The following is a 72,089-nucleotide window of genomic DNA, read 5'->3' on the forward strand; positions in this document are numbered from 1 at the left end:
TGCTAGCTAAATTGGGCTTAAATCCCCTCATGTTTGGTTTTTTACTTTTCTTCTTCTTTTTCAATGAAAGTCTCAAATCTTTCTTCCCTTAATGCTTGAAAACTTGATTAGTTTTGACATTTGTTTGAAAACTTTTAATTTTGATGATGCATGGTCATGTGCATGATTGGACATGTATGCATGATTGAATGATGGACAAATGATGCATTGCTTCTCTTTGTTTTGCACCACATATTCCTTACTTAGAAGACCATTTTTCTTGACTTTGCATCTTTTGACGATGTTCTTGTGCAGTTGCCAATTTCCTTGTCAACAAAAGATCACCAATTCAAATTGGGTTTCAATGCTTCCATGCCTTTTGATCATGAAAGCTCTTCCTTGCATTGTTTTTTTTCAATTTTTTTTTTTTGAAAAATGAATTTGTCTTTTTCAAAAATGCTTGTCTTATCTCACAATGATTGAAGGATTTTCCTCACAAAGATCGTAAGAGCTCTTCTTCTTCTTCTTCTTTTTCTTTTGCTTTCAAAAACATCTTAATTTTGAAAAAATCACAACAAAATTGCCCCACACAATTATTTTCATGACCAAAGATAGATGAATCTTGGAGCAGGAATTTATCAATTCCACACTTTTCTTGTTGAAGTGATAAAATATTGAAGTTTGGAAAAATATGTGATATTTGAATCTCTTAAAGAATTAGTGATTACTATTTTAAATGACTCGAGTGGGTCAAATCACAATTTGACCTTTATGGATTGAAAGGTTCAACAAATTAAAGTCTTGCATAACAAAAAGGTCTTGCCATTTTATAGGAAAAGGAAGGATCGATGTTTCTTCATCTAAGCTCACAAATGTTGCATGATTGTCTCAAATTTATACTCTTTGAAAATCAAATTCTTCACAAAAAGACTCATTTCAAATTGCAATCAATTTTGATATTCTCCTAGTCTCATGTGTGTGGCATTTTGATAGATGTCAAGACCAGCTTTAGAGACTTAAGATTTGCAAGGTTATTTTGGAAGAGAATGGTTCAAAGTTCAGCATTGATTTTATGACAGACCTTGAATTTTACATTTTTGGACATTTTGAGGGCCTCTAATACATTTTGGTTGCTTTGAAATGATCTCTCCATCTTGCTTCTTATCAGTCAAAATCACAAGTGGTTTCGTAAGTTCCCATTTTTGCTCTAGGTTGCCTTTTCAGGTTTTCACCCTAAAGCTAATTTTTCTCTCTTTTTCTTCTTTTTTCATTGATCATTCCACCATTCACTTGAGAAAAATTCAAACTTTATCCAAAATAGATTGATGCATTAACATGGATAATCTTGGCAAAGAAAAAGAGGACAAGGCCTCTTTGATTTAATGTTGCGATCTTCTATAAGAAAGCTCTTCAATTTAAACATCCACACTTGATCAAAATGAACTTTTTAAAGCACGTAATGTAGGTTAAGGTTAGGAGCTTTGACAGAATGGATAAAAAGACTCAAAACATGTATTTAAGGGTGATCAACCAATGATCATTCATGTGAAAATCTTCTGAGACATTTGTCTTTTTGATTTTTCAAAGCATGTCTTTCCATCAATTTTTCTTTTTTTTTTCATCACTTTTTTATCATATTTTTTCATTTTTCTTTTTGATGGGTTTAAAACTCGAATTCTTTTGCATTCACCTCTTCATATAAGGTGTTTTCTTCCTTCAAAATGAGATCTTATTCTCCATGTTCCTAGAAGAGATTCTCATACATATTTGCCCTTCCAATACGAGAAGTGATCCTTGGTTAAGGTGCATTTAGAAAAAATTTGATAAGCACAAAGGGGTAGCAAGCGGATAATTTCTCATTTGCGAATGGGAGAATGAAACATGGCCATTTCTTATCTCAAATGTGGTTACTTGCCTTGAAAAGCAATCCCTAGAATGGATGAATTTTGAAGTAAAAATTGATTTTTTTTGTTTTTTCTTTTTCTTTTCTTTCTTTGGCATTGTTTGAATGTCTCAACTACATGATGTTACTATCAACTTTTCTCACTATACTCTTATTTTTTCTTCTTTTTCTTTTTTTCTCTTTTTTTTTCTCTTTTTTCACACCTTCACAACTTAAATCTTGACTCAAATTTTCTAAAATGAAAAATTTACTAAGGAGGCCCTTTCTCGATCAACCACTCAAACGAAGGCTTAAGCAAACTTTAAGCAATTATGACCCTTTCAAAACATTTAGAGATCTCACTTCAAACCTCAATTTCACAAACTGCTCATGTTAGCATTTCCAGATAAGGGAGAAACAAATGTTTGTCGCAAGTCGGATGTCTTGGAGGTATTGAGAAATTTTTCTTCTTCTAATCATCTTGTGTCACGACCCGGAACTCCCATCAAGCTCGTGACAACCGCCTCGAAGCCTCGACAGACATTCTTCCCCCGAATGCCCTTCGAGACCTCGCAAGGCTTTTGTATCAGTTTTTCCACTCCTCTCTTTTTTTTTTGAATAATAAAATAAAATAAAAATATTAATTAAAATAATATATTTTAATGCAAAACAATATATATATATATATATATATATTTGAAACATCAAAAATTAATTATCTGCACATAAAAACAAAATAAATTTATATATACTGTAATATAGAAAACTAGAGTATGCAATTTAAATTACAATGACACGTGGGCCCCCAAATAACTGAGAAGGTTTAAGTCTATAGCCTTGCTTTCTAGGATGCAACTCTGAAATTTACTTCTCGATGCAATTGACAGTTTACTGCCTATTTTGAGCCTGAAAAATGTATAGGAAAAGGGGGTGAGATTATAAAATCACTGTGAGTAGATAGACATCATCAAAATAATCTAAAGCCGAGTAATAGGAGACAATATAAAAACATTGTATCTCAATAATGTTCATAACGCAAAATTTGTTCAATCTATACCAAACAATTTCTTTTCATCAAATTTCTCGGCTTATGAATTTCACAAAATTGGCCCCTACCATAATCATTCTCGTGGGTACCTTCGTCAAGGTATCCCACTAAGGCCGCCAAGGCTATTTATTGTTACACACACAAACACATTTCATCTCTGACAACACAGTCGTTCCTTGGCGTTGGCTGAGTTTCACTTTCATGTGGTGGCTAGCGTGAAGTGTACTCAAACCTTACCTCGAGAGTTATCTTACGCGCCTCTCCAATCGAAGTAAGCTCAATAATTGAGAACCGTGCCCCTCTAATTAGGCTAGCCCATGGAACCCCCATCACTGCAGTGCCCACTATATAATCCACCAACCAATAAAATCACAATAGTATGACATGGCTCACTTAACACATTTAAGGCAAATCCAAGCAGTTCACATATTCTTTAAATCATAAAAATAACCAGTCATACCCACATTTATCATAAGCCATTTAATGTAAAATCATGGATAAACAACACAATCATAGTATAGGTCTCCAATTACTCTATTTTTGAAATCATTATTAAATTTTCAAAAATTTTATAAAATTATTTTATAAAATCCCATTTTCCCATAAAACACAATAATTTTCCAATTAAATCATTTTTTCATAAAATCACACAATTAAATAAATCTACTCTAGATAATTAAGATGATAGTAAGTTTACTCACTGTACTAGGAGTAGATATACTCCTATTCTCGGTCCTCGGATGTAGTCTTTTACCCGTATCAGATAGCTCACCACCTATCCACAATACATGACACAAAAAATTCAATAATTTGTGTCAAATCAATATATATTATTTTAGGCTCTTATCCATGCGTATGCACTAGATAGGGTGTGAAATGTTTGGACAATCGCTTAATCACAGTGTCCGACCTAACTCGCCTATACACGGTGTAAATTTCTAAAATCTCCAATTCAACTCCAATTCCATCAATTTCAATTTCAATTATCCAATTATATCCACAATACCTCAATGACTGTGAATGTGGTCCAATTTATCAGTTCGGACCACAAATTACGCTTTTACCCCTAGTGGGTAAAAATTTCAATTTTTTTGCACCAAAAATTCCCATTTAATTTCCAACCTCATAATTCATCATTTTTCCATCTAATTCTCTTAAAACAAAGTCAACCTCATCCTCACACACCATTGGCTAGATTCGGCCTAGAGAAATTCATGGAGAAAATGAATATTTTTCTTGTTGTTTTACTCATAAATATGCTAAACTAACACTAAACACTAACATAGTTCAAAATCAAATTAATCTAACAACTTTCTCTCTCTAAACCCATATGATCAGATTTGAATCCATCATCAAAACATATAATTTAACCATGAAAAATAAGGAGAAATGCATGAAAATGATAAATCTTAAGCTAAGCTTGAAAAATCATACCTTTAAACACTTGATTCCTTGAAAATCTCACTTTTTCTTTGAATTTTCTCACTCTAGGGTTTGTTCTTATTTCTCTCTCTCTCCTGCTGGTTTTGGCTGACCCTCCCAATGAAGAATTCTGGAATTTTCAAGCCTTTTAATAGGCTTAATAAAATATTATTATTTTATTTACCTTTTGAATATTTTATTATTTTATTTTTTTTCTAGCCATCTATTTTACTTTCTTTTTCTACCACTCAATCCTCTTCACTTATCCATATCTTTCATGAAATTTCTAGACTTTTTCAAAGTTTTGGTGGAGTAAATTTTTTAAAAATTACACTTTTGCCCTTGTAAAGTGAAAAATTACATTTTTTCCCCAAAAACTAAAAAATTGCCCATAGACATATTTTTCATCCCTTATACTCATACCATTCTTCAATTTGTCAAATGTGATCTAAATTCTCTCAAAATCTCAAATTTTATCCGCGGGTGAAAAAATTACGATTTTGCCCTTAGATAGTGCAAAATTCCAGTTTGACTCCGAATTGATCCTCGAACTCCGAATTACCATTTTGAGTCATCCCTGAACTGTGAAACTCTTAATTTCACCTTAAAATTCCTATTTGAACTAGTTCGAGGCTTAATCGACTCAATGGTACCATTAAGGGCAATATCGTCTTTTAATGATTTCTCGAACTTCCTAAATATACAAATATTCTATCGAGCATGTAAATGACATTATAATTATTTTACAAAGCAGGGTTTGACATCTTGCCCCTAAGTATGGATGAAGGAGAACTTTAGGCAATGGGTCGAAAAGCTCACATTTTGGATCCAATTGAAAGAAGTTGAGTGGCTTTAATGTATTTGAAACTTTGGCTAGTCTTAACACTTATCAAATTACCAAATTCATATTCTTTCCAAGAGTGCAAGATTTTCTTTATTTTTGAAAAAGATGAATTTTACCTTGTGACAACATTGATCATTACTTAGCCGAAGATAATTGTCAAATGATAAGATTGATGAAATTTTAGAGCTTTTGCTTCCTTTTGGATTTAGGCCCTTGAATGGCCTTTATTCACTTGGTTAAGGCATTCAAAGTGTTTGAAGATGAGTTCATTTGCAAATAGCAACCACCAATTCTTTCGAGATTTTTTTCATCATTTATTTTATAAATACCTTTTCCTTTTCTTTTTTTTTCATGTATGATTTTGGAAACAAGTAGTATCGGGCTTTATTCTTAGAATTGCTAACATTCAAAGAACTCCTTTCTTTTTTTTCTTTTAGAAAAAAAATAAATAAACAAGAACCAAAAGAAATTTGAGTAATTTTCAAACTCGATTCAACTCATGACAGCATGTGATGATGAAAACTAAACAATCACTCATCTCAAATTACATGATCATGCATTAAAGACAAAAGTCCATATTCCCAAGAGTTTCTTCCCTCAAAACATGTACACGACTAGAAAGTGATCAAGGATTGCCCTCGAATTGGCATAGTTTACCTTCGTGTGGACGATTGGCTTAATCCTTGAAAACTTGAAGATTCTTCGACAGTCCCCCTACTTTCATTGGCATTCACTCTCCCCATTAGCTTTGCCAACTATTTTCTCATCTCTTCTTGAGTCTTTTCCATCTTGTCTATCAAACTTGATTGTTCATCTCCCAAGATTCTAGCTTGAGCCCCTGTATTGTGCGAATTGTAAATGGGCTCCCTCGAGTTTTTCTCTTTTCACAAGATGGAAACAAATTATACCAAAGATCTTTCTAGGTATCTTGCTCTTTCAATATATAATTAAAAAAGATCTTTTATTCGTGAAAATCAACAATAATCTTGCTTCTTCTTTCATGGAATGTAGTAAGGTCAGATGATGCTACTTGTAACAAAGGAAGATGAATGATGCATGCATGTGTGTCAAAATCGAAAGATGTTTGAATGCATGATGGGATGATTAAATGTATGACGAGTGATTTGAAACACAAAGACACTTGATTATGAATAGTGCACCAACATGATCACATTTCAAACAAACTTTCTTTTTTAATTTTTTATGGTTTTTTTTATAAAACAACATTTAGAAAAATGTTGAACAAGATGTCAAAAGTCAACATAATTCTTCACAAACATGAACCCATTCTTACAAGATTCAAAAGAAGTCAAAGATTAAAATGTCCTAAGGTCTTAACGAAAACTTTTATAAAAAAAATCAACACAATCAATCCTTCTTTCATCTTGACACTTAATTGTACTCCCCACAACCATATCCCATCATCTTTGTTGAATCGAACCATTTGGCATCTATTAATGTCTGCACTCGATACTTAAAGGCGTCACAATCTTTGAATGGAATGTCCCATAGCTCCACCATGATAATCACATCTTGCGTCTGAATTGAACCACTTTAGGTATGGAGGTCGTAAGGGTTCTAAAGGCACCGGGACTATAAGATTATCATGAACTAATAGATAAAAGAGTTCTTTATAGGTAACAGGTATAAGGTCAAATTGTTTTTTTTTTGGATTGTTTTTGAGGGGTGCCTAGGCTAGGAATGAGGGTGAATGATAATTGTTCCCGTGGTTGGCTTTGAAAGGCCTGCTGAGAGGGAGGTCAAAAAGTGCTTAGACAAGAGTATGAATTTGGCTGCAAATTGATTTTTGTGGATTGAAAAATGGTGGGTGGAGAATATGCCATTGGTTGTAACCCATTGTTCGGGGGTTGTGTAGCATCTGGAGATCCCATCTTGGTCATGAAACTTTTCAACCCAATCATTTGCATATTCAACTCATCCAACCCTTGTACAACTTTTTCTATACCTTGATTCTTACTTGAGCCACTTACAAATGTGTTAGGTTTATCAAGGACAAATTGATTTTTATTCAGTGATTGCTTTTGGTGTGATTCAATTTGAAGCGATGGGGATTCTAGAGGGTGTTTTCCTTTGGCTTCATTGAGACGTTCAACCATTTCCATCAATTTGGCCATCTGTCCTTTCATCTCTCGAAGGTTATGTCCAAATTCTTCTTAATTGTGTTCCAATGCATTTATCCCTACTTCTAAATGATGTTCCATATTGTTCAATCCTTTTAACCCAAACCAAAGTAAATTAGAGAAAGGAAAGAGAAAGAAAACTTTACTAAATTTTTTTTCAAAAAGGGGAATTATTATCTTTCCTACAAAGCTAACAACACTATAGAGTTTTTCTTTATTAGAACAAACATGAAATGATTGCATGTAGATGAAAATATGATATTTTCATGTATGCATGAAATGCTATGATGCCTTGATGCATGAATGGTATGAAATGAAATGGAAGACCATATTATTGAAAATCATGTATAGTAGAAGGTAAAAAATTTTATTTAAAACTAAAATCCCTCTCTTTTTGTGGTTTATGAAAAAAATGGAAGAAATAAAAAAAAAACCTTTTTATGTTCTCTTTTCTTGCTACTTAAATGGAGAACCATTTTCTTTCTATTTTTTGTTTTGCAAGAAACATCATTTTCTCTTTTTACCTTCCTCATTTATTTTTGTAAGAGAAGAAGCTTTTCTCTCTTTTTCTTTTCCCTCATTTTTATGGATAAAAGGAACTAACGATCTTCTTTTTTTTTTTTAGAAAACCTTACTCGAAGGAAATACCTCTCTTTTTTGTTTCCTTTCTTTATATTTTTTTTTATGAAAGAAGAAAAAAAATCCTCCCTCTTTTTCATATTTATCTTTTATTTTTAGAAGAAAATTAGAGAAAGCTATTCTTCTGAGATGTTTAAAGTAAAAGTAGGGAGAAAAGTCTTCCAAAAATAATAAATGTAAAAAATCTTGTTCCTTTCCCTTTTTTTTTTAATATGGAAAAGGAAAGAAATTTTTTCTTTTGTTTTTGTTTAAATTTTTATTTTTTAAATTACTCTAACATATGTTATTTTTATTTTATCAAAAAAGGCTATTAGGATAGATTTGTTCCTTCACGTGTCCTAAATTAGGGTGTAATCTTCATGACAAGTTCGGTATGGTTCCACCTATGGGAAAGGGCACTTACGACACTCTATATGTTGGGTTTGGTTTTGAATGAGGCTAAAAGTTCCCAAATTGTTCCTCACTGTCATCCACTCGGACTAGTAAGGCACCTTGGTCCTCACCCATTACAACCTTTGAATGGACTAGGTTCAATTTTAGTGGAAGTGTTCACTAGCCCATGTGGAGGTTATCATCTTACGATAGCGTAGCTACTAAACTCCCTCCTAATAAAGGACACAGCCCAAGTCGAAGGTTATCACCTTTGATTTTCAACCAAAATTTCTCAAGCAATAATAAATAACAAGTCAAGAGTTGTCTCTCTCTCAATCAAAATTCAAACTTCAGGTGCTTCCTTTTTTTGTCAAAACAAGTAGCCTTTACATTATATTAAAACAATACATAAAACCCAGAAAGATGATTCGTTCATCTCTATGAAATAGATGCTCTACCATTCTTTCCATATCAATAACAATAATATTAAACCTCCATCTTCCTAGTTTTTCTCTCTTAATCTTCGGTAAATGAATATCCATTTCTTCTTTTCACCTCTACCAAGTTCTATCTCCATCATCTTCATCTTCATCTTGATTGTTCTCCCCATAGCTTATTTCAATGGCAATGGGCAGTTCCTGGAATGCAATGAAACATTCAATTGTGGAATCATCCAAGGCTTGGAATACCCTTTATGGGGCAGTGTATGGCCAAGATACTGCGGTCATGGAGAGTTCGAGCTCATTCATGAAGAAAATCAGTTCCCGATCATAAATATTAATGCTCAAAGATTTTATGCATTAAACGTAAGTATACCTTGCACGATGAGCATTGCTTCTGTAGATATCTAAGAAGATTCTTGTCCTGACCAACTCCATAACATTACTTTAGCCTAGCGCATTGGATTGGCCCTTTTTATTGAAAATGGGGTGGGTTGGGTCATAAATATTTAGGCCCATATTAAAATCGAGCCTAGATGGGCTAGCCTGTTTGATTAAGGGCCTGACCCGGGTTGTTGCGGGCCAGCCCTGTGGGCCAAAAGAAAAAAATTTAAATTTAAATTAAACTTAACTACCTAAGGCGAAGTGGTGGGCTGGTGGGGGGTGGTTAAGTCCTAAGTCCCTAAAGTAGTAAAGTCACCTTACCATGTAAGGAGCAGCCAACTAGCTAAGGCCCAACTACTCAAGGACACTAAGTCCCTAACCAGCTAACTTAGCTAGGATAAGTGCTAACCCCTTCTGAGTTCACGGTTTATCGATTTCATCCTAACTCCCTAAGCAATTGGTTTCTCAATTCTCAATTTCTCACTCTTAATTCTCAGCTTCTCGACTTCTCACCTTCTCGGTTTCACTTTTCACTCGGTCACTCCCCATCAGGCCATCGGCATCAGCATATCGCACATTCTTTTTTTCTGGAGCTCCGATCGCACCTTCTACCTCCTTTGATTTGCTGGAGGGTGGAGGCTTTACGGCTTTCAATCGATTCCTCCTTACCTTCGCTAGCAACATATATCCTCACGTCTGTCGGCGACATAGATCTTCACCTCTATCGACGACATATCTCCTCAAATATGAGTCAGATTTGCTTCTCTCATCAGGGTTAGGTTGGCATCTCTCCTCCGACAGCCCAGGTAAACCTTTAATATGCTTTTCTATCCTTTTCTCGATTGTTTCATTTTATTGCTTTTATGATGTGTTGCTGGACATATGGAAGTCTTATGATAAAGAATATATCGGCATTTGTAGTGGTTATTTTATTGAACTAAGATGTTCTATGCAAGAGTTCTTAACTTTATTATTGTCGCTGCGTGAAGTCATGCTCAATGTAGAACTCAAGTTATTTATTTCATTCATGTTTTCACCCAATGTTTCACTAACACAATTGATGGAAAAGGTAGCCCATAGTAGTTTTGAAATCTTGATATATCTCCCTTATCATAAATGGTTTAATCCTCTTGCTAAGCAAGATGACAGAAAAGGTAAAAGAAAAAATATATCTTTTTTCCTTTAAATGAATTGCAAATTTTGGTCATTTCAAGATGAACAATATATTAGCACTAGAGAATGGATAAAATTAAATCTACAAGATGAATATGATAGTCTTAATTTCAACAATTTTTTTCCTTTATAAATGAGTTCACCCTTACCTGCAATCCAACTGACAAAAGCAATATAATTACCTCATCAAACTTTCTCGTGGGGTGAAATCAAGCACACTTACACCATAATTACTTTGAAGTAAAACCCTAAAGTATTCTGTTCCCAATCCTGATCATCAGGAAAGGTAATAGTATAAAAGAATGCTTAACCCTTTTTTTATCCATCTTTCGAATTTTTCTTCTTTGTTATCAAATATTTTTTTAAAAATTAAATGTGCTAATTAGAGGAAAAACCTAACGTTGCAAATTTTGTTCTCTTTTCTTTAGGAATCTATTTTAAATCATATATTACATATATAAAAATGTATTCATAATAGATATAATCAATAAATATTGTTATTTATTTGTGTAAATTTTTAATATTTTTTATTCATGTTTATGTTATTTGAAGGTAACGGTGATGGATCAATTAGTTGAAAATTGTATAAATTTAGATGATGATATGAACATTTTGAATGAGGATGAAATTCCCTCATAATCTCATATATCTGAATTTGAACAATTGAGTAAGAGGGCCAAAAAAGAAACTTCAAATGTTTGAAATTATTTCACTAAAATAGGCAAAAAGCATGATGGAGTAGAAAGGGCAACTTGTAACAGTTGTAAAACGGAGTATAAGGTTGGCTCTAAACCTAATGGCTCTAATTATGGCATTTCACATTTGCATCATCACATTGACATTTGTAAATTCATTTCATATTTTAATCGACATCAAATACTTATGGATTATGAAGGGAAAGTAAAGGCTAGAAAATTTGATCTTAGGATTTTACATGACATGCTTGCTGAAGCCATAATTAAGCATGACTTGCCTTATGCTTTTGTTGAATATAATAAGATTAGAGCTTAGGCTAAGTATGTAAATCCATATGTGATGATGCCTTATAGAAACACTATTGTATCTGATGTCCAGAGAATTCATTTGAGAGAGAAAGAGAAACTTAAACAAGCCATGGCCAAGGTACCTAATAGAATTTGTTTACCTTCTGATGTATGGACAACATCTACTTCTGAGAGCTATATTTGTTACTGCTCACTTTGTCGATGAAAATTGGAAGTTATGTAACAAGTTACTCAGCTTTTGTCGTATGCCTCCTTCACACACTGGAGTGGAATTAGTTGCTACTGTATTTGATTGTTTGAAAGAATGGGGAATAGATAAAAAAAGCTTTCTCTCGTACTTTAGATAATGCTTCTACTAATGATAACATGCAAGTTATCTTGAAAGGCCATCTTCATTTGCAAAGTAGCTTGATTTGTGATGGTGAATTTTTTCATGTGCGTTGTTGTGCTCATACATTAAATCTTATTGTTCAAGAGGGCTTGAAAGTAGTCAATGAAGCATTGTTTAAAATTAGAGAGAGTGTGAAATATGTAAAGGCATCGGATGGGAGAGTGTCAATGAAGCATTGTTTAAAGTTTCAAGAATGTGTTCAACACGTTGGTATTGATGCAGGTGTTGGGTTGCGTTTAGATGTGTCAACTAGATGGAATTCAACATATTTGATGCTTGAAAGTGCAATCAAATATCAAAAAGCTTTTGCTAGCCTCCAATTTGTTGATAGAACTTATAAATATAATCCATCCGATGAGAAATGGAGGAAAGCAATGATAATTTTTGAATTCTTGGAGCCCTTTTATGAGACTACAAACTTGATATCTAGTTCATCTTATCCAACTTCCAACTTGTATTTCATGCAAGTTTGGAAAATTGAATCGCTTTTAAATGAGAATTTGCATAATGAAGATGAGGTTATCAAGGATATGTCTCAAAAGATGAAAATGAAATTCGATAAACATTGGAAAGATTATAGTGTAGTGCTTGCATTTGGAGCTATTCTTGACCCAAGGATGAAACTTGATTTCTTAAAATTTTGCTATTCTAAGATTGATGCTTCTACATGTCATGAAAAGTTAGAAAATGTGAAGACAAAGTTGTACGAGCTCTTTGAAGAATATGCAAGCAACACTCGTGCATCAAGTACATTTGCTCACTCAATGAGTAATTTGCCTAAGTAAGTTGGAGGGAGAACTAAATCCAAGGGATCAAAGATCTTTAGTATAAGTTTTGTGTCTTTCCTTCATCTTATTACATGAGAATTTATGTTACTTTATTTATGTTTTGATAATTATTTTATTTTTGTCTATGTATTTAAAAATTGTAGGAGTTCAAAAAGTTTCAAAATAAAACAATTTCTATTGTTGGAAAGTCTGAGTTGGATGTTTATTTAGATGAGACAAAGCTTGATTATGAAGTGTTTGAAGACTTGGATGTACTTAATTATTGAAAGGATAATGCTAAGTGCTTTCCTAATCTTTCTATTATGGCACGAGATGTATTGAGCATTCCGATTACTAAGGTAGCATCAGAGTCTACTTTTAGTATTGGTGGTCATGTTCTCACTAAGTTTAGAAGTTCCCTCCGCCATGAAAATATTCAAATGCTTGTTTGGACGAAAAATTGGTTACTTGGCTTTTCTTTAGCTGTCGATGGTATTGTTTATTTTATATATTTCAATGTCTTTAATCTTTACTTGTTAAATTAATAATTTTAGTTAAATTGAAATTCACAATATCTTTTTCTTTTATGGTAATGAATATTAGATGATAATGATTCAAACCTGGAGACATCATTGCTATCCAAACAAAACTCAAATGTTTTGATTGAGGATGAAGATTGAGAAAACCATAAATTAGTCCTGAAGTTTAAAAATATTTGATTATGTAATTATGTAGTTATGTTGATGGGATTGTAGTTTGTGTAATTGTGTTAAAAATTGAAATTTTATTTATGTTTGATGTAATGTATTTGCTTATTTATGTTTGGTGTAATTTATTTATTTGTAACATGTTTTTATTATTCAATTTATGGATTAAATCATGGCATAATTTTATTGATAAGAAGTAAAAATTAATTTTTGTTGAAAAAAAATGAACTGGCCCAACCCGACTCATGAGCTAGTAAAGGGTGGGTTAGGTTGAGAATTTGATAACTCATATTAAAAATGGGTTGACCTGACCCAACTTATATTTTTTCAATCTACAAGAGCCTAGATCCGGCTGGGCCGGACCGATCCATATTGATAGGTCTACTTTAAACCACAACCTCTTTGATTTTGCTGCAACCTGTCGAAATCTCAGTATATTCTATGGTTGCCCTCTTGACGATGATATACCTTCCCAAAATAGATTTAGTTGCACCGCTTTCAATGGCAACAACTATGCCTATTACCTGGATGAGTCATTGTTGAGAATTCACCGGTCAGAACTCACAGAATGTAACATCAGTATAAGAGTTCCGGTTAATGGAAACGAATTCGATGAGCTGTGGTCCGGAAATGACACTATAGAGGGTGCGTGGAAAAAAGGGTTCGATGTGACGTATCACAAGGACATCATGGAATGTGTGGCATGCAGGAATTCTGGTGGAGTATGTGGATATGACAATGCAACGCTTGAGTTCTTGTGCTTTTGCCGCGACCAGCCTTACCCTCAATTCTGTCTGGCTTCTGGTATGTATGCTTGTTCTTATAACATCTTAAGATTTCTCTCTAAGAATTTTTCTCTATTATATCTAGTCAACCATATTGAGGTAAGCATAGGTAAGTTAATTTATTTAGAGAATAATAGAAAAACATTCAGATAACGAAAATCACTTTATTGACCGAGAGAAAAAGTCATTCAGATAATGTGTTCACTATTAGTTATAAAGATTCTCTCTTTATTAAACCCTGCCAATTTGGTAGTTTGAGGCTAGAAGTAGGATCATGATCAATACAAGCATGTTGCACATGATAATGTGTTCATTGCTTGTGAAGGAGACATCCTTCTCTGACCTTAGCGCGTACAATTTCATTGAAATTTCTGCAGGACTGCTTCGGTATAGTGTAGATAAATCCTCCCTCATTCCAAACCTTTTAGAATCGTATACCCATTTGAAAGCTCTTATCCTCTGTTCTTTAAGTTGATTAAGACATGGTATAGAATAGAGGAAATCTCAATTATTCAAATTTTCTCAATACATGACATTTCTGAGCAGCTTCTAATTTCCCATATAAGAAAAGAAGCCAAAGGGAATGGTGCTTTTGTATGAATTCTATGTTAACTCTGTTTATTACAGTGCTTGCTTCTGTCGACCACCATCGTGCAGGTCAAAGTCAACAACAATTGCTATCTCTCCCTCTCTTTCCTAGAAAATTCTAACAAGCTTATCTTCCTTTCTTGGTCAAAGAGAATAGTCGTTTTGTTTACATTTTAATATTAGAAAGATTACATAACATTCCAGTTTAATAATCAGTTTTAACATATATCTCTTACACCAATTCTTCTCCCTTCAGAACTTCAAAAATGCATTCCCAATTGACTCTTTCAATCCCTTCCATCTCCATGTTCATCTTCTTCTTCATCAGCTTATTCTTCCTCCCAATATCATACTGCAAATCTGATCAATGTAAATGTGGAGAGCCGTTTCTATTGTTATATTCAACAACATAATGCCATGAATCATCATTTTCATGACAATGAAAGCTATACACATAGAAAATATGAAAAGTAAACATATAGAAAGCTAAACAAATTATTAACTCTCAAATCTAAACCCTAAATGTAAACCTTAAACATATAAAAAATCCCATGGTAGGAAGCTTACTCTCTTAGCATCCAAACTACCACCGGTCAAAAGAAAATGGGCAGCAAAACTGGTGAAATCGAACTGCCAAAGCTTCACCAAAATCGAACAGCAATAGCTCTGAGGAGATGGAAATCAATTGGTAGCAGCTTCACCAGAGCAACAGGCGGAGGAGTTGGGTTGAACGGTAAATGGTCGGAGGGGCTAGGTCAAACGGGCAAAGGGACAATGTAACAAAGTGATAGGCACGAGGGATGAATGGATAAAGAGTTGAAGGAGAGGATAAAAGAGCTGGGAGAAATGGGGGGAAAGAAGAGTGTCTGAGTTTTTAATTTAACTCACTAACGAAATTACAGACTAAAATTTCTGTCAATAATTTAAAAATAATTACAGACGAAAATTTCATCAATATATCAATTGGTAATTTTATAAACTTTTTAAATTGACTCACAGAACAAAATTTTGTTGGTAATTCGATCCATAATCTAACCAAATTATTAACCAGATTTTCCATCGACAACTTGGTTGGTAAATTTCGTTAGCAAAAACATTATTGATGAAACTTTTTTGTCGATAAACTTCATGCCATCTGCTAGTATTTCGCATCATTGTTTTACTGACGGAATCGATTTCGTTGGTGTTCTGTTAGTAAGTTTGGCAGTATGATTCTGTCGGTGTTTCGTTAGTACTTATTGATGGAACATTACCAATGTAATCGATTATGTTGTTAACTGTCTATTTTTTTATAGCTGTCGTAACATGCGGGTTTGAAAACTCAACCGCTAGACAGGAGAATTACTAGAAGTCGCCACCAATCTTTTTTATTTAAGTGCGATTGGCTACCTATTAACTCGATTTTAGTCGACGAAATCCTAAATTAATTTTAGATCCATCGAAAGAATGAGTAACTGGTCTATAATTTTCTTTAAAGTCAGGTTCAGGAGTGCGGTTACGCACAAGGAAGGATTGACAACCCTATAGCGCCCGTTCCACGAATGGTACCATTTAATTTTATGTTATCCTATTGAAACCTAAATAATTGATGTTTCCTTAATCCTTATTTATTAGTTAATTCTTTATTATATTAGTAGATTAAATCTTTTTATTCGATTTTACTGGTGCAAATGATACAGTCGTAAAATGATGTCATGATTTGCCAATTTTAAATAATGAGAGTGACAACCTTGTATTGAAAAATCATTCGTAGACCATCCCAATGATTTGGTGAAGTCTTGAAATTTTTCTCACCTAAGGATATCTCTGGAAGAATTCGTCTCTACAAGCTCTTCGAGGAAATCCCATCGTCGAAATTCTCGTCTCATTGACAAAATATAAGTGTCATGTTATGACAAGATAAAAATTATAAATGATGTCTACATGAATGCGTTTATAAATTTAATTGATGCAATAATATGTTTAATAGTTTAGAGTAATTTACTACCTTATTTATTTATTTTTTATTGTATACATTTTTTAGAACTTTCTATTTAAATCTATAACCTTTAATTAATATTATGGATTAATATATTTTATTTAGGTATATGATTTATCAAATAATCAATTAATTAATTTTTAATATTTAAATTTTAATTAAATCAATTTTATTTAGTGATAGTTGCTTAGGCTAATTAACTAAATATATCAATCTAGATTTAAATATAACATTATATAAAGTTATTTCTTTTACATTTAAAATGATTATTTGAGTTAATAGGTATTAGAATATATAGAGTTTGGATTTATCCCGACGTTTCAATGAAAATCTCCTTGAATCCCGCACCTAAGAAATTCATCCCGAAAGGGACAACTCTTTGCCCCTTTCGGGTGAAATTCCATCATCAGATTAACTCAAATTAACCATTTTATGTTAACATTTATAATTTTGTATTATATTGTATGCTTCTATATTTATAAATACCTAGACAAATTTTGTAGTATAAGTATTTCATTTCTTTTGCCTATATAACCTATTTATGTTTCATCTTCTCTCCCTATATATACTCATTCTTATAACCACATAAAATCTATCAATTTCACCCAATTTAGTATCATTTTATTTCTTTTTAATATATTTTTAATTTAATATTTTTTTTATAATTAGGAGAGAGGAGATTCGAACCTTACTCTTTAAGTAGGGGGATTATGCACCAATCAATGAAACAAATGCTCGGGTATAATTTAATTTAATTTAATGTTTCCTTGCACCCTTATAGTTTCATAAATTTACAATACCAAGTATTTTATAATTATGTGTAACATTTCACTATTTACTACATTGTATATTTCATTATTGACATTTTATAGTTTATGTGTAACATTTCACTATTTACTACATTTTATATTTCATTATAGACATTTTATAATTTGAGTGGGGTTCCTCATCTATATGGGCTTTAATCTAGATGAATTTATTCCTAACACTAACTTTTTATTTTCACTATATCTAACTTCCACCAAAATCTACTTTTGTAATTAAACGCTTATTTATTTATCTATATTTTTTACTATTGAATATATCTTTAATTTTCCTCATACATATATATATATATATATATATATATATATATATATATATATATTAGCCTAAATTTATCACCATCATTTCTTAGCCATTTGTCCTTTATTTATTTTTTATATATGCATATCTTTTAACTCACTAAGTCTACTATCTATTATGTTAAAGATTTTCATTTTTAGCCTTCATATATTTTACTTTTCATGTGCATAAATTTCAAACAACACCAAAAAAATAATAAAACTACTATAACACTATTATATAACTAGCAAACAAGAAATTAATAAATCACAACTTCAACAGCTCAAACCCAACCCACTATTCAATGAACAGATCCATTACCTACTGGGTTGAAACTAACCCAATGTTCCAAATGGGTTTAAGCTCCACTAGGCTTCAAGGATTGCCTCCGGTCCGGCCTGCTTTGGTTTTTTTTTTATTTTATTTCATTAATTTTTGGCTTCCCGAATACTCTTGGGTTTGTTTAATTTTAATTTTGATTTGCTGTCTAAGTTCCTTTTAATCTGTTTGATTCACTTTAATCTCAAATCCATTGCTTGGGCCTCTTTTTATTAATGGATTCAACATTTAATCTGGTAAACCCAATGAAGCCCAAATTAATTAACAGCCATGGAAGCCCAATTTCAAATTTGGACTTAATAATCCAAAACAAATCAAATACATTAATAAAAATATCAATAGTGAAAAATATAATGTCCACAATAGTGAAATTAATTTTTTATTAATTAATTTATCAATTAAATAATATTTCAATTAATTAATAAATTTTCATAATTGTAAGAGCATTTATTTATAAAAGTTTTACTATAAACTTTTATTTTTCATACCGTTCAATTAAACTCTCATACTTTTATTTTGAACCAAATAAGACGTTAATTAATTATTGTTAGTCAAAATATCATTTATCATTTTATATTACGTGGTACTAACTTGACATATTAATATATTATAATGAATGATAACGTAACATGATAATATGGTCATATAGTATTTTTACCCTTAACATTAATATCACATCAATGTCACTTTATATAAAAAATAATAAGTGATATTTTAACTAATAATATTTAATTAATTATTAATTATACGAGTTTATTTAATAAAAATAAAATATAAAATTTTAATTAAATACAATAAAAAAATTTTTAAAAATCTTTTTAAATAATTCAAAATATTTTTCAAATATTATATTTTTATTTTTCTTTCTTCTTCTTGATTAGCGTGATTACTCGTTTTCCGGAAAGCGATCCCCGATGAAAACCATGGGCCATATCTTCACAAGTGGGAAGCTCTGCAGTAGAAAGTATTGAATATTGAATATTAAACGAGGACAACTATCTTAGTGATGGCGGGGAAGACCATGCATGCACTTTGAGGGCTTGGTCAATTGACTCCAATCCTATTTTTCCATCCACCACCACCTTCAGAGAAGATACATTCACAAAGAAAAGGCAGGAGCCATTTCGAATTGTAATCGAGCTTGAAGATTAAAATAATTGAGGGAACGTGGAGACCACGAGTCTCTCTCTATATTATATTTCAACTTGTTTATTGATTATATATTACGTACAATTTGAGCTTCAAAGCAAACAAATATTATTCTACTAATATAGCACTGTTTGCTTTCTTCTGGTGTGGACTCCGACAGGTTTTGACGCGGTTTTACTTGGAAACTTTACCTATTTCCTCTTCTTCAGAGAAACTTAATTTGAATAAGTCGGACAAGTTGATACGAAAAAGTACAAGAATTTAAAACTCACGGAGTACAAGCTACTGCTGTAATATTTGAGAGTTTTATGTTAGAAGATAATTATTTAAAATGTGATTGGCTAGATTAAAACATAATTTTTTGAATAAATAGAAGTTTTTTCAACAAACATAATTATTAAAATACAATAGATACATTTGTTGAAATATAATAGATACATTTGTTGAAACACAACAACATAGATTTTCAATATCTATAAAAAGATTGTACCTCCAAGACATACTTTAATATTCAAAAGCATTCTATAATAGGTTTATTGTATTTTAAAGAGTCCTTATTTGCAAATCCCTATAATAAATAACAACTCTTTAAAGATAGTATGTTACAGCATATTTCAAGCCTTCGTATTTCTTTTCTTATATAATTTTTCTAACAATTTTAAAGAGTTGTTGATGCAAAAGATGTATGAAAAAAGGCTATTAATGAAAATGTTAACTTATATGAATATTGAATTGATGTCGTTTCAAATAAAAGTTAAAAGGGTTTACTTTTGTAAATATTCATGAAACCAAAATTAGTACAAAGCCATATAAGTACTAAAGCAGTTGACAGAATCTTAAAAGCAATTAAATAATGTTGTGTGTGTAATATTTTAAATTATGACATAAGGAGTTGTTGTTCAATCTTTGTGATATCAATAACTTCATCTTAACTTAAAAATTTTTTACAATAATAGAAAGTTCAAATCTTTAAGATAATTTTTATTATGCATAGCATTATTAATATTACAAAATAGTAAGAGATTGTTAGATACTTAGTAATATTTGAGAGTCTCACATTAGAAAATAATTATTCAATATATAACTGCTCAAATTAAAACATAACTTTTTGAATAAATCGAAATGTTTTCAACAAACATAACTATTAAAACACAATAAACATCTATTGAAATATAACAGATATATCTGTTGAAACACAACAGATACAACTTTTCAATATTTATAAAAAGAACGTACTTTCAAAACAAACTTTAACTTTTAAAAATATTTTTCGATAGGCTTCTTGTATCATAAAGAGTCATTGTCTACAAATTTATATAATAGGCAATAATTCTATAAAAATTGTATTACAACACGTCTCAAGTCTTCCAACTTATTTTCTGATACTATTTTTCTAACACAAACAAGCGTGTTGATATTACAATTGATGGCAAACTCGACATATCTTAGACACTAGAAGTGGAAGAGGAATACATAAAATGAAACAAGTAATTACACCAATGATGATGATTATTATATAGCCTAGTTGGTACTTATACTTTGCTTTCTTTCTTATTTATTTCAAAAGAAAGCTTACCAATTAACAATTCCTTTTTTAAAATGAGTGAAAATGTTATGATTACAGTTTTGATGTTATAACCACTAAGAGTAGTATACCCTCACATGTTATAAATAAGAAAATAGAAGGGGAAAAGAAACCTTGTTATATAATATCCATACCCAACATATCTCCAAAATGATTCTATTCATATTTCAAGTTATAAAAAGATTCGTTTTTCAATATATATATATATATATATTAAACAAGTACTGCAACATGAGTGTATGTATATATATACATAAACGCATGTATCAAAATACTATAAAGGACGAAGACTCGTGACTTTTTCTATATAAGCACAGCAAGAACAAGCTCCAAACACAGATGACCAACTTTCTCATTCAAATTTCAAACAATTTGTCACCATGCTACTTCCTCTATTCTTCCTCATCTTTCTCTCCCTCTTCTTCATGAACACTCATGGAAACAACACCTTCTTGCCATCGACATGCCCCTCTCACGATTGTGGTAACGGCCTTGAGATTAGATACCCTTTCTGGCACAATGATAGCGACACCCCTAATAACCATTATTGTGGTTACCCTCATTTTGGTCTTAGATGTGCAGACAACGGCCAGCCAATTTTTAGCCTACCGAACGACAATTTCTACGTGAAGAACATCAATTATGATGATTATACGTTCACCCTTGTCGATATTGACGTCCTTGACCAAACATGCCCTAGGGCGCGTCACAACCTTACTCTAGGCACCCTGCCGTTGTATCACTCCGATTTAAACTTGAACCTTAGTTTTTATTTCAACTGCTCTTCACATCCCTCTAATTTGACACCCGTAAAGTGTTTAGGATCTAACGATCTGAGGTCCTATGTCGTGACGGAGGAGAATGATGATGGCGTTGATAAGTCTGATTTGGTCATTAGTTGCGAGGAGAAAGTAGAGGCCACGGTGATGAAGAGGGAGATTAACATGAATGACTTGATCAGTGGATTCGGTGCGGCCATGAATAAGGGATTTGTGTTAGATTGGCGGAGGATGGGGGAGTGTGGTGCTTGCGAGGCTTCCCAAGGCTTTTGCGGGTACAGTAACGCAGCCCATGAGTTTTTGTGCTTTTGCAAGAATGGCCAAATCGGCAAGGACCACTGCCTAGGTATGTACTCAATCACTCTTGTTCTTGTATATTTTAATGTAGTGGCCCCTTGCTTTTTCAATTGTTTGCCTAAGATTCCTTGTCCTTCTTTACATCTTATCTTTATTTTGTTTGAAAATGATATTAATTCAAGATATATCTAATTAAAGGGGAAAAATATGGATATTGTTAGATCATTCACTCCACTAAATTTCTCTCCCCACTAGCACAAAGAAAGTTAGAGGGACCATGGCTTCACTAAATTCAAGATATATCCCATCTTGCTTCCCTCTCTTAAGTTGTCAGGTTCTTGCTCTTCTTGGATTGTTTATGCTATTGTTCATCACGGTTCTCCTTGTGATCTCCATGTCTCTTGATTGTGTGTTCTTTTGCGAATGGCTGTGATTCTGTTCGGCTCTGTTCTGTCATGTTCACGTTCTTGGCTCTGACTTGTTCTGTGGGGTCTTCTCTGAGCTTCAGCTGTCCTCTGTTTCTATTCTCCTTTGTCTGTTGGTTTGATGTTGCTCTCTGCCGTTGCTGATCCTGACTTCCTGTTTCTTCTCCAATCTTGCCTTTGTATCAGAATGCTTGTTTGTTGTTCCTTTGATGTTGTTTTGTTTCCGAGTTCGGTTCTTCTTTTTGTATGACTTTTTTTTTTCCAAGGATATCTTTCCTACTTCTCAAAAAAAGTTAAAAGAGTGACCATGGCAGCTATATTGGTCACTTTTTCTTCGCCCAAGTTGGAGAAATTTTTATTAAAACCAATAGAAAAAACAGTGTGAAGTTCATACTTAGAACCAATTCTTACATAAGACTTGGTAGATCGTAGAAGTTTTGATGTCGTTACTTCAAATGTCTTTGCAAGGTTATGATAGTAATACCCATGAATCATGATGCAAATCGTGTTAATCTGATTCTAATTGCTACATCCACATCAGATTTCCTAAGAAGCCCATTGTAAGCAGCCCAAATATACCTTGCGCCACTAGGCTGTATGGTTTTATATTGCTGTGTGCCGAAAGACCTTTTCCGCCAACTGAAAGCCCATTGTTTAGTTTCTTGGGTGATCTTCAAGCCAGGTCTTATCCTCGGCCTTTCCCTTCATCTAGATAAGTGTCACATTGCTTTTACCTCTGAAGTGAAAAACTGTCTATTGATATTAAATTTGAGAAATTTTATTTTTTTTATTATAAATTAAGGACTTGTGGGGTGTAATAGAAATTTTTTTTTGGATACACATAAGAGGATAAGGGATTGTGGAGATATAACAAAAGTATTAAGACTTAATTGCACAAACTGATATAATTCATGAATTTTTTGTTATTTAAATCATAATTAATTTATAAATCCTTGATCATTTCAAAACATCTGAGTTGGGCCAAAGAGGCTCTGGGTCTTCGGTCTAGAATTCATGAAGGCAACTGACAAATTGATTAACCTTTAGTCCACTCCCTGTGGCCTGTTGGCGCATTTTATTTACTTCACTAAATATATGCCCTCAAAGTTTTTTTAATTATTCAACTATATATTTCTCCTCTCCTGCAACACAAAGTCTCATGTTTTGACTCATTTCGTGATACTTGATAAAAATCTTCAAATTTGAATATGGAAGACACTTGGGTGAACCAGGCTGGTGGCTTCTATAGTTGAACTTTGTATTAATAAACCTGGAATTGTCGGGTGATTGGTTGAACAAATTAATAACCCTTTCATTTGCTAGGGTGACAGAAGCCTCCCTTGTCATGGATTGAATTATTTACTGCCCGATAGAGATGGCTCATTGAACTGAATATATTTCTTTAGTCTAATCCAACATCCAAGTAATTGAGCTTTAAATTATACTTCTTAGACCTTTCAAGCACCATCTAATTTAATTCATGAAATTTATCTTTGGTGACTTAGCTAAGAGCCTTAAAAAGGCACACCTATGACCAGTTAATTTTCCTGTTCTTTTTTATATATAGAAGGGTATTGTGAGCTGCTAGTTCAGGTTCTGTTTTCAGATTTGGATGTAGTAGCAGTGCTCGTTGAGATCCAAATTTGTGAACAGCTTTGTTAAACATATAGGCCGTTAGGATTGATATCTCCCAAATCCAACAGCCAAGTCACTTCATCCAATTTTTGAGTTCAACATGTCCAAACTTACACCAAAAGAATCTCATACTGGCAACTGACGTGCTAATTATCTAGGAGTCTCCCTACAGGGCTGCTCCCTCAACGGAAATTGTTTTTTTTTCCCTCTGGGAAGTGAAACATAGCTGTCAAATGCACTGAAGAGTGTCTGTAGGCCCATCATGCATAGAATTAAATAATAGCTGCAAAAACCTCTCCAATTGGACTGCTGCACACAGTTTAGAATATGGAAAATATCTGGGAGGCAGTGGTCCTTGCCTGGCTCTTATTATGTGAACCGTAATCTCTTAACATTTTACTATTTCTTGTCCCTTATTGATGATGATATCCCTTCCCAAAATAGATTTAGTTGTCCCATGCTCAATGGCAACATCTATGCCTATCACCTGGATGAGTCATTGTTGAGAATTCACCGCTCAGAACTCGCAGATTGCAACGTCAGTATTAGACTTCCGGTTAATGGAAACGAATTCGATGAACTGCGGTCCGGAAATGACACTGTAATGGATGCTTGGAATAAAGGGTTCGATGTGATGTATCACAAGGACATCATGGAATGTATGGCATGCAGGAATTCTGGTGGAGTATGTGGATCTGACAATACAACGCTTGAGTTCTTATGCTTTTGCCGCGACCAGCCTCACCCTCAATTCTGTCTGGCTTCTGGTATGCATGCTTGTTCTTTTAACATCTTCTTAAGATTTCTCTCTAAGACTTTTTCTCTATTATATCTAGTCAACCATCTTGAGATAAGCATAGGTAAGTTAATTTATTTAGAGAATAATAGACAAAGTCATTGAAGATAATGACTGTTAGACATAAAGGTACTCTCTTTATTATACCCTGCCAATTTGGTAGTTTGAGGCTAGAAGTAGGATTATGATCAATTTAAGCATGTTGCACATGATCATGTGTTCACTGCTTGCGGATGAGACATCCTTCTCCGACCTCAGCGCGTACAAGTTCATTGAAATTTCTGTTTGACTGCTTCGGTATAGTGTAGATAAATCCACCCTCATTCCAAACCTTTTAGAATCGTATACCCATTTGAAAGCTCTTACCCTCTATTCTTTTAGTTGATTAAGACATGGTATAGAATAGAGGAAATCTCAATTATTCAAATTTTCTCAATACATGACATTTCTGAGTAGCTTTTAATTTCCTACATAAGAAAAGGAGCCAGAGGGAGCGGTGGCTTCGTATGAATTCCATGTTAACTCTGTTTATTTTAGTGCTTGCGTCTGTCAACCCACCATCGCGCAGGTCAAAGTCAACAACCATTGCTATCTCTCCCTCTCTTTCCTAGAAAATTCTAACAGCTTATCTTCCTTTCTTGGTCAAAGAGAATAGTCTGCTTGTTTACATTTTAATATTGGAAAGATGACATAGTAATCCTACATAATATTCCAGTTTAATAATCAGTTTTAACATATATCTGTTATACCAATTCTTCTCTCTTGAGAACTTCAAAATGAATTCCCAATTGATGCTTTCAACCCCTTCTATCTTCATTTTCACCTTCTTCTTGATCGGTTTATTCTCCCTCCCAATATCATTCTGCCAAGATGATGAAAACTTTGAGCAGTGTTTTAGTCGTTTTGATTGTGGAGACATAAAAAACCTCACGTATCCTTATTGGACGGACGATCGCCCTCAGCTCTGTAAGCAAGAAGGGTTCAGGTTGACGAAATGTGAAGATGAGAAGCCTGTCATACACATTGGTCGATATGAATTCCGAATGATTTATTTAAACCACTTCACTTATGCAATGACTATTTCTCGAAACGATTTGTGGGAAAAGATTTGTCCTGAAAATCCGATCAATGTTACTCTGGAGAACCCTTTCTTGCGCTATTCTCCAACAAATCGACACCTTACTTTCTTTTACAATTGCAACCTATCAATACAACCAAGTCCAAATCCATTTCGATGTACCGAAGATTTATATTCTTTCTATGCGGATGATTTAGTTGAGAGGGCTAGGTATGGAGATTTAAGTGATTCTTGTGATACTGCTATCCAAGTTCAGGTTAATCAGAGCGCTTTTGCTGAACTCCAGAATCAAACGCCGCAAAGGCTTGAAGCTTGGAAACTAGGATTTGATGTGGTGTATAATCTTGCTGAAATTTTGTGTTCAGCATGCAACAACAGCCGGAGAGGGAAATGCGAGATTTTGAGTTCTCAATATCCTATTTGCAATAATCCTGGTATGCACAATCTTTTAACCCCCACTCTTCATCACGCTTATATGCAACATATACATTTTTCTTCATGTCTTGATCCCAGGTTCCAACTCCCAATTAAACCCCACGCCCCCAACCCCTCTTCATTCCCCTCTTTTCAATCGTCAATTAGATCTCCCTTTTGTTCTCTACAGGGACTCCCCTGTTCCGATGAATTACAGATAACTTTAAAAAAAAAAAAAAAGATTGCTATAATTTTTTAACTTCGCGCAACCGTATGAGCCTTAATGGCGCTGTTCAATGATATAGGATAGGACAAAATGCTAATTATTTCTTGTGATACCTGAATCTATCTAGTCCACGGTCAATTCTAGGGGGAGCCTTCCAGAAGCTGCCTTTAGAGTTCTCGTGTTCAATTTCATGTCTACTTTGAACGAGTCCACTAGAGTAGGGGCTGGAAATTTGCCATTAGACATACTCATTCCAGCCTTAGGGTCAAAGCGTGCATCTTTCTTTCTTGTGTTATACATTTTTAACGTAGAACCAAAAACTTTAATCAAGATTAGGAAACCCGATAAGGTGATCCTAATAAGTCCTAGGCATAGCATAAATTAATGATATACTTTTGCTTACTTGAGCAAGTTGATCACATGCTAGTACTCAAATTACTCCATAGTCCTAGGTCGGAGTGAAGTTAACTCAGGAGAACTTGAGAGTTATTCAACGCAATCTGTTTCCTGTATGAACAAAAGAGAAGTTAGTTGAATTGAGAAAGAATATTATCCTGAGGTTGGATTTGGAAGGATGAGATACCCTGGGGATGATCAGGTCAGTTTCTTGATGAAGTAGATAGAATAATGGATAAGACTTAAGAGAGATAGAGGGAGAGAGTGTGAATGTGAGTGATCTTAGCCGAAGCTCCTTGGTTGCCCCCCATGTATACGAGGAGCTGGGTCTTCTTCTAGCCGTTGCTAATGTCTTCCCCTTCCCCATCCCCTCCCATTTTTTCTCCTATTTATCTCCTATATGTACAGGTCATTTGCCTTCTCGTGTGGCCGTGCTTCTTGGTTCGGCCTCTTGGGCTTGTCTTCTTTGGCCCATAGGGCTAGTGGCAACAACAATCAAAGCAAAAGTGACTCTGAGAATGGAATAAATTAGAAAATAGGGTAGCGGTCAGAATTCATTAGTGGTTATGATCATTGATTCACAGCCATGGTAAACCATTAGACCAATAAATAGACAATTTGGAGAACGAGTACTTCTCCCCAGTTTTGTTTGTTTCTTTCTCACTTACTTGGGTTTGTACGGTATATGTTTTTTCTATTTTTTATTTTTGTGAATTTTTTTTAGAATGAGACTAAAAGAAAAGGGATTGACCTTGTACCCTCCTACCCTAGTATTGTTATCTAGCTGTCGATGGTCAGAATCGCTTGTCTTATTGTTTGTCATCAATGGGATAGACTTAACGGTGAAGGGTGAATAAATTCTGATAGAAAGGGTGGTCGCAAGTTCGAGGAAAATTAAAGTTACTAGGGTAGAGAGTGGTTGTTAATAGTAAAAATTAAAGACAAAAGAACTTACGTGAAACTGAACCAACTAGTTTAAAGTAAGACCTGGTCGTCGAGATTTCTTATTTGCAGATGGAGGATCAACCAACAAATAAAGAATTAATTAGCTTTTTGATTTAGATAATTAGATCTGTTTCTGCTAGTATACATTAATTAATTTCTCTTTGCAAATTTTAGAATAGGTTCAAACTGTTGAAATAGGCAGTGTTTGGGACGAAAACCAGTTTAGACCTCAAAAGCATCTCTTTGAACAAGTCAGACTATTTTATAGCTCCTCATTCAAAACCAAGTAACGTGTTGTTTTAGGTTTGGTTGTTCTCAATGGCCAAACATTTCAGTAATATTTTGACAATACTGTGTTCCCTTAAAGTCATTCAAGCTGTGGAAAACCAAATGGGAAATGTAGTGAAATTCGTGCATTCTCTCGTTGGATTGATGATGATGTGTCGCTTACAATCAAATGGTCCAAAGCTTGAAAACCAAGCGTTAGGCTCTCGTAGCCTCGGACAAGACCACTGCGTTGCATTACGTCGGTTACCCGTCATTGCCATTTGAATCATCACATCCAAAAAATCTTTCTGCCAGTCAAGGTCAGCACAGCCAAGATGGTCTTTTCGTTCTTCCCATCTTATGGAGAATTCCAAGTGTTATAACTTTCTTGTTAACTCCAAGCCAATGGTCTGTTTCTTTGAAAATGATAGCACTCGCAATTAGTTATCTCCTTTAGCTTCGCATCACTAAATAGGAACCTTTCAACTAAAACAATTCACTTTCTTCATGAAATTCTACTACGCATGGATACCCTCGTCTTCCTTACACCCACTTTCTTCTCAATCATCTCCATCTTCTTCCTCCTAAATTTTTTCCAAGTATCTTACTCCAAAGATGATGTCCACTTTACTTCATGCCCCCATCCATTTGACTGTGGAAACCTTGGAAATCTTTCATATCCTTTCTGGACCGATGATCGACCTGCATATTGCGGCTATGATCATGAAGTGTACAAGCTCAAGTGCATACCGAATCAGCCCCCTTATATAACTATCAGCTCCCAAGAATTCCAAGTGGTGCACCTCAATCAGACTCATGGTTTGATGACAATCCAACGAGTGGAATCCGAAGAAAATACCTGTCCTGAGGAGATTTTTACATATAATGTTTTTAATTATTCCGACACCGCCGCAAACATTACTCTTTTATACGGCTGCCCGAGCAGGGGATTTGCGGATAATAGTTTCACTTGCAAAAAGGATCAAAGTGAAACTTTTGCTGTGTTCGGTAACAATGATGAATATCATTGTAGGGGAAAAGTTGTTGAAGTTCCGGTTGGGAAGAAGGCTCGGGATGAACTGATTCGTGGAACCAGGGCTCTCGATAAAACTTTATTTGAACCGTTTGAAACGAGATACTTTGCATTCGATGACTATTGCCGGCCATGCAAGAATTCCGGTGGCAGATGTGGTAGCAACAAGAATTTAACGAAAGTATTTGTCTGCTATTGTCGTGATCGTCCACATCTAATTAAATGCGAACCTGGTATGCCTGCTTCTTAATTATTTCTATTCCAATTTAACTCATTTGCAGCATTTTCCTAACCCTCCTTAGTTTTGATGTCAAGCCTAGTAACTAGTCCATTTAACTAAAAAGATGCTATTGAATCCTTTTTCTTCATAATCAGAAATACGGAGTCCACGAAATTTGTTGATATCTTGATATACGGTCGGTCCCAAGTGCAGATCACAATTAAAATTCAAAGAAAAACGAAGAAAGAGAAAAACTTAAGTTTAAAAGCTAGTCAGTACACTTCATTTTAATTTGATCTCTAAAATTAGGTCATTCAGACCTTTTGAGCATTAGTAATCAAATGATAACATCGCTTTTTTGTTTTTTTTTTTTTTAAAAATAGAAAATAAAACGTGAAATTGGAGATCACAAAATAACCTTATCTCTAGTCCACGCTTATTATTCTTTAGAAAAGCCTCCGCGAAGCTGCACCTTGAATTAGGTGGGACACACTTTATACCATTTTCCATAAATATATTGTTTGGTTTATATTAGTGTGAGCTAATTTCTTTTCTTTTCCTCTTATTCTGTAATACTGTGTTTGGTAAGAAAGAAAAATACGATGAAATTAATTACACGGTGCCACTTCATTAACACCATTCACCATGTAAAGAAAAATAAAATGACGTGGACCAATGGAAGTCACTTATACTTTACAATGACGAACAAAATACAAATATATACAGATGAACTAGCCAAAATGTAAAATGCTCCGTTGGCGAGGTTGCTTCTTTGAGATCTAACGAATTTCAAGAAAAAAAATATATATAAATGTGGCTGCATGCCTTTACATAACTAGCTGATGGTTCGATAAACGGTGAAAACTTTTCAAAAGTTACTGAGGAGAAATCTAAATTTCTTAAATTATAGGATGAAAATAATAAATTTATAAGAGATCACATATCTCCACTTATACTAGTAAAATAGTTTGATGTGATTTGCAATTAATTAATTTATTAAAGAATCCTTTTCTTTTTTTGGTTGCAGGAGGCAAAGGTTTCAGTCTTGGAGTAAAGCTTGCCATAGGTATCATACCATTAACTAATTTTCTGCCCTTTCCTTTTTCTTTGCTTTCTTGATAATTGATAGTATTTTTTAGACATTTAGTTAAATTTTGGTAAACTGTTTAATAAATTAAGTTCAAAATGGTTATAAATTTTGGATAAAGAAAGAGGCATTACCAAAATTTCAATTTCGTTTTATACATTTAGTTACCAAAAATTACTATTATATATTAATCCTTTGTTTATGAAATTCTTTTCTTGTATCTTTTAACGATTTTTTTTTTTTTTTACAAATACTATTTCAATACAATTAAGTAGTTTTACAAAGATTATGTTTGATTGTTACTTTTACTTTTACTATTTCAATATATAATTGATAAAAGAATGAGTTAGTAACCAAAGTGTAACGCAACTTCTTGCATATAAATATAAAATATAAAATATATTTTTTATAAAAGATCAACTGTTAGTTTTTATTATTCAAAATATCCTTTGCTTTTATATCTCAATAAAAGATCATTCTTGATATAGTCATATTTATTTATTGATTATTACATCAATGGGAGAACATTAATTCTACAAGCATATTCTAAATTTTATTATGTAATTTGAAAAAAGATTATTAGTATTTTATACATTGATGGTCAAATGATATTTTAATACTTTGTCTTGGTAGATATTTATTATTTGGGATGGTAATCCTACATCTTTATTAAAATTTTCACATGTACAGCACAAATTGAGTTTTATTTAAAAAAAAAAAAAGCGAATTTTCAATTGATGATCTCTGTACATAAGAATTTAAGGTGTTTTGCAAAGGAAACTTCTCTCCCCTTTGTAGAAAGTTTCGGGAAAACAAAAAACAAACTACATCCACTGAGAAAAAAAAAAACATAACCCTTTTTACGAACAATTCCCAACCAAACAACTCAAGGTCAGTAAACCCTGTCACAGCTCAAAACAACCAAAAACATTCCAACATAAACTATCATTCAACACATCCCAGAAAAATCATCCACTTTTCATCAAGAGAATCAGAATTTTACCATAAACAGGAAAGAGATCCATAATCCCTAACACAAAACATACTTAGATCCCCAATAGTGGCCTCCCTACCTTAGAAAAATTTTGTCACTCAGTAGCACATTCCTCACGTGACATCCATAGCAAATCTTGAGTCCGTAACAACCTCGACTTAGTCAAGCTGTTTGCCATATTATTTGTTGTTCTGAGTATATATTTCACCACGCAATTGACCATACAATAACAAAGAAGTTCATTCTCCACACACACAATCTTTTCACGGGTAAGTCCATGGAATTCCAACTTTTGAAATAGGCTTTAAGATCACTATGCCCCACCCCTTTCATAATCCACCCAAAAGCAGTTTATATCTTCTACCACTTTCAAGAACGTATCATCCCAAACGCTTAAAAGTCCCCATGAAGCTCCTTCAACTTGGACATATTGCCATTTAAAATGGCTTTTGTCTTATGACCTGTCCACCATCATGTTATCAATAGTTTGAAGCTTGGTTTCTTGCAACAACATCATACTCGATTTCAATATGGCAATTAAATTCCTTACTGTCTTTCTTTTTTTAGGTTCCCCTATGACTTTAACATTCCAAGTCACAATTATTAGTAACAAAAATAACCTAGTCGTAGAGAAACATTAGAAACATACCTCACTGGACTTAATTGGCTCTCTTAGCCTGGTTTTCTTTCTCCAGCTCCATGAACCTCTCCACCATCTCCTTTCAATCTTACTAAAATTTGAGTCTCACTTTCTGATGGAGCCTTCAAGTCTCCTTAACCTCTAATACTATGAGCTTGTTCCTGTGTGCTATATCCCTCTTCCTTATGAATTCCTCAAAGAGGCTTTGCCAAGTATTTTTTATCCCATCCAAGATATCTCTTATTTCTTTTCAAAGTTTCCTTTTCATTCTTCTTGGCTATGTCTCTACATCTATACGATGATCATCTCCATTTGGTTCTTCAATGTCACCTTCACCTACCATACTTTCTCTTAAATTAGCATAGTTAAGTTTTCATTCAATGGGTACCACCAACATGACACGACTTACTTGAACTATTGCTACCTCATGCCTTTACTACTATGCATTTCCCTTACATTTTATGTACACTTTTTATTGCCATCCTCCCTCTCTCTTTCTTCTTTTTACTATCCCCCCCTTTTGCATGCATTTCCCTTACATATGCCAACTTCTCGACACCACCTCTTCTGAGAAGAGTTAACCTCTACCACTTTCTAATTCCAATCCCAAATCTTCGTTCGTAGCTTGACCTTTTTTGATTTTTCAAAATCCCCCTCCATTGAGAAGCCCCTAATTCCTTCTTTTTCTTTCCCCAGGCTTTGGTTACTTATTAGTGGACTCATTTCCAGTTCTTCCGGTGTAGGCCTTTGTTGAGTGTTTGCCTGAGCCTTGGGCTTTGAATCTATAATCATCAGATCACAGCCCAAATTGCACCTTTATACCTTTCCAGTCTTAAGCCTGATCTCTCTCGATTGTAGCCCAAGCATGTTAGGCCTCAATGGAGCCAATCTTGTCCGAGTATTATTTAAGCCCAACTCTGATTCTCGTTGCCCTCTTAATTGCTTTTATTTAAAAACAATGGTAAGACTTCTAACATTATTGTCCTTTGTCTCCTCACAGGACAGTCATGTCTCTCACACACCAATAGTTGTCATTTTGGTCTTTTTGTCTGTTTGACTCTTCATTCACCTTTTGGCTACTCTTTTCCATTTCATCAAAGCTACACTTAGTCGTATTAATATCATCACTGTTCCATCCCATTGGGCTTGACACCTTCGATGAGTCACTCTCTTTTCTTTCCTATTTGTCATCCTCCATAGATGTAAACATCTACACTTTGTTATCCTCAACAATGATTCTCAGATTAATAATTTGCTCATTAAGTTTCATATAAATTATCTTCGAGATGGCTACTTTCTTACTGACTTCAACTTCAACTCGAGCATAATTGAATCTTTCCATTTTTTTAGTTGCTTTATCAACTTCAATCAATTTCTCTCACTTACTCACCATTAATATGAATAACTATTCTCGCTAAATATGTGGAAGAATTTTAGTGAACCAAATCCATATTCTTAATAGAATGCATATTTTTTATATCGATTGAAGAAATGTGTGATAGTATAGCCTTAATAAATCAAACCATAGTAGAAAAATCTCTAGGTACTTTCCTAACAAGACTTTCATCTCTTCTTATTCCCCAAAGGTTAATAACATGTCAAGATCGCCAAGTGTTAGAATAAGTACAGATACTAATGTTCAGAATAACTTGAACTGTGCCACATATAGCCAAATGTTTCTCTTATGCATCCGATTGCATTTCGATTAAGCTAATCTCTTTATTTCATTGGATATTTGATCACCCATACACTTTTTGCTCCATCACAAGCAAAATCTTCCATCTGCTTTTCTTTTTTATTCTTTAACGATATTGCCTTAGGTTCCCCTGATTTGATGCTCTTCTTTTGTTCCACCTTCCAATCATGTATCAAGGCTTCTCAGTAGGTCTTCCCATTATTAGTGGACCTAAACTTTATCCTCTTGACTGGATCTCTTTCTTATGGTTCCATCCTTTTAACTCTATGCTTTTTCCAGCCAAAGGATGTCTTTTTATTCCTTAAAAACTACCCATCCACCAATAAACCATTGCCATGAGATATCGCCCTCTTCAACTCATCCTCATATTGGTACCTAATAAAAGTGAAGATCGACTGTCTCTTTCTCTGCTTGGCGTTCCCTTTCACAATGTGCAAATTCATCACCCTCCCGTAATTTTCAAAGGCTTTCTTGAGTTTCCTCCACTTTGTCATCGGACTCATATTGTCCAAATACGTCGTAAAAAGCTTTTTCTTATAACAAAAATCTAAAAACTACAATCCATAGTAATAGTAATAATAAAGTATAATTATCTAAATTTAATGCATAACAATTAAATTCTTCCCAAGACACACTCTTACCAATATAATCCCCAATGCTTATTTTTTAATATTCATAAAAATGTTAATAAAAGAATGAGCTCACAGCCAAACGATTTAACTAACTAGATCAAGTATAAGAAACAATACTTTAAAATCTTAATTGTCAATTCTCAATATTTAGTCAATAAATCACAATTAAATCAACAATTCAAAAATAGTATGATTTAAAAACATTTCAAAATAATCATTTTCATTCTCTTTTGACTATATCACAATCAACAATAACAGTCCAAAATTGAGAATAACAATCCGTTAATGGTTTAAATTTCAAGTCTATGCCACGAGTATAACTCCCTAAGACATAGGTAAACTATGAAATCATCCAAAAATGTCAAAACACAAATCAATTTCATTTCCAAATTATACTCACAATATTTCAAATCTAAAATATTTTAATTTTGGTGCTTGACCAAATTTTAGAAAATGATTATATTTACTCAAAACAATTGAACATTCAATCACCTTAATAAAATTTTTTATAAAAATAGTTATTAAATTGTAAAAAATTATAAAAGTCTATATAATTTTAAAATAATTAGAAAGGTCTAGCCATTTACTTGATTAGTACCATGCACAATCACACGAATGATTTTCCAATGCATAATGCACCATAATTTATACGTTTGACATTAGTAAGTATTAACAACGATAACACACCAAATAACTTAGTGCACGACCATTCTACCCTTTAGCCAAACCTAAACACCTTGAGAGGAATGTTGAAATTATTTAAAAGTAGTTTTTTCAATTTTTTATAAGTTTTAATATTTTGAAATTACACTTGAAATTATCAAATTAAAGAGAGTGTTATTATACATCTCTTTCCACTATCGATACTCATGACAATCTATATTTTTTGAAATTTTATCAAAATTAGATTCTTTAAAAATAATTCACACTCTCTACAAATTTGATTTTTTATTTATAAAATTATAAATAATATATAAGTAAAAAATACTAATATCTTACAAAAAAATTAATAATTATATGCATAATAAGGTCAGCTGATAATTAGTTCCATTAGCATAATAAGGTCCAAACGTTAAATAAGTCAAGCTCAATTATATATATACACATTTTGTGGTTAGATAGATGATATTCTTTATGTCATGGTTATAATGAAAAGTTTTCAACAAGGCATTTATGCTTTTAGCCCCTTGACTTGATTTTTGCTTTTGGCAATTTTAGTTATTGCAGGAATTTGTCTACTGATCACCGGTGTCATTACAATCTATTTCAAATACATTAAAACAATGGGCTTTCTCAAGCAGTTCACAAAGAGTGATCTAGATATCGAGGCTTTTTTAAAAAATAATGAAAGTTTAGCTCCCAAAAGATACACTTATTCAGATGTCAAGAAAATGACAAACTCATTTAAAGAAACACTAGGGAAAGGTGGCTATGGAAGTGTGTACAAAGGGAAGCTACTAGATGGCCATCTTGTTGCTGTGAAATTGCTTAATACATCCAAAGGAAACGGTCAAGAATTTATTAATGAGGTTGCAAGCATTAGTCGAACTTCCCATGTTAATGTTGTTACCCTTCGAGGATTTTGCTTAGAAGGTAATAAAAGAGCTCTGATTTATGAGTTCATGGCCAATGGATCTTTAGAAAGATTCATTTACAAAGAGAATACTAATTTGAAAGAACATCGACGCTTGACATCAGAAGAATTGTACCGAATTGCAATTGGAATAGCCCGAGGGCTTGAGTACTTACATCGAGGGTGCAACACAAGGATTTTGCATTTCGACATAAAACCTCATAACATTCTTCTAGATGAAAATTTTTGCCCAAAAATCTCTGATTTTGGGCTTGCAAAATTGTCAAACATGAAAGAGAGTATCGTATCAATGTTGGAAGCTAGAGGAACAATTGGTTACATAGCTCCAGAAGTGTTTTGCAGAAATGTTGGAGGTATTTCGCATAAATCAGATGTCTATAGCTATGGAATGATGATCTTAGAGATGGTTGGGGGAAGAAGGAACATAGATGTCAAGGTAAGTCAAACCAGTGAGATATATTTTCCTCATTGGATTTATCAGCATCTTGACCAAGGCAATATCAAACCAGAATTACTAGGCCTCATGACTAGAGAAGAAACTGAGATTGTGAGGAAAATGATATTAGTCGGCTTGTGGTGTATACAAACAAATCCACTAGATAGGCTTTCAATGACTGAGGTGATCGACATGTTGGAAGGAAGCATAGAAGCCTTGCGAATTCCACCTAAGCCTTACTTGTCTTCTCCTCCAAGATCAACCGTAATGGATTCTACCTCCTAATCATTACCATGATATATGCATTTTCAAAATATGTAATATATATACTTATTTTGACTTTTTTTTTTTGCTCTAAACAAGTCAATTGTATTAATAAAATGGCTTTAAAAACCTCACAATTCAAATCCTTAAACTGGTACAAAAAATGTTCACCTAAGAGCACCTAGTGAAGCGCCTTATGCACATAAGGTTTAGAAAGTACCAGGGATGACACATCCCTCCAAAAATAGTCCAGAGGCAACAAAGGTAGAATATATATACAAATAAAATTGCTCTATACAAAAAGTGACAAAAAAAAAAGCAGCCAGTGCAACATCATGAAGCTACATAAACATCCAAAAAAGACCTACTAGTTGCTCATAATAGTGATGAAAAGAACTTGCCAGTAACTCATTAGAGTAAAAGAATTTGCCATTAACTCTTTATACAATGGTAGAAACCAAGATTGATGTAGCCATACCTTCTCATTTAGGTAAAAATTTGCATGTCCATGGATAAACTGCTCCCCTGATCATTAGCATTTCTTGATAAACTGCCTAATAGTCAAGGAACGTCTCTAACTAACATCATCCACAAGGATAAATGCCTATCCTGTGGGGCAAAAATAACAGAATATTTTTCATAGAGGAAAGGCAACAACACAGCTAGCATGAAAATATCTACAACACCAATCTTGACTGGGTAAAATCAGCAGGTCCTTTTCCATTGTGGAAGAGTTCACCATGCATAAGATTATTCAGAAAAGCAAGTAGTAGAATCTGGAACTCTATCACCAACAGGCATTAAACATAAAACTTCAATTCACTCCCATTTTTTCCAAAGAATTTGCGAAGAAGTTTAGCTTCCTAAAGATATAGAGGAAGCTGTAACTTGTCAATATCAGAAAATACCTTTCACAGTGCCCATGGCCAATCATCCAGTTTAACTATCCAAGAAAAAGCAACGCAATAGTATAATTCTATTACTAAAGATTTAAGTCCAAACCAAAAAGATGAGACAAAAAATTGTAATACATTTTTAGTAGCATAAATTTATGCATGATTAAACTCAAGCTCCCCAAAGGGCCAAAGAAAAGACCTACTATAGTACTCTTACTATCTCTAAGAACACCCTTCAATAAACCCCTAGCCTTGGCTGTCCTCTAACTGAACCATCCACATTCAATTTTAATCCACTCTTTCTACAAAGGATCCATTCCAACCTCTCCTAGGTTCCTTAGTGACTATTGGCCTGGTTAAATATCTTTGGCACAGACCACCAACCAATCGTGTCCAATCCTCTTTCAGTTTTAATGGCTTTAGTTGAAATTTTGTTCTCATTTTAAGCATAAAGATCGCTTCTTCTTTCTCCCATTTCTTGTCATTAAAAATCAAGTCGTCTCTAGCCAACCAAAGAGACCAAATTGTGGCACCTACCACTAAAATCCATCTCTTATGAAAACCTTTAGATATAAGATCCTCGCAAAATAAAGTCACTTATGATAAAAACATTGTTAGCACCAACTCGAATCCCCACCAATCAAAGACATTGCACCAAACTTCCAAAAAAAACAAAAACAATGAAGTAGGATGTGATGGCACTCATCTTCCACAAGACCATGCCAAGCACACATAAGATTTTCCTTATCGAAATAAATGCCCTAACCTTCAAAAAACTCTTCGTAGGGATGCTTTCCAAGACTATTAACCATAAAAAACATTGAACTTTGGGAGGAACCATGAACTCCTAAATGGACAAAAACTAAACACCATTGCCATCGTAATGTGAATTCCCTTTTAATAGTTTCATTGCTTTTTTTTTTACTGAGAATTTTCCTCTGTTGTTTACTTCCCAAGTAAGAAGGTTTTCCTTGTTTCCATTAAGGAACACACCTTGAAGAGTTGATCAGAGTTCTTAAAGGCACTCCAACTCTCAGTTTAAAAGAAAGCGCCTAAACTCAAAATTGAATTCACTGTTTCCCAACCAAGCCTCTTTCACTTTGGCATTCTTCTCTCTCACAATGTGAAAAGCCAAGGGAAGATTTCCTTCAATGGGAAGTGTGATATCTATTCGTCCTTCTAAAACAAAATCCTATTTCCATTCCCCACGACCTATCTACCGCTCTCCTTGCCTATCACCTTTTCAACTCCTTCAAGGTTCGGGAGGTATACAATGTTCCTCCATGCATTGGACATTTTGCCTTTGTGGTGTCTAGACAAAATCTAACTCAAGGGGGCTTCACCATATTTCTCACATAATAGCTTCTTCCAAAGTGCATTATGACTGTGGTCGTACCTCCACCACCATTTGCTTAGGAGAGCTATATTTTTATGTACAAGGTTGGCTATTCCAAGACCACCCCATCTCTTAGGTTGGCAATCTATCTTCCATTTGATTTTAACAATCTTCCTAGTACTCTCATCCCTTCCCCATAAAAAAGCTCTCCTTATTTTGATATTATAGAAAAGGTAAAATCATTATAGATTATAAATTTAAAAAATAACTATCTATTGTTTTCTTTAATCGTATAATTATAAGTTTTTCTTTTCTTATTATCTTTATTAACTTTGAACTAAAAGCCTAAAAGGAAATGCAAAAGAAAATGAATCAAGCAATAGAAGTCTAATAGATATAGAATAATAATAATGAGTTTTTCTTTCCCTTTATCTTTTTTGTTGCATGTTTTCCTTTTCTTATAAATTAGATAAGTACCTAATTAATTTGAATCCCATATCAAAAAATGAGAAGAAAAACTATAAGTGAATTAAATTAAAGTTCAATTCCTATAACAAACGTAATACTTATCAAATAAGAGATCATAAGAAAAGTGGGCTTCGCAACCTTTTGTTTTTTTTCTTTTATATGTATCTCTTTTGGATAATGGAGTTATGGTTTATCCAAATGGAATCAAGCAATAGAAGTCGACAAGATATAGGTAATAATTTTCATGAAATTTATGAAAGTTAAAAAAAAGTTACTTCTACTTGTGTAACTAAAGGTGTCGTTTTCCAATGACATTTGGGGAAATTTTGGGGATCCAGTGTGATGCCATGGTGCCAAAGGAACCCTAAAAGTGGTCTCAATATGTATCAAAAGACTAATAGTAATATGTGTATAAATTATGAACGAATAGGACACATAAATTAAATTGTGCAGACAACAAAGGTGTCGTATTGATGAATAAAGTCATTGGGGACAGAGTGGAGGTTTAGGCATGAGATGAACGAATAGAGATATCAATAGAATCTATTACTAATTTACACTCCGAAAGAGAGAAATCTTTCATTTTCTTTCAATAATAAAAATGATAATAATTTATTTTATCGAACAATTTATATCAATATTATGTTGAAAGATATTAATTTGTGCTCTTTTATCTTTTGCAGGATCATTAATGCAATTCCTTCCTATTTTTAACATATTAATTAAATCAAATAATTGTAAAAAAAGTGATTTGTCATCATTTACTTTTTATGAAAATAATAATACTAGAAAAGGATGGTATTGTTCTCATAAAAAGTAAATGATGGCCATCACTTCTTGACAATTATTTGATTTTATGAAAATAATACTTCTAGTTGCAAAAAAAAAAAAATCAAGATAGGAATACTATACCTTAGAAAACAGGACAGAGAAAACCCTAAGAGCAGTTTACTGTGTTATAAAGAAATATCCTCTCTTCCTTATTAACCTTTTTTTATATTAATTTTAAGTTTTAACCCTATTCTTTGAAACTATCATAATTATGGCATAGTTATTTGACTTTTCAAGGGATACATATGACGTGCAGGCCTAGCCACTTGGCTCTAAATTTTCTGCAAGTCAAGGTCAATAGCTATCTTTTAGTGTCAACAATGAATGTCAAGTCTTTCTAAAGCCAGTGGAATAGTCTGTGCAGAATTACGGCTACAAGACACAGTAAGCTTCCGAGAACTTTCTTCTTCTCTAGAAAAAGTAGTGGAACTAAATACGTGAAAGCAATTAATAGTTATAATTGTGACTATCAATTCCCAAGAATTTCAAGGGGTAGACCTCAATCAGTCCACGCTTATTATTTTATGGAAAAGCCTCCACGAAGTTGCACTTGTAACTAGGTGGGGCATGCTTATGCCATTTTCTATTGATTGGTATAAATTAGATTTCTACTTTGAATATCGTTAATTTTTTTTATAGGTGTGATTGGTCACCTATTAATCTGATTCTAATCGACGAAGTCCTAAATTAATTTTAAGTTCGTCGAAAGAACGAAAACTGGTCCACATTTTTAGAGATGGGTTCGGGAGTACGGTTACGCACGGAGAAGGGTTAGCACCTCTGTGACACCTATTCCACGAACAGTACTATTTAATCTTAAGTTATCTTAATACAGCCTACTTTTAATTTAATCCTTACTTATTAATTAAATTTTTATTGAATTGACTGACTGAGTTTTTTTATTGGATTTTACGTATGCACATGATGCAAGCGTAAAATGATGTCATGACTTGTTTATTTTAAATAATGGAGTCGGTAATCTTTTATTGAAAAATCATTCGAAAACCATCCCAACGCTTTGGTGAAGTCTCGAATTTCCTCACCTAGAGATATCCCCGGAAGAACTCGTCTCTACAAGCTCCTCGAGGAAATCCTATCATCGGGATTGCCGCGCCATTTGCAAAATAAATGTGGCGTGCTATGTCAAGATAAAATGCTGATGTCTACATGCACGCGTTTATTGACTTAGGTGATTCATAATTCACCCAACTATGTATTTAAATATTTATCACATTGTTTATATACTTAGTGCTACTTAATTATTTATTATTATTTTTTAGAGTTTCCTATTTAAATCTATATTCTTTAACTAGCATAGTGAATTAATATTCCATCTTATGTATTATTTTCCTTTTTTAATCAAATAAACAATTAATTAAATAAATGGTTAACTTAATTTTATTTAATGATATTTATTTGCTAATTAACTGACTACACTAACCTAGATTTAAATGTGATATTGTGTAGATTTACTTTTCTCAATATATATTATTATTTTAGCAACGATTATTTGAGTTGATGGGTATTGAAATTTAGAGTTCGGATTTATCCCGACGCTTCGGTGAAAATCCGTCTCGAACTTCACATTCAAAAAAAAATCCACTTAAAAGAGGCAACTCTTTACCTCTCATAGGTGAAATTTTTCAAATAATCATTTCATTCATTTTTTTATTATTATTATTATTATTATTTTATTTTATTTTTATTATTATTATTTTTTATATTTCTTCTCATTTACCTATCATTATTATTATATTTATTTAAAAAAAACAAACTAAATCTATTATGAATTTTCTTATTTTATATATATATATTTCTCTAAACTATGCATCTTTACTATTATTTTTTATTATTACTATCATTATTATTTTTTTGATTTTTTAATATTAAATATAAGCATTCATATTATATATATATATTTCTTTCCTAGAAAAAATAAATGCATTTTAATTAAAGTGGGCTAGACCCAATACTAACTAAAACAAACCCAAGCAAAAAAAAAAAGAAAAAAGAAGAGTTATACCTTGTTGGGTTGCGATTGGCCCAATTCGGAGACCCACAAAAAGCCCGAGTCTGTTACATTGGATCTGACCTCCTAAGTCCACTAAACTGAGCCCAAAACACACCGTTTGGAGTGTTTGTTTGGCAGCTTGTGCTCCTCCAAAACGGCGTCATTTTGGAGACCTTAAACCTAAGTATTTAAGCTTTCTTTTTCCCTTCTCCTATCATTTTTCTACCCTCTTTTCTCTCTCTAGCCGCCGGCCTCTCTACCTTCTCTCTAAAATTTTTCCCCTCTCTCTCTTTCTCTTATGGCCGGCGCTTCCACCGTTTTCCTCACCTAGACCGGTGAGACTTCAGCCTCCCTCTCTCCCTCGAAGCCTTCTTCCCTTCCGATCGACGGATCTGACACTCCCTGCCTCGGTCGGCGATGACCCAACCGGGTTTACCCTTTCCCTTGTCGGTGGTCGGTATACCGACCCCGAAAAGCTATGGCTTCCACTCTCCTTTAGCCGGCACTCCAAAGATCTAACCCTTCCCTCAAAGCTCACCAATCTCCCTCACTCAAACCAACCCGAATCCAAATCCTAGCCCCCTGCCCTCTCTCATTTTTTTTGTATATCTGTTTTTGTGCTTTGTTTTTTTTATTGTTGTTTTTTTTTTTATTTTTGCTTGTGGCTAGGTAGCTTGCTGGTAGATTTAGGATTTTTTTTTTGGATTTTTGATCTCCTCTCCTTTTTGGTTTTGCAAGTGGTGTCCTTCAAAGCTGGGTTGTCCAAAAATTTGGACAACCCGGCAATGGGGTTCTGGCACCAAGGAGTTGGTGGCCAGAGCCCCATCATGCATGGTGGTTGGGGAAGGGATGGCTGGGCGTACCCCCAGCCATTCCTTCTCTCCCTTTTTTTTTATTATTTTATTTTATTACAATTTAATTTTTTAATTTATTTTTTTAGGTGTCTACAAAAGGTCACACCTTTTTTCTTCTTGTGTTGCATTTTTTTAAAGGTAGGACACAAACGCTTATCAAGTTTATTGTTACCTTATATTAAAAATATTAATTTATTACTTGTAAATATTTATTATTTTATTTAATGCTATAAATAAATAAGTGCATAAACAAACAAATATACATTATGAGAGACACCAGGTCACGAGTTGTTCAACGCAGTCTGTTTCCTGTATGAACAAAAGAGAAGTTAGTTGAATTGAGAAGGAATACTATCTTGAGGTGGGATTTGGAAGGATGAGATACGCTGGGGATGATCATGCCAGTTTCTTGAAGAAGTAGATAGAATAATGGATTCCATGTTAACTCTGTTTATTTTAGTGCTTGCGTCTGTCAACCCACCTTTGTGCAGGTCAAAGTCAACAACCATAGCTATCTCTCCCTCTCTTTCCTATAAAATTCTAACAAGCTTATCTTGCTTTCTTGGTCAAAGAGAATGGTTTGCTTGTTTACATTTTAATATTAGAAAGATGACTCAATATTCCAGTTTAATAATCAGTTTTAACATGGCTTCTTTTTAAAAATATCCCTCATACATAAAGTGTTTTTTAAAATAGTCCTTTCTATAATTTTAATTGTTTCATAATTTTAATTGTTTTTAGTCAAGAGAAATTAATTTTGAAAAAAATTACCCTTAATGAAACCGACTCATATGTTTGGGTCCATGCCTCAAACCGACCCATATATTTGGTTCAAGTTTTTGACCATTGTAATTTCTCAGCTTTCCTTAACAGACCGTTCATCTCCAAAGCATTCCTCATAAGGAAGAAAAACCGTTAAATGTTTTGAGCATTGATAGAAGTATTTTAGAGTGAATTGAGCATAAAGGTAGGCATATTCGTCGATTATGTTATTAAATGGAATATGGTGTGTTGTTTAAAGTTGTTGATTTTGTTTAATGGAATTTGGTAGTGTTGGTGGTTTTTGGGTCGAACATTCATAGGACATGTGTGACTGATTGATAGGGCATGTGTGACTGGTTGCATGTAGCTTGATTTCATGATTTTGTGAGTTTACCCTAAAATCTTCAACTAGCTTCATCAAGCCCGAAAATGATAAATCACTCCCAACACCCCCACTCGTGTCTCACCACCTTTGTAAGTGTCATCGACCCAATGACCACTTTATGTAATCACGCAATGTTTAAAACTCAATCACATAATGCTTAAAAACCAGTCAAGCAATCTTTACAACCTAGTCAGACAATGCCTAAAAACTAGTCACACAATGCCTAAAAACCAATCTCGCAATGCCTAAAAACTAGTCTTGCAATACTTATGTCACTTTTTAAGTCAGGCAATGCTTAAAAGGCAGTCTCGCAACACTTAAGTCACACAACGCTTAAAACCAGTCACGCAATACTTAAAAATCAGAATTGTAATAATTAAGTCACGCAATGCATAAAACCTAATCTCACAATGTTTAAAAACCAGTGACGCAATACTTAATAACTAATTGATTTGTTTGCTCATAGCTAGGTTTAAGTTACCAAAGTCATAAAGTGTTCCAGTTTACATATATGTTTAATCAATTTCAACCCCTCAACTTTGGAGTTCCATGAATATAAACCAATAAATCTAATAACCTAAAAAATATACCTTGATGTCATTTTTGCTCTTTGGATGGTGAGATAAACGGTATTTAGCAAGAGAAAGAAGTCAGAATTTAATTTTAAAATTTTTGTCTAGATGGCAGGATAGAGAAAACTAGGACTATTTAATTTGTTTGAAATTGTTTAAAGGGAATTTTTATCAAGTCATGTTAAAAATTGGATAAAAACAGTTAAAATTATAATGAAGGTTATTTTTGAATTAAACTTATGACGATGGTCATTTCTCATAATTTTATTTTTAACATATCTCTCTTATACCAATTCTTCTTTCTTCACAACTTCAAAAATGCATTCCCAATTGATTCTTTCAATCATTTCCCTTTCTATTTTCACCTTTTTGTTGATTAGCTTATTCTTCCTCCCAATATCATACTGCCAAGATGATTAAAACTTTGTGCAATGTTTTAGTCCTTTTGAGTGTGGACACATAAAGAACCTTACGTATCTTCCACTTTGTCACCATGAAGAGTTCAGGCTGACCAAATGTGAAGATCCCTAGTGTCACGAACTATGCTTCTTCACTTAAGTGTGTGATCATCCGTGTGACACTTGAATGGACTCTTCCACGCAAGCTAGCTAATAACTCACTTAAATATGAACAAGCAACAATAAAGCCATAAAACTAGATTAAGGCAACGCAACATTGAAATCAGAAGGCATAACAAATACCATATATGCAACCACTGGAGCCACATAAAGAAAAATATTTTACTCGGATACGCCACCATCGGGTCATAAGGACAACTTTAGATGACTCACTACAAACATAAATTTTCCGTTGAGGCAGCCTAATAATTCGTCAACTACTCACCTCCTATAAAGAAACTATGAGGTTTTACAAGTGTTTCACCAATAACCATTACAATGTGTGAGATAAGGACATTCCCTTCCTAAAGAATTTTCCCCTAAAGATTTAACAACTATTTCTAAAACTATCACCAAATGCCAGTACAATGTTTGAAAGGGGGACATCTCTCTTGCAGGTACAAAAGACTTAATCTCTTATGCAATTCTACCCTATCAAAGCCCTATACAAAGTTGGTTCATGACATCCTCCCCCACTCAATTTCTTGACGTCCTCGTTGTCTGGTTGGTTTAAAATTCTTCAATCTTCTGCTTGAAGGCACGGAGGTTAAGTGCCTTCTCCCAAGTGATCTCATATATCCTCAGACCTTCTCATTTCACTAGATACTCTTATGTTAGTCATTGGTTAATGATGGTCATCCTCTCTACAAGAATCTCCTCTACTCAATGTTGTAATGGTAGCTATCGTGGCTTGACTCTTGCTTGCATTTGCTAGATCTGCATGGAATGGCTTCAGGTTGCTGATGTGAAACACTAGATGCACTCTCATCCACTTGGGTAGGTCAATCTTAAAAGAGGTGCTCCTCACCTTGGCCGTAATTGGCACGAGCCCTTTATACTTTTGCACTAGTTGTTTGTATCTTTTTTTAAAGAATCGGAGTTGTTCAGGTACTAACTTCACTAACACCAAGTCCCTTGCCTTGAAGTGTTGTTCCCTGATACCTTTGTCTACCCACTTTTCATGCAGTTGGAGGCTTTCTCTAGATAAGCTCGAGCAATCTCTGTATTTTGTCTCCACTCTTTAGCAAAGTTGAATGCTCGATGACTCTTTTCACTTTAAAACTCCATTAAGGCATGGGGAGGTTTAGGTTGTTGCCTTGTGAAGACCTCGAAAGAGGTTTTGTTCATGGCAAAACTCTTTTGAGAATTAAAACATAACTGAGCCACATCCAATAGATTCGGCTAATTTTTCTAGTTTGTTTACACAAAATATCGTAAATATTCCTCTAATAGTGTGTTGAAGCATTTTGTTTGACTATCTGTTTGTAGATGATGACTATAGGAGATGTTGAGTTATGACCCTAATAGCTTGAAAAGCTCTTCCAAAGAAATAAGTAAATTGTCTATCACTAATAATGCTCTTAAGTACACCCTAAATATTGCCATATGTTTGAAAACCATGTGAGCTGTTTCTTCTACAATGCCAAACTTCTATATTAGGATAAATGTAGCACACTTTGAAAAATGATCCACTATAACCAAAATTGTTGTTATATCTCTCACTTTAGGAAGCCACACTATGAAGTCAAGAGAAATGCTTTCCCATGATCTACTCGGTATTAGTAGTGGTTTAAGTGTCCTTGGCGGTTTCTGTCTCTCCACTTTGTCTTGTTGGCAAATGAGATACGTCTTGGTATAATCCATCACATCCTGCCACATATGAGGCCAATAATAACCTTGTTTCAATAATGCAACGGTCCGCTGCCAACCTAGATGTCCCGCCCAATGAGTATCACGGCATTCCCTCATCAAATTCTACCTCAACTCGCTTGCTCTTAGAACAAAGATTTGTGGTTCTTTTGTTAGTAGAAGCCCATTTTTCACCCAAAAATATTTGGACTTCCCACTCTCAACCAACTTTGTAATGGCGAGTGCTTGGGGATCTGGATGTAAATTTTCTTGCCATCTCACTTACTTGACAGTGAGTTTTGGTTGTTTAAGGAAATGACTTACAGCGGTGTTGTTAGTCTTAACCACGAATTGCGATCCTAGCAATTAGTGTTGCCAGACTCGTAAATAATGAATCACTGCTAGTAGTTCTTTTCTCTTGTGCCATGTATCTCTTATCGGCCTTGTTCAATTTTTGACTTTCAAATGCAATTGGGTGTCTTTCTTGTAACAACACCCTTTCCAAGGCAAAGTCTGATGCATCTATTTATACCTCAAAAGGTTTTTCAATATCGAGGAGTGCCAAAACAAGATCCATCATTATCACGTCTTTCAAGTCTTTGAAAACTTCTTGGCATTATGGTGTCCAACTTCACTTTTGTCCTTTTTTTCAGCAGTTCAGTGAATACTACTGTCCTTTTTGAATACCCTTTTACAAATCTCTAATAATAATTGGCTAGTTCTATTGTATTCTTAGAGGTAGCCCATTTTTTGATAACCTTCACTTTCTACATATCCATCCAGATACGCCCTTATTCGATGATATGATGAAGCAAGTGAATTCAGGTTTATGTTAATGCATATTTCTCTTTTTTCATGTACAACTAATTGTCATGTAACCTTTAGAAGACTTGTCGTAAGTGTCTTTGATACTCTTCTAAGGTTGAATTGTACACCACAATATTGTCTAAGTAAGTTACCACGAACTTGTCCAGATAATCATGAAACAAATGGTTCATCAATGTGCAAAATGTGACAAGGGCATTGGTTAGTCCAAAAGGCATAACAAGAAATTCAAATGCACCATACTGTGTCACGCAAGTAGTTTTAGGTTCATCTCCCTCAGTAACGCTTACTTGATTGTAGCCTGATCTCAAATCTAATTTAGAGAAATACTTTACATGACTCAACTAGTTAAAAAAAACTGCTATGAGGGGGAATTGGATATTTATTCTTGACCATGACTTTGTTTAGAGTTTGGTGATCCATGTACAACTGTAAACTCCTATCTTACTTTTAACGGTCGGATGAATTTAGCTTGGGTCAGCTCGTCTAATTGTTTCCTTAGCTTACTAGCTTTGGGAAAGCCATCCTATATGGCCCTTTTGCATGTGGCTTGATGCTTGGGAGTAGTTTAATCTCATGATCAATTGCTCATCGAGGAGGTAGGACCCTAGGCTACTGTTCTGGCATCATATCTTCAAACTCTTCCAAAACCAACTTCACTCCCTCGGGTATTGGATTTGTACTATCTTTGCTTTTGCAAATAGGAATGACCACATAGGAAGGTTTTCCTTTGTTAATCCCTTTTTTGAATTGGATAGTTGATATAATCCTCTTTCCATTCTTGGGTAAAATTGTAGTTGGTACCACACAAGGTTGTTCCCCGAAGAACATTAGACAACTTGCAGTAGGGAATGTGATGGCCTGTGCTTTAGTCATGAAGTCCAAGTCTAAAACAAGATCAAAGTCATCTATAGCGACCATCATCATGTTCACTTTCCCCACCCAAGAACTAATTCTAACCTTTTTTTCTTTAGAGTTCCCCAAAATAACTAAAGTTGGCGCTTTAACTATTTTCATTTGCCTGAAGTCTCTCTCAACCTTTAGACCGCATCCTTTTGCCTTTATTGAAATGATGAAGGTATCGGAGGCCCTTGTGTCGAGAATAGCTTTGGTCTTTTTATCATTCGCCAAAACATCCACGTATATGAGACCTTGTTGGGGCTCTTTCTTCATCTTTTCTAATTATGCTTATAAAGCACTAAAGAATCGGATTGAGCCCATGCATGCTGGCTCCTCCTCGACTTCATCCACTAGGGTTTGGGCCTAAGGTGCTTCCACATTAGCGGTACATATCGCATTAAGAGTTGCTCGATGTGGACAATCAACTACTTGATGAAGTTCAGTACAAAAGAAACAAGATATTGGGGCCCGAGGCTTTAAGCCCCACGGCGTAGTTGTTCTTAATTATGGTGCGTCCTGAGCGAGTAATCTCCTTTCTCTTCCCCCACTTAGGGGTCTACTAACTCTTGGGAATTTTGCCCCGCCATTAGAGCTTGAGGTACCAGTTATTAATGGAGGGTTTTTTCGCTTAAGTGAGTTATCACTATAATCAGTAAGACATTTAGTAGTTGCTATTGCTGAAGTCACATCCTATACCTTCTGTCGCTATAACTTTGTCCTCGACCATTGCTTCTAGCCCTCAAGAAAATAGAACAACTTATCTTTCTCAGTCATGTTTGTAACATCTAGAATTAGGGTAAAAAAGTTCCTCATGGATTCTCGAACTAACCTGATTTATGTCATCTTTCACAACTTCCTTCGAGCTAAGTCCTTTACGTTCTCTAGGAAAAACTAGTTCTTTAGATCTCGCTTCAAGTCTGCCTACGTCTGTATGTGACACTTTTTATCAACAAATTTGGAACACCACCATAATTTGGCATCCTTTACAAGACACATTGCTACCATCGCCACCTTGTCTTCTTCTAACTCCGTACGCACCGCTCAAAAGTATTGCTCCATATCAAAGAGGAAGTTCTCAAACTCTTTTGCATCTCTAACCCCTTTCGTATCGCTTGGGTTTCGACACTTTAATCTTTTCCCTCAATCTCCTAGGTTTGCATTGCCATTACCTCTAGCAACAATCAAGAGGTTTACTTGAGATTTTAATGCTCCAAACTCGCCATGAAGAGTGCTCAACGCATCCCTGATCTCATCAGTTAAGGTATTTATCATTTTGGACAATTCATTCTAGATTGTCTTAATTTTATCTATTCGTTCTCTCGGGACCATTTGAGCTTTTATTACAGCTATTGCGGCTTCTAACTCACCAATTCTTTGATGGTCCTCTAGTGTACTCTGAGTGGTCACCATGTTTGTTCTTTTCACTTAGCACGTCTCGCCTATGCTTTGATACCAACTGTCACAAATTATGCTCCTTCGCTTAAGTATGCCATAGTATGTGTGACGTTTGAGTGGAGGTTTCCATGCAAGCTAGCAAATAACTCACTTAAATCTGAACAAACAACAATAATAGTCACAAATTAGATTAAGGCAATGTAACATTGAAATCTGAGAGCATAATGAATGCCACATACGCAACCCCTAAAGCCACATAAAGAAAATATTGTATTAATATCGAAATATGTACAAAGGGACTTGGATACGCCACCATCGGGCCACAAAGGTAGCCTTAAATGACTCTTTACAAACATACTTTTCCCAATGAGGCAATCCAATAATCCGTCGACTGCTCACCCCCTATAAAGAGATTACGAGGTTTTACAAGTATTTCACCAATAGCTGTTACAATGTGTGAGATGGGGACATTCCCTTCTTAAAGGGTGTTCCCTTTAAAGACTTAACAAGTATTTCTAGAACTATCACCAAATGCTATTACAATGTTTAAAAGAGGAACATCTACCTTGCGAGTACAAAAGATTTAATCTCCTATGTAACTCTACCCTGTCAGAGTCTTATACAAGGCTGGCTTATGACATCCAACCATAAATTTTGGTGGGAATGAATTTCGAATGATTTACGTAAATCACTCTACTTATATAATGACTATTGCTCAAAACGATTTGTGGGATCAAATTTGTTCTTCAAATCCGATCAATATAACTCTCTTATACCCTTTCTTGTGCTATGCTCCAACAAATCGACACCTTACTCTCCTTTACAATTGCAACCCACTAATAAGAAAACCACGACCAAATCTATTTCAATGCACGACAGAGTTATATTCTTTATATGCGGATGATTTACTTAAGAGTGATGATTGTGAATACTTTAGTGATTCTTGTGGCACGGGTATCCAAGTTCAAGTTCATCAGAGCGCTTTTGCTGAACTCCAGAAAGAAATGAGGCAACCGCTTGAAGCTTGGGAACTAGGGTGTGATGTGGTGTATAATCTTGCTGAAATTTTGTGTTCAGCATGAGGGAAATGCGAAAATTTGAGTTCTCAATATCGTAATTGCAATAATCCTGGTATTCACAATCTTTTAACCCCCACTCTTCATCAGGCTTTTGTTCATGTCTTCACCATTAGAATCCCACAAAAAAAAGGAAGAGAAAAACTCAAGTAAAATAGCTAGTAAGTACATATCATTTTAATTCGGTACTCCATACCTTTCAAACATTAGTAATTAACAAACCAGTCCAATGATAACATCCTTTTTTTCCCTTTTTTTAGGAAAAAAAGTGGAATTTGATATGAGAGAATGCTAATTCTTACTAGTTATGATACATAACCTTATCTCTAGTCCACGCTTTTTATTCTTTGGAAAAACCTCCGTGAAGTTGCATTTATAAGTAAGTGGGGCATGCTTATGCCATTTTTCACAAATATATTGTTTGGTATAAAGTCGATGTCTACTTTGAATGTGTCAATCTTTTTTTCCTTTTTTGTCATTACTCGTAAATATTTATTATTATTCTATCTAATGCAATAAATAAATAAGTGCATAAATAAACAAATATACTAGTAAAATAGTTTGATGTGATTTGCAATGAATCTAACTGAAGTTTCCTTTTTAATTGTAGGTCGCAGTTCCAACCTTTTTCTAGGAGTAAAGCTTGCCATAGGTATGATACCATCAACTAATTTTCTTTCCTTTCTTGATAATTGATAATAAAAAATTGACTATAAATAGTGGATAAAGATAGGAGAGACCAAAATTTCAATTTTTTTATATATTTTAGTTACCAACAATTACTATTATTCTCAATGAAATTTTTTTTTGTGAAAATACTATTTGAACAATTAAGTAGTTTTAGAATGACTGTTTGATTGTTACTTTTACTATAAATTTTTTCTCTCTCGAAAGTTGTTAAAGAGTAAATTAAAAAAAATAAGAATATATACTTAGATGAAAGAATGACTAAGTAGAAAAGTATAACGCAAATTGTTGTATATATATATAAAACATAAATTTTATTATTGTAAAGATTAATTTTTTGTTTTTATTATTTAAAATATATATTTCTTTTATATTCCAATAAATTATCATTCTGGATATAGTTATATTTATATATGTGTCGTTACATAGATGGGAGAAGCCTACGTATGTTTGAAAATAATAAGGATGATAATCTTACATAGGTTCGAAATTCTTCACATGTATATGACCAGCTGAGTTGACCATGGTGAAAAGGAATAAGTATTTTAAAAGCACATAAAATCCATTTACAGGCGAAGAGCACAAAAAGACTACATGAAGTCCAAACAACATCATTTTATGCTTAAGTATATATTAGCCTTAAAATATGTATTATATATATTCAATTTGAGGAAAAATGAAAATGTTATTCTTTACGCCATGATTAAAATGACGAATTTCCAACAAAGTGTTTCAGTTTTTCACCCCTTGACTGGATTTCTCTTTATTTCCTATTTTTGGCAGGTTTCGGTAGTGCAGGAGTGGGTCTGTTGATCACCTATATCATTGCAATCTGTTTTAAAAGAAAGAGCCCATACATTAGAACAATGGGCTTTCTCAAGAAGTTCACAAAGAGTGATGTAGACATCGATGCTTTTTTAAAAAATAATGGAACTTTAGCTCTCAAAAGATACACTTATTCAGATGTCAAGAAAATGACAAACTCGTTTAAAGAAACACTAGGGAAAGGTGGCTATGGAAGTGTGTACAAACGGAAGCTACTAGATGGCCATCTTGTTGCCGTGAAATTGCTTAATACATCCAAAGGAAACGGTCAAGAATTTATTAATGAGGTTGCAAGCATTAGTCGAACTTCCCATGTTAATGTTGTTACCCTTCGAGGATTTTGTTTAGAAGGTAACAAAAGAGCTCTGATTTATGAGTTTATGCCTAATGGATCTTTAGAAAGATTCATTTACAAAGAGAATGCTAATTTCAAAGACCACCGACCTTTGACATCAGAAGAATTGTACCGAATTGCAATTGGAGTAGCTCAAGGGCTTGAGTACTTACATCGAGGGTGCAACACAAGGATTTTGCATTTTGACATAAAACCTCATAACATTCTTCTAGATGAAAATTTTTGCCCAAAAATCTCTGATTTTGGACTTGCAAAACTATCAAACAGGAAAGAGAGTATCGTATCAATGTTGGAAGCTAGAGGAACAATTGGTTACATAGCTCCGGAAGTGTTTTGCAGAAATGTTGGAGGTGTTTCGCATAAATCAGATGTCTATAGCTATGGAATGATGATCTTAAAGATGGTTGGAGGAAGAAGGAACATAGATGTCAAGGTAAGTCAAACCAGTGAGATATATTTTCCTCATTGGATTTATCAGCATCTTGAGCAAGGCAATATCAAAGCAGAATTACTAGGCCTCATGACTAGAGAAGAAACTGAGATTGCGAGGAAAATGATATTAGTCGGCATGTGGTGCATACAAACAAATCCAATAGATAGGCCTTCAATGACTAAGGTGATCGACATGTTGGAAGGAAGCATAGAAGCCTTGCGAATTCCACCTAAGCCTTACCTGTCTTCTCCTTCAAGATCAACCGCAGTGGATTTTACCTCCTTATCATTACCATGATATATGCATTTTCAAAATATGTGATATATATACTTATTTTGACATTTTTTTTGCTCCACACAAGTCAATTGTATTAATAAAATGTTTTTAAAAACCTCACAGTTCAAATCCTTGAACTGGTACAAAAAATGTTCACTTAAGAACACCTAGTGAAGTGCCTTATGCACATAAGGTTTTGGAAGGTACCAGGGATGACACATCCCTCCAAAAATAGTCCAAAGGCAACAAAGGAAGAATATTGTTGTAACGTGCAGGTCCGGGAACCCGACCGCTAGATGTGGTGTGATTTGGGAGTCGCCACCAATCTTTTTTTTAGGTGTGATTGGCCACCCTATTTTGTCCTATTCAACGAAATCCTAAATTAATTTTAGGTTCATCGAAAGAACGATAAACTGGTCTACATATCCTCTAGATTTGGGGTTCGAGAGTACGGTTACGCACAGGGAAGGATTGGCGCTCCCGTGACGCTTGTTCCACAAACGGTACCATTTAATCATATATTAACCTAACCAATTAATTTTATTCGTATGTTTTCTTAATTGTTATTTATTTATTTCATCTTTTATTAGAATATTTTATTTCATTTTTTACGGGTTTAACATGCACATGATGCAATTGTGAAATGCGTGGCATAAAATCAAGATAATGCCGAACGAAAATCCTTTATTGAGTGTACTTTCCGAATCCGCCCATCGTACTGGTGGGATCCGAAAGTATTCTCTCATCTAGGGAAATATTTTAGTAACTCGTCTTCGCAAGTTTACTTAGTAGATCCCATCATCGGGATAGTCATTCGTGAGTAAAAAATAGTGTTTTCATGAATGCAAATCCTAATACGGGTAAAAGCCTTTTATTAAAGATATTTCTCCGGAGCTTCTCATCGTACTGGTGGAGTTCGGAGGTATCTTTTCACCTAGGGAGTTTACCGATGAAACTTGCCTTCGCAAGCTTTCTCGAAAAGTCCCATCATCGGGGTTTAGACTTGTATACAGAATATATCTATATGCCATGACATTTAATAATGCGACCATGATACGTGATGCACTCGTAGGTTCTATGTTCATTTCTTATTTTCCACAAAATTTACTACTTCTTCTTTGTGTGTGTTTATTATAAACAAATAATGTCATGACCCGGAACCTCCCTCGGGCTCATGACAACCACCGCGACGTCCCGATTGACACTCATTACCCGGAATGTCAATCGGAACCCCGCAAGGCTTACATATCAGTTTCTTGCCTTTCCTGTGAGCAATCATTGTTAAACATTCCGTTTTAAACAATTACTAGTCGTTTTCAGCTCAAGTAAATCAAAAGACGAAAAATTATTTTATTTTATTTTTTTAAAAGATTTATAGACAAATATTGCTATTCAAAATATTGATTAAAATATAGTATTTTTATATAAAACAACATTTATAGAAACACGTGTAAGTAATCTTTTGTAACGTGGAAGTAAAATAAATTCATACATACAATAATTTACAAAGTTATAATGTACAATAATAATTACAATGACAAGTGGCCCGTAAATACACCAAGTGTTGGTGATAGTAACCTACTGTCTGTGAGATAGAGGGGTTAACTGGAATCCTCGACAAAATCGGGTATCTACAAGTTACCACAGGCCTGAAATATTTAGAAAGGAAGTGGGTGAGATTTTGCAATCCCAATGAGTAAACATTATTATAAATATCTAAAGACGAGTAAAATGAAGGCAAGTTTAAACAACAAATCACAAACCATTTCATAAGGTTTTCAATTTATCTCTTAAACTATAAAATATTTGTAATTTATCAAAACAGTTGTTAAGGCTCATGACTTTTATTAGAAATAAGGCTCAAGCCAAAAACTAGTCCTCGGGGATACCTTGGCCGAGGCATCTAACCGAGTCCGCCAAGGTTGTTAAGATATTTACATGTTAAACACATGTTAGTTTTGAAAACAAGCTGTTCCTTGGCGTTGGCGTTGGCCGAGTTACACATTCACGTGGGGGTTCGACGTGAAGTGAGCTCTAACACTACCCCAGGAGTTACCCTCATCGCCTCTACAACCGGAGTAACTATGCAACTGGGTTTACCGTACCCTTCTAATAGGAAATCCACGAAAACTCGTCACTGCAGTGACTAAAGCCACCAATTTTTATAAAATTTCGACAGTATAACGTGGCTTTTATTTATTTACCCAGCCTGCACAGTAAAAGACAGCTTACATAAATTCCCAATGCAATTATAAAATATAGCCACATATACTCATATATCATATGTCATTCACAGGAAAATATATTTTTCAAGACAATTAGCAGCCTCCAATTACTCAATTTCATGATCAAAAGTTTCTTATTTCAGATAATCAACACAATATATTTATTTGTCACATTTATTTCTAAAACATCAAAAGTCCCATTTTAATCTCATTTTCGTTTCATAAAATACATGAAGAGCATTTAAAAATAAACTCTAGATAATTTACAATAATAATAGGTTTACTCACCGTTTGTACAAATTAAATGCTTTCTAGGTGCCCCGATCACTGTTCGTCAAGTACGACTTCCTTGCATTTATCGGAAGGCTCTCCTCTTAGACAGGCTGCAAAATTACACAATTCACCACATTGATGCTAAATCACTATATAATTGACTTAAATCCTATACTAATGCATGGTATGAAATGCAATAGCCTAAAACGGCTTAAACGCGGTATTAACCTATTTTTGGTACTTTACTCGATAAATTGCTAACGAGCTCCATTTTAGCTCTAACTTGTCCCATTTTCTCTCCAACATTTCTAACCATTAAATATCAGCCAATAACCCTCTAAAATTACCAAAATCATCTCACTTTCCTCCTTGAAAAATTCGGTCAAAAATGGGACATTTACTCGGTTAATTTTACACTTCGTTTTTCTATCACATTTAACCATTTTTCATCATTTTCTCTTCATTTCTATAAGAATTAAAATCAGTTCATCGTCATTGTACATCATTGAATATTTGGCCAAGGGTGGGTATTGTGAGAATTTCATGCTTTCTTGCCCAATTTGATTTCTATACACATTTAACTAACTAAAACTATCAATTTAACTAAGAATCAAAACATAAAAATTTCAAAATCCCTCAACTTGAAATTCGGCCAGCCCTTGGTATCACTTTTTGATCTCTCTCCTCAAGCATGGTAAATGGAAACAAAGGCATAGGAAAGGTAAAAATCAAGCTAAAGTCGAAAAATGTTACCGTTAGACGCGTAAACGGATGAAAAATGCGAATTCCCCTTTGAATTTTCTAGTTTTCGTTTGGTTTTTCTCTTTTCTTCCTTTCCTCTCTATTTTCTCTCTTATTTTCTCCTTATGGCCGACATCACCTGATGTGGGGTTTAAATGAGCTGATTTTCCTTTAAAATAATATTAAATCATTAAAAAGTGTCATGTGTCACTTTTTCATTAGCTCGTTTTTAAAATTTCATCATTTAAACTTCAATTTTTTCACCACTTAAAATACCATAGTTATTCATACCAAAAATAAATAAATCCTATGATTTTGACAAGTTTTGGGTGGTGAAAATTACAATTTTACCCCGAGGCGACAAAATTACCTTTTTGCCCCTATGTTCCGAAAATTGTCGGAATTGAAATTTTTCACTTCCTATCATTAAATTATACTCCAAATAGTTAATCTTGGTCAAAAAGTTCACTCCATGATCAAATTATTATCTTAGGTGGCAAAATGACGATTTTGCCATTGAACATCAAAATTTTCAATTTTTTCCCAAATGAACCCTCGAACTCTGAACAATCATTTTTAGTCATTCCTGGACTATAAAATATTTAATTTTATCCTACGATTCCTATTTGAACTAGTTTGAGGTTAAATTAACTCAAGTGTACCGTTAGGTACAATATTGGGTTTCGTTTATTTTTAGGAGCTTTCTTAGCGTAATAACATGCTACTCAGTGCATGTATGTCATGACATGTGTTTATAGGGTCGGGTTTTACAAATAATTTATGTTTATTGATTATTTTTATATAACCATTTCTATGTCGATATATATTTTACTATATAGGTACTTATTTATTATACGAAACTCAAAAATCAAATTTTTAGACCAAGTATTATTATTTTTTATTATCCGTAATTTGTTATTTTTTTTGAATATGTGTTTTCCACTTTCGTATTATGATTAATGAGTTTATTGTTATTGCTAATTTTTTATTTATTTTGTTTTGTAAATTTTGATTAATTGGTGATTGAATATATAGTTTTTTTTATTTTATTTAAAATTAGGAACATTAGAATTTCAAATTAAGACCCTCCCATCGTACTGGTGGAGTCTTAATCGAAACCCCTAACCTAAGGAAGTTTACTCGGAATTGCGACTTCTTGCGCTCCGAATGGACATCCCATCATCGGTATTAAACTTAAACGATTACTTTATCTATATTAAATAATTTATTATTTTATTCTTATTATTCTTCTTCTTTTCTTTTTTCTCTTTTTTTTTATGCTAGTCATCTATTTGTTTTATTCATTTATCTATTTTTATTATTTATTATTTATTATTTTTTTATTTATCTAGATCTATTACTATAAACGTATTTCATTTGGTAATTTATTTTGTTTGTTTTGCATATATAATATTTCACTTACCTAAACTTACATATTTCATGAATATTCTCTTAGGTTTAAGTGCTTTTTATAACTAGACATTTTTTATATGTTTTAATATATATTTTTTTGCTTTATTATTTCTATGTACTTCTATTTGCATTAATTTCCTAAGTCTAAACTATCATTTAAAAAATTTTAGAATATTATACTAAAATAATTTAGAACAAATAAAATGGACCAACCTAAAACACAAAGAGATCCATAAAAAGATTAAGGATTTACTTGCTCCAACTAAACTGTCTCCCTAAGGCCCGCGTAGCCTCCTTTCAAAATGCACCGTTTTGGCGCACAAGCCACAGCCTTTCCACCTCCAAAACTACATCGTTTTGATCACCACTCCAACTTCCCAAAAACAACGCCGTTTCACTTTAAACCCTAAGTATAAAATCCCCTTTTCTTTTTTTCTCCCCATTTCCTCCCTTCACTTTCTCTCTCTACCCATCGGTCTCTCTACCTTCTCTTTACTCGCTGGCCACCAAAGGACCTTCCTCTAAAACTCCTAGATCCCTCTAAACCTTTCAACTGCTGCAGCCCTTTCCCCAAAAATCTCTCACCGACGACAACCTTCAGGAATCCCTTTCACTTCCTAACCGGTGGCACCACATAGGCTCCCTCATTTGCTTCACTTCGCCGGTGGCAATTAAGATCTCCCCTCTCTCCGTCGGCGCCAGTCTCTAAATGGCCTCCTCTCCTTAAATCCCAACGGTGGCACCAAAATCTCACCCAAATCCCCACCACTAGTGGCACCGAAATCTCCCTCTCTCTTTAACCTGAAAAGTCCTCTCATTCTTTAAACGACCGGTGGCAACCCAAGCTCATCCAAAAACTCAAGATGCCTCCAAAACAGCAGCACAAAACCCCTCCCCAAAATCCCTCTAAAAACTAACTAAACATTCCCTCAAAAACCCTCACTCATCGTGTATTTTTTTTATATATTTTTTCTTTGATTTTTTTTGTATTTTTTTGGTTGAGAATTTGTGGTTATGGCTGCTAGAAAACTTATGGCTTTTGATTCTCTGTGTTGTTAGGTTTCTAAGGATTCTTAGGGATTTTGATTGTCGATTCTCTCTGGTTTTTTGTTCCGAAAAAATTATTTTTCTCCTCCCCCCAAATCGGTTCGAAACTCCCCTTTTAAGAACTGAATTGTCCAAAAATTTGGACAATCCAAAGGTGAAATCATGCTTTTCTGAGCATGATTTCACAAGGCTTTAGCAAACATGAAGGGTTGGTAGCCGGAGGTGACCACTCCTCTCAAAATTCGGCTACCTTTCAGAGGCATTAATGCCCTGTAATGATGGACTAGAGAAGGGGCTGAACACACGTTCAGTCTTTTCCTGTTCATTCCTTTTTTCATTTTTTAATTTATTTCTTTTTTTTATTTTTTTAATTATATTTCATTATTATTTATTTTTTTATTTTTTTGAAATAGGTGTCTACAGTTGCCCCTCTTTGTACATTCTTGAGAATCAAGAATAGTGCAAAGACGTAAACACCGTATTCAATTCATCTTGAGGCAAGTTTGATTCTAACAATTTAATCTAGGCTTGACCTATCTCAAAACAAGTTTGATTAAAAACATGAAGTCTCTAGGCTTGACCTGGGTTCGTAAAAGAATGAAATTTCTAAGTTTGATTTAAGCACAACCCGTCTCAAAATAGGTTCGATTTAAAACAAAAAAATTTCTAGACTTGATCTAGACTCGACCTATCTCAAAACAGGTTCGACTTAAAAATTGAAATTCCTAGACTTGATCTAGGTTCGACCTATCTCACAACAGGTTCGACTTAAAGAATTGAAATTCCTAGGCTTGACCTAGGCTCAACCTATCTCACAAAACAAGTTCGATTTTAAAAAAATGAAATTCTTAGACTTGACCTAGGCTGGACCTATCCCACAAAACAGGTTCGATTTAAAAAAAAATTGAAATTTCTAGACTTGACCTAGGCTCGACCCATCTCACAAAACAGGTTTAATTTTAAAAAAAATTCCTAGACTTGACATAGGCTGGACCTATCTCACAAAACAGGTTCGATTTAAAGAATTGAAATTCCTAGACTTGACCTAGGCTCGACCCATCTCACAAACAGGTTCGATTTAAAAATTAAAATTTTTAGACTAAATCTTGGCTCGACCTATCTCAAAACAGGTTCGATTTAATTCACAAATGCCAACTTAATTGGATTAACTTCACAATGAAAAACTCAAATCCTTTTATCAAAGTTCTACGACCTCAACATTTTAGGTCAAGTGGATTCCTACTTTCGAAGCTTGGGACATGAATTAATTTGGATTCTTGTTTTGAAAATGACCGTGTGTATGGCTAGGCATGTATGCATGATTGAAATGATGGAATGCTTTCATGTTTATGATTCATTAAGGTTCCAAGAACCTTCTCTTGCTTCATCCGATTTTTCACTGTAACTTTCGATCATCTTTGCCTGTTTACTTTCCTTCTGGAGACTTCAGGTAACTCCAGATTTTCCCTAAGCACCCTCTCTTTTGATATTTGACTTTGCCTCTGGTTTAAGGCTCTGCCATTCCTTTTCCTCATCATTAAGTCTTTTGCTGAACAATGAGTGTAATTTCTTACTTAATTAGTTTATTTCTTTTACCAGTCATCATTAATTTCTTTGATAATCATTATGTGAAATCATGGGATGGTAAAGAACAAAAGGGTTAAAATAAAAAGGCGAAGGAGAATTTCATATGTGAAAAGTCAAATAATTCAAGGCAAAGAGAATTTGTAGAGCAAACATTAGATCTTTAAGTAATGAACACTCAGACCATTCTGAGCAAACAATCTGATGTTTGACTTCAAGAATTGTCCTTGATTGATGCTTTGAGCAAATTTGTAGGTAGCAGACTCCCTAACTTCCCCTGTTTTGCGAAATTGTGGAGCTCCATTCATAGTGTATTTCTACCTCAATCTTGTGTTCCATTTGGGTTGACATCTTTAAATTTCATTCTAACTTCCTGCTCCTCAAGTCGCCCTTTTCGGGTTTTCAGCATGAGCCTCATTCTTTAGGTACGAGTTGCCCTTTTTGAGTTTTTAGCATGAACCCCCTCTGTTTTTTTTTTTAAGTATAGAACTTTTTCTCTGCATTCGCGTTTATCGAGTTAAGCAAATCCTCCCCATCCATGTCAGCAAAAATCAAAGCTCCTCATGAAAAAACCTTCTTTACCACATATGGTCATTCCTAATTTGGCATCCACTTTCCCCGAAAATCGATCTGATTAGGGAATATTCTCTTGAGAACTAACTCTCTTTCTCGGAACTACTTGGGATGAACTTTTTTCTCGTATGCTCGCATCATCCTTCGTTGGTACATTTGGCCATGACAAAGAGCCGCAAGCCTTTTCTCCTTAATCAGATTCAATTGCTCGTAGCAAGAGCAGACCCACTCAACATCTTCCAATTCTGTTTACATCAACACCCTCAATGATGGGATTTCTTCTTCAACAGGTATAACTGCTTTTGTACCATATACTAATGAGTACGAAGTTGCCCCGGTGGAGGTACACACAGAAGTTTGATATGCATGCAAGGCAAAAAAAAGTTTCTCATACTAGTTTTTATAAATTTCAATCATCTTTTCGACAATCTTCTTGATATTTTTGTTTGCTGCCTTTATGCTTCGTTCATCTTCAGATGGTAAGTTGTCAAGTTATGATGCTTGATCTTGAATTTAGCGCAAACCTCTTTCACCATCGCACCATTCAAATTGTTTGCGTTATCAGTAATGATCTTTTCTAGAAGCCCATACCGACATATGATCTCCCTTTGGATGAACCTACACACCACCTTTTGTGTCACATTGGCTTAGGAAGCTGCTTCTACCCATTTCGTGAAATAATCAATGGCCACCAATATGAATCGATGTCCATTAGAGGCTTTTGGCGTAATAAGCCCAATCACATCCATTCCCCATATTGAAAATGGCCAAGGCGTTGTGAAAATGTGCAATGGGGCTGGTGAAGCATGGATTCTATCTGCATAAACTTGACACTTGTGGCATTTTCGAGCAAAGTTTATGCAGTCTGATTCCAATGTCAACCAATAATAACCAGCTCTTATAATTTGTTTAGCCAACATATGTTCATTAGCATGAGCTCCACAAGTTCCTTCGTGGATTTCTTTCATTATTTTGTTGGCTTCCGTAACATCCACACATCTCAAAAGTACTTGATCTTGACTTCTTTTGTAGAGCACTTCTCCGCTAAGGAAGAAACCCATTGCTAATATTCTAAGAGTTCGCTTATCATTTTCCGTGGCATTATCAGGATATGCCTGGTGCTTGATGTATTGCATGATATCATGATACCACGGCTTACCATCAACCTCGTCCTCAACATTCAAGCAGTGTGCGAAGACTTCACGGACTTCTAATTCAAAAGGGCGTACATCAGCCGTTTCTTTTATTTTGAACATCGCTGTGATAGTGGCCAAAGCATCAGCAATCTGATTCTCTGCTCGAGGCAAATGGTTGAAGCTGATTTCCTTGAACTGTTTTCTTAATTCTGTAACCAGCTTTTTATATGGAACTAGTTTAGAATCTCTAGTTTTCCATTTGCCTCTAATTTGACATATCACCAAAGCCGAATCTCTGTAAACCTCTATCGCGCCGACCTTCATCTTGATTGTTGCTTGTAATCCCATTACTAATGCCTCATACTTCGCTATATTATTAATACAATTGAAATTCAATCTCGCCGTGGCTGGATAGTACTTTCCATTTGGAGAAACCAACACTGCCCCAATTTCATGCCCCAAAGCATTGGATGCTCCATCAAAATACATCTTCCATGGATTAAGTTCATTGGGACCGTCCTTTTCTATGTGCAAGACGGCCATCAAATCTTCATATGGAAAATCGAAACTTACAGATTCATAATCCTCATTAGCTCGATCTGTAAGGAAATCAGCGATGGTGCTCCCTTTGATTATTTTTGGGACACATACACAATATCATACTCAGACAATAGTACTTACCATCGAGCTATTCTCCCAGATAGGAAGGGTTTTTCAAAAATATACTTGATGGAATCTAATTTTGTCACCAACCATGTTGTGTGATACAACATATATTGTCGGAGCCTCTGGGCAGTCCATGCTAGCGCATAACACATCTTTTTGAGCATAGAGTATTTGGACTCATACTCCGTGAATTTCTTGCTCAAGTAATATAGGGCCTGTTCTTTCTTCCCAGTTTCATCATGTTGTCCCAGTACATATCCCATAGAATTCTTGTTCACAGTCAAATACAAAATAAGAGGTTTTTCAGTCGTCGGTGGCATCAACACCGGTGGATTTGTGAGATATTCTTTGATTTTATCAAAGGTTATTTGACATTCTTCATTCCATTCTCCTGGGTTTCGTTTTCGAAGCACCTTGAAAATTGGATCACATTTGCAGGTGAGCTAAAATATAAATTGAGCAATGTAATTCAACCTCCTTAAAAATCCTCTCACTTCTTTTTGCGTTTTGGGAGGTGGCAGCTCTTGAATAGCTCGTATCTTATCCGGGTCCACTTCAATTCCCTTTTCACTTACTATGAACCCCAAAAATTTCCCAAAAGTAAAACCAAAAGTACATTTTGCAGGATTCAACTTGAGCTGACACTTTCACAATCTCTCGAACAGCTTCTTGAGATTGACAGTATGATCTCTTTTTGTATGAGATTTCGCAATCATGTCATCCATATATACCTCTATCTCTTTATGCATCATATCGTGGAACAAAGCTACCATTGCCCTTTGGTACGTGGCACCTGCATTCTTCAATCCAAATGGCATTACTTTGTAACAAAACGTTCCCCACATGGTTACGAATGTTGTTTTTTCCATATCTTCGGGTGCCATCTTAATTTGATTGTACCCAGAAAAACCATCCATAAATGAGAATAAAGCATGCTTTGCTGTGTTGTCCACAAGAGTATCAATATGTGGCAAAGGGAAGCTATCATTCGGACTCGTTCTGTTTAAATCCTTGTAATCAATGCACATTCGAACTTTTCCATCCTTTTTAGGAACTGGAACTATATTAGCCACCCATTCAGGATACTTGGCCACCTCTAAGAATCTAGCATCAAATTGCTTCTTTAGTTCTTCTTTAATCTTCAGCAACATTTTTGGCTTCATCCTTTTCAATTTCTGTTTAATAGGCTTGCAATTCGATCTCAAAGGTAACTTGTGGACAACAATGTCAGTATTAACACTTGGCATGTCTTGATATGACCAAGCAAACACATCCACATATTCACGGAGTAGTTCTTCTAGCTTCTGCCGTTCATTAGATGACAGCGAGGTGTCAATCTTAACCTCTTTCTTTTCTTCCTCATTTTCGAGGTTAATCATTTCTATGAGTTCCTGATGAGGTAAAATCTCCCTTTCCTCTTGTTCCAACATTCTCGACAAATCAGGGGGTAAGCCATAGTCATCCACCTCCTCTTCATTTTTCAATTCATCAACGTTTAGAATTATTTTGAAATGAAAATTCAAATTGTTTTCTAGGTTGTCTTCGTGTTGATTATTTAAATACCTGCAAATAGGTAAAATCGAACACGTGTGTAGGCAAGTATTTATTGGCTAAAAGAATAAATAAAAAAGAAATATGCGAAAAAGGTTAATGAATTATGAAACACATCATGCTTTGTCATTTATTTAAATGATTAAGGCAATAGAAAACACTACTTAAACAAGAAATTACTCCTAACGCCCTTGGGCATAGGCGTTTAGGTAAAATCATTCATTACATTTCCAAAGACTTAAAGATGATGGGCAATTTCATGGCTATCTAATTGGTTAACTCCTCTCCTGGCAGTACTGGATACACCACAGGGACCTTCTGTGAGACCCCAACCTTTATAGGCTTGTAACTAAGCATAGATGTAATAATACGAGCCAAGGGTAGTTTCGTCATTTTATCTAATAAGCTCCCAAAGTAAGTTTTAAACAATATTATGGCCTAAATAGGCTTAAGGCATAAATGGATGGTGAAATTAGGGGTAAAATGGAAAGGAAACCAAAATTTTGACGATTTTCACGATAAGGGCAAAATGGTCATTTTTCACCTCGGATTACAATTTTATCTTTTCGTGAACTCGAGTATGTCTAGACCATTATGGGCCTTGCCCAGTGTCAAAAGAACAAAAAGATTGCATAAAATATTGGAGGAGAATAAATTAATTGGTGGAAGGGCATTTTTGTAATTTTAAGGGAATGGATAAGATTGGCTATAAATATCTTGAATTTCCAACAGCTTCTAGAGATTTTCTAGTAGCTAGTCTTCTTCATCCCTTCTCCTCTCTCACGTTTCTTCGATTCCTCAATGGGAGTTTTCTTCAAGCTTCCATAACTTTCTCTCTCTAGCTTCAATTTTCATGCTTTTGGTGCACCCTTCCATAAACCCTTGTGCTATTTCATCCTCTCACTTTAAAACCCTTGATAAATCTCATTTCTGTACTTTCTCTCACTAGTTGGATATTCTAGAGAGAGAAAGAGAGAATTACCCCATTGATTTGGAAGCAATTGGAAGAGAATTTGACTATAAAGGAGCCCTAGGGTAAGTGATGAATTAAGCTTGGTTTTTAGCTGCAGAAAATGGCTAGTAATTGGGATTTATGAGCTATTTTGTTGTTGACTATGTTCATTACTTTTTAGTGATTAAGATAGTGAACATAGATAGCCATTTAATGTGACAATTGAAAGCTAGCTAAGAGATAGCTTTTAGGGTTCATAGTGTGTAAATTGACCTATTGCTTATGCTAATGTGATCCTAGGTTCTAAGGAAGCCCCATCATCTCATTTGGACAATTAAGGGAATTGGAGTCATCTAAAGGCTCTACAATCAATTGGTGAGTGGACTACCTTCAAAACTTGTTTGGTGAAATATAATGTATTTGCCACCCATTTGAATGAATTAACAAGTTTTTCATAAAGACAAGTGCCTTGGGAACAAGCTTTTGCAAAATGGTTTTATATTGTGATATGTGAATGCTATGGATTCATGCACTATTGTAGTATGATGATATATAAATGTGTGTGTTGTGCATGATGAATGATACTGTGTATAATGACTGTAATCGTGTGTGTGCACGATGTGAGGGGATGCACATGTCGGTGATGATGGTGGTGTGAGAGATGGATGATGATAGTGCTTGTGTGTACGATGTGGGGGGATGTACACGATGGCACTGATTGTGCACGATGTGGGGGGATGCACACGATGGCGTTGGCTCTGTGCACGATGTGGGGGGATGTACATGAGCCGGGTGCGTTTATGATGATGTTGATGTTTATCTATGTAATTATGCATATCTAGACTTATGAAATGAAAACTGATGAATGTGATATATGATTGATATATATATGAGAAATTTGATACATTGCACTTTGGGAATTTTCATGTGCTGTATGTTTATTTTGTTGGTTTAGCAAGGTGGCCTTTTTGTTGAGTGAGGGGAAACTTTTCTCTTGTTGCTCTGTTTTCGCTGTAGCGAAATTCATTCTCGCTATAGCGAGAAACTCTTAGGGTTTGAGAACCTTCACCAGAACTGGTTCTCGCTGCAACAAGAATGTATTTTGCTGCAGCGAGATAGCCATCGTAGCTTCTCGCTGCAGCGAACAAGGAATCTCACTGCAGCGAAAACTCTCTATTTTATCAGGGAAATTTCGCTGCAGCTAGAAACCTCCTGTTTTTGGGTTTCAATTTCGCTGCAGCGAAAAACCTTCTGTTTTGGTCTCCTATCTTGTCCAATCGTTGCCCTATCTTTCACTTCTTTGCTACCATATTGGAGCATGGACTTCCAACATTAAGGATTAAATGAGTTAAGTTTAAAATGGGGAGGTTTAGTGAGAAACCCTCGGCCAGTTGAGAAACTCGTTCAGCTAATAACTAAATCCCAATGTTGCTACAGCGAAATACAGCGAAAACCCTCCACTGCAGCGAAGATTCGTTGTCGTATTTGACTTGCTTGTGTAATATTGAAGCTTTTATTTTTCAAATTATTTGATATGTATGGATTCATTATTACAATTGATTAGTTATTTAAGGGCTAGATGAGGGGTTTTTAATAAGAATAGAAACAAATTGTATTATTTTGAAAAAGAATGCATCATGATTTCATTAAAGATTCCTTATGGTATGCTTGTTCCCTTTCTTGTTCACTCATTGGGTTTATACTCATCATTTTCAACTTCATGTTTTCAGATCACGAGACAACTGGTAACTAGGACGAGGTGTCCTTGTAGACTTGTATCTATATTTTGGTAGGTGTCTCGGCATTCAATAGCTGTACATTCATCCGAGTCCCTCCGCTGGAAGTCGAGTATTCTTTTGTTGTGTATAGACGAACCTAATGTAAATTATTAGAATACATGCTGTAGACAATGTATGTACATTTTAAATGAGTAATGCCAATACGAGTTGGCAATGTCTATCACCATTTTGATTTAAAGTTATAAATTGTGACTTAGCAATATTTGATGGAATGATGAGTAGGATAAATAGATAGGCTTGCTCAAGCTTAATGGACTACGTCTATTGGGCCCTTGTGCCTGTCATGGCCCGAAATTTGGGTCGTGACACCTTCTCGTTAGGTTCTTCATCTTTGATCATATGGATTGATAGCTCACCAAACATCCATAGAACCTGATTAACCTCTTCCGATGCCTTCGTATGAATGTACCCTGCTGATCGAAAGGTTTCATACAAGAAGGGAATTATTTTTTTCCCAAATTCTTCCTCCATTCCCTCAAGCTGAACCATCCTCTTAACCTTCTTTTAGGCTGCCAATTTCTTTCTCTCATCTTTGGTAGGTTTGTACCCCAAACCAAACATTTCTTCATTCTTGATTGGAGTCAAAGAACGATTAATTCCTTATAAATTCTTTCCTAGCCCCAAACTAACACAGCATCCTTTACCCACTGTCTGCTTAACCCCCATTTTAGTTGCTACTGACAAACGAAGAGTCAGTATCACTTCTCCTTTCCCCACATAAGTAGCATTAACAAATTCAAAAGATCTGAAATAACATTTTGGGACTTCTTCTGCTGCCTCTACATAGGGAGCAGATGATGGTTGAATGGTCAGTATGTCTTCCTTCGCAAATACACTTATCAGTTGGCCCTCAACTATGAATTTAACTTTTTGATGAAGGGAAGATGGTATGGCTCCTGCCATATGAATCCATGGACGCCCTAATAAGCAATTGTAAGACGGGGCAATGTCCGTGACTTGAAATTGGACCAAAAAAATGCAAAGGCCAATTTTTATCGGTAGTTCATTGTCCCTTACCACCTCCTTTGTGGTCCCGTCGAAGGCCCTTACAACCATATGGCTGGTTCTCATATAAGATACATCTATTGGCAACTTGGTTAAGGTAGAGTGAGGCATGGCATTTAAAGTTGAGCCATTGTCGACCAAGACTCTAGGTACAACGTGGTCCTTACATTTGATGGTAATGTGCAGAGCTTTGTTACTTCCTTAACCACCCGATGGAATTTCTTCATCATTAAAGGCAATGAAGTTCCCCATTATAATGTTTCCCATGATATGGTCTAACTTTTCCACTGATATATCTTGTGCCACATAAGCTTGATTCAAGACTTTAAGTAGCGCATTCCTATGTGCTTCCAAATTCAAAAGCAAGGACAACAATGAGATGCGAGCAGGCATTCTGGTTAATTGTTCTACCACACTTACTCACTGTGTTTGATAAACTTGAGAAATTCACCCGTTTCTTTCTCGGTAACAGGTCTTTTGACCTCATTGTTCGGAGCAACTATAATTTCAACAACTTGGTCCTTGGAAAAGGTATTTTCTTCCTTCAAGCTCCCTCTCCCTGTGTGGGTTTCCCTTTTTCAACTCTTTCAACTCTTTCTGCTATCTGAAGGGAATAACATCGTCCACTTCGTGTTATACCCCCCACACCAGTTAGATCTTCAAAAGATGCTTGGGGGACGGATGAAGTTGTGCCCAAAATATTACACTTTTAATTCCACGGAACAGTCTTATCACTTTTGTAAGGGAACGGGTTGGGGACTTCGATGGTGATACCACTTTTGATCATAGTAGAGGGCATATGATTCATTGGACTCCTTGTTTCTTCATAAAAAATGGTGAGAGGTTTAGGTTTACCCATACTCACCGAATTTGATGCCACGACAACTAGGGACTCTTCATTTATGGTTCCAACCAAATCCTCTTCACCTTCTTCATAAAACTCGATTTATAACAAATCCATCAACTCTTGCAACTTATGGCGAAAGCCATCATAATTTTGAATGGAATGTCCAACAACCCCCATATGAAATTTACAAGAATGAGTGAGATCATGCCCTACTTCTTTTATGTCTATCGGTTCTGGAGTGATGGCATTTATTTTGGACAACGCCTTAAACACTCTATCCATTGGCGTTTGAATCTCATCGACATTCCTTTTCACCCTTCAAATCATCCCTTCATGTATTGTGTTCATTGTCGGACCTCCATAGGTAGGCAAGGGATTCCCATCAACATTTGAATTGTCTCTTTTAGCAAAATTTAAAAGTCCAGCCTTAATGAGTGCTTGGACCTTATGTTTTAATACAGTACGATTCTCTGTGGAGTGTCCTTGAATTCCAAAATGGTAATCACAATGCGCATTCGGGTCATACCATTTTGGAAAAAGAGGTCGGAGTGGTTCTAAAGGGGTTTGAGCAAGGAGTCGATTTTTTGTGAGTTGTGGCAACAATGTAGTGTAAGGGACTAGGATAGGATCAAACTTAGGTTTTTCTAAGATTGTTTTAGGTCCTCTTTGACCATTACCATAATTATTGGTTGAAACTACCAGTCTTGGTGGTGGAGCTTGTGGAAGAACATTGGTCTAAAACGTTGGTTGTGGGGTAGGTTGGTACACATATGGGTTTTATGCGATATTACCTATGTTTAGATAGAAGGGTTGGTATGAGGGGTATAGGTGATATGGGCTAAAGTTGTGGGCTTGTTGGCTGTCGTGAGCGACTACTTGCACATCTTTTTTTTTCTTGGGCATACTTCTTTTCTTTGAGCTGGCAACTTCATGCCCTTCAATTTTCTCACTTTTGATAGCTCCTTCTATTATTTCTCCAAATAAGACCAAATTCGTAAAGTTTTTTGTGACATTGTCGATCAAACGCTCATAGAATGGAGCTCGGAGTGTGTTTATGAACAACATAGTCATTTCCTTATCAATGAAAGGTGGCTGAACTTGCGTTGCTATATCCCTCCACCTTTGGGCATACTCCTTGAAGCTCTCACTTTGCTTCTTTTCCATAGTTTGAAATGATAAGCGATCAGGGGCTAATTCAGCCATATGTTTGTATTGGGCTACGAAAGCTCTTGCTATATCTTTCCAAGTCTTAATATGATTCCGATCTAGCTGTACATACCACCTAGCAGTTGACCCAGTCAAACTATCTTGGAAGAAATTGATTAGTAACTTGTAATCATGAGACTGTGCAGCCATCTTCCGATAATACATGGTAATATGTGTCATGGGACACTTCGTTCCGTCATATTTTTCAAATTTTGAAACCTTGAACTTGGCAGGATCAGTACATTTGGCACTAAGCATAGTTCGACTGCGTCAATGGTACCGAACCTATCAACTCCTTCGATAGCACGAAGGCGTTCTTCCAACATATTGTACTTTTTCTGGTCTTTGTCATTTTCTCTTGTTTGTGATGAGCTCTTCCTTAATTTTTCTTGCTCTTTTGGATCGTCTAAATCCGGAACGTGTATTAGTTCAGTAGGATTTGTCCCAAAATTTGACCCAAATTGTTCATGAGTCGATTGATGGCCTATTGGGGGTGGTACATTGTAATAAGAAAGTGGTAGCACTTGAGGATGGACCCTTTGAAAAGTTTAGGCATGGGGTGGAGTGAACCCTGGGGGATAAGGTGGATCATCCCTTAGGTTTCCAGTGTCTTGTGCCAATGGATTTTTTGGAGGAGCTGACTCTTCGACCACTCTTTTTCCTTTACTCAAGCTCATCATCAATTCCATCATCTTTGATAACTGCTCTCTCATCTCTTCTTGAGCTTTTTCCATTTTATCCATCCATTCCCTTTGTTCTTCTTCCATGATTCGTGCTCGTCGACGAGTATTATAAACACGCTGATCACCAATCTTAGTTTGTTGAGCTATCTTGGAACCTTTATTTTTTAAACCATAAACATGAATTAGATGCGTTCTTATTTTATGAATGTCAGGATGAGAAAAAAAATATTTGTTTATTTATTATTATTTTTTTTATAAAAGAATTGATCATGATAAGAGTTAAGTTGTTGTGCTCTTTATGCATATGTGATGCAAAAGAAAAATATTGGCCATCCAACAATAATTGCCATGAGGAATCTTGATTTATAAAAGTTAAGCATCTGATTACATCACTACTTAGATCATTTACATCTTGGCTTCAAAAGAAATGGCCAACTCAATCATATTGGTCCCGTACTGGCTTGAGGTGGCTTATTAGGTGCTCATTAAACTCATTTTTTTAGAAAATCTCTCTCCTGAGTTCTTCGGTCTTGTTTTCCATTTCCCTTGGTTTCTAGGCTACGTCCTTTATTTGCATCAATATCCATTCCATCTCAAACTGTTTCCTTTGGAGGTCTCGCTCGTACGAGTTTCCCGCTTCTCGCATTTCGAAGTATTCTTGCCTGCTGGCTTCATATTAC

At 34.6% G+C, this 72,089-nt stretch overlaps 2 protein-coding genes and 2 long non-coding RNA genes across 4 annotated transcripts; 3 read left to right on the plus strand and 1 right to left on the minus strand.

Annotated features, from left to right (window-relative positions):
• Positions 1–21,050: 21,050 nt before the first annotated feature.
• Positions 21,051–53,775, plus strand: LOC108661069 (LEAF RUST 10 DISEASE-RESISTANCE LOCUS RECEPTOR-LIKE PROTEIN KINASE-like 2.1). The gene is made up of 3 exons (XM_088804373.1): positions 21,051–21,846; positions 51,743–51,784; positions 52,603–53,775. The coding sequence occupies exons 1-3, from the start codon at positions 21,102–21,104 to the stop codon at positions 53,727–53,729; spliced, it is 1,914 nt and encodes a 637-aa protein (XP_088660499.1). The 5' UTR covers positions 21,051–21,101; the 3' UTR covers positions 53,730–53,775.
• LOC148763459 (uncharacterized) lies at positions 24,966–46,537 on the plus strand. Its single transcript, XR_016025243.1, has 2 exons — positions 24,966–26,165; positions 46,275–46,537. It is a non-coding gene; the product is annotated as an uncharacterized LOC148763459 (long non-coding RNA).
• On the minus strand, positions 26,173–27,126 carry LOC148763460 (uncharacterized). The gene is made up of 2 exons (XR_016025244.1): positions 26,955–27,126; positions 26,173–26,878 (listed from the first exon to the last, which is right to left on the minus strand). It is a non-coding gene; the product is annotated as an uncharacterized LOC148763460 (long non-coding RNA).
• LOC18604167 (LEAF RUST 10 DISEASE-RESISTANCE LOCUS RECEPTOR-LIKE PROTEIN KINASE-like 2.1) lies at positions 27,529–36,878 on the plus strand. The gene is made up of 3 exons (XM_088804374.1): positions 27,529–29,245; positions 30,260–30,298; positions 35,500–36,878. The coding sequence occupies exons 1-3, from the start codon at positions 28,504–28,506 to the stop codon at positions 36,594–36,596; spliced, it is 1,878 nt and encodes a 625-aa protein (XP_088660500.1). The 5' UTR covers positions 27,529–28,503; the 3' UTR covers positions 36,597–36,878.
• Positions 53,776–72,089: the final 18,314 nt, after the last annotated feature.

This window comes from Theobroma cacao, chromosome 3 (genome assembly GCF_053813885.1).
Source record: "Theobroma cacao isolate CCN51 chromosome 3, ASM5381388v1, whole genome shotgun sequence".
NCBI lineage: Eukaryota > Viridiplantae > Streptophyta > Magnoliopsida > Malvales > Malvaceae > Theobroma > Theobroma cacao.

Excerpts from the sequence above, each read along its gene's own strand:
- LOC18604167 (XM_088804374.1), top strand. The coding sequence starts at position 28,504 with ATGGATACCCTCGTCTTCCTTACACCCACTTTCTTCTCAATCATCTCC. Across the intron at positions 29,246-30,259 it reads TCTAATTAAATGCGAACCTG|GAGGCAAAGGTTTCAGTCTT; the intron begins GTATGCCTGCTT and ends TTTTGGTTGCAG. Across the intron at positions 30,299-35,499 it reads TGGAGTAAAGCTTGCCATAG|TTATTGCAGGAATTTGTCTA; the intron begins GTATCATACCAT and ends TGGCAATTTTAG.
- LOC108661069 (XM_088804373.1), top strand. The coding sequence starts at position 21,102 with ATGCTACTTCCTCTATTCTTCCTCATCTTTCTCTCCCTCTTCTTCATG. Across the intron at positions 21,847-51,742 it reads CGGCAAGGACCACTGCCTAG|GTCGCAGTTCCAACCTTTTT; the intron begins GTATGTACTCAA and ends TTTTAATTGTAG. Across the intron at positions 51,785-52,602 it reads AGGAGTAAAGCTTGCCATAG|GTTTCGGTAGTGCAGGAGTG; the intron begins GTATGATACCAT and ends TATTTTTGGCAG.